This window comes from Tachypleus tridentatus, chromosome 8 (assembly GCF_004210375.1).
Source record: "Tachypleus tridentatus isolate NWPU-2018 chromosome 8, ASM421037v1, whole genome shotgun sequence".
Taxonomy (NCBI): Eukaryota; Metazoa; Arthropoda; class Merostomata; order Xiphosura; family Limulidae; genus Tachypleus; species Tachypleus tridentatus.
The window spans coordinates 143,867,403-143,925,192 of record NC_134832.1 but is presented as its reverse complement, the minus strand read 5'-3'; the positions used below and the strand labels follow the sequence as shown (position 1 = coordinate 143,925,192).

The following is a 57,790-nucleotide window of genomic DNA, read 5'->3' as shown; positions in this document are numbered from 1 at the left end:
TATCAATATGATAAAGACTTCTGATTTCGTTGAGCGCCACTTTTAAATATAATAAAACAAATGAACAAAATTTAAAATTTTATAGAAGATTACGTGTCACTTAAAACCATTTTATTCTCCCAACAGGGTGGTTAGCTTGTGGAATGAGTTTTACATCGCCAGTGATGATTTGTTTGTTTGTTTTTAGAATTTCGCGCAAAGCTATAAATGGGTTGTCCTTCCTTAGCAGTGTAAGACTATATGAAAGCAAAGCAGTCATCACCATCCACCGCCAACTCTTGGGCTACTCCTTACCAACAACGGCAGATTGACCGTCACATAATAACGCCCTCCATGGATGAAAAGGCAAGCAAGTTTGGTGACGGGGATTCGAACCCGTGACCCTCTGATTACGAATCGAATGCGTTAACCACCGACATGCTGGGCCACCTTGACAAAAATCAAAGGAGTTGGGTGGGTGTGTTATTTTATATTGTTATATTACAATTTGAAATAGACTGAAACTAAGTTAAAGAATAATTTAAACTTATTAGTTAATCAAATACGTATCAAATTTGTGATATTTGTCAACAAGATCGATACACACTTTTTTTCCTCTTAATACAAATATACTTTAATATACAAACAATATTACAGTTTATAATAAGGGTTGTTACAAATAATGATTTATAAAGAAAAGTTTTACAAAACTTACAAACAATACTGAGTCTTCTATCTGATACAAAACTTCTTTGATATCCTATCGAGGGTTCACGATGAGCGAAATACTTTCTATTTGATACAGGTACAATTCACTTAATGGAAAGCAAGCTAGCTCTTCGCTGATCACACTTGAGTTTTTCACAACTGGAGTTGTATAATATCTTTGTAAAAATACTAACATCCGGTACTAATCTGCTGAAGTTAAATGGTTTGTAATGTTCGAAATTTATAAATGTTCCTGGTCAAACATCTGAAGTTCCAGATTAATAAGCGTAAAAAGTTATGGCTTCTGAGGTTTATAGTATACAAACTGTAGCCGATTAACAATATACAGTCTCTCTGCGCATTTTGTTGTTACCTTTTATAAACGTTAAGCTATATTCTAGAAATTACAGTTAAAACAACAATATGCAGTGTTAATTCTTACACTCGAGAATCTTATTCAGTTTTAGTGAATAGTCAGTAATTCTACAATACACATTTAACAGTAGAAGTAACATGTATTTTAAAATACATATTTAGCTCAAATAAACATCAGTATTGAAACAAATGCGTAATAGTAAATCTGTCACGATATACAGTTAAAACATATTATTCAAGTCTTCAAAAATAGTAGAGACTAACATGGAAAGAGGAAGTTGAGCACTGAAGTAGATTTTGTTTCTCGCCTGAATTTCTTTGCAACATTAACCATCAAGCAAGTTATATATTTTTAGACTTTAATTCAATATTTCTCTAGATGCAACCTAAAATCCTATTTGCCCGACCACTAGCAACAGCAAACTGCTTGGATAACTTAAAAGGTCGACCAACTATTACTTCAAGGCCACTTTCTCTCATACCATTATTAGGTTAATACCATCCAAATTATACTTACAATTCAAATTATTACATCCCCGTATGAATTACCTTGTTTTCACTATATTAAAATCCATCTGCCATTTATTCCTTCAATTCACTAAATGATCTAAACCCTTTTGTAAAGCAGCCGTATCTCTCCCTCAGCCAGCTAACACTCGTTAGCAAATATAAGTAGTTTATTGACAGCTGCTTCATCTATGTCATTGTTTTAAATCAGAAATAGCAAAAATTCTAAGGCTGAGCTCTGAGGTACCCAATTTGTAACGGTAATCCAGTTTGACTGAACACCATATATATAAATTCTCTGCTTTCTTGTATCCAGCCACTCTTTTATCCAATTAACTAAATTATCTTCCAAATCTACAGGGATACTTTTTCACAAGCCGTTTATATGGCATCTTGTCAAATGCTTTCTGAAAATTCAAATAATCTAAATCTACACCCTTAAGCTCATCTTTATAAAATGTCAAAAGATTTGTAAGGCAAGACTTTCCCTTAATGAAATCATGTTGACTATTCAAAAAATTCTAAAGTATGTTAAATGACTTTGCAAAGCATATTTCATTAGACTTTTTAAAACGTTTCCCACAATTGATGCAAGAATAATCGGTCTATAATTACTGGGACAATTTTTTTATTTCCTCCCTTTAAAAGAAGAGTTACATTAGCCAACTTCCATTCCTTTGACGCCTGCCCACTATTCAAGGACTTGGAAAAAATAGTAGCAAGTGGCTCACATATCTAATCCTTAACCTCCTTCAAAACCCTTGTAGAAATGTTATCTGGCACAGTAGTCTTATCATTCTATAGTCTTCCCCACTTTTTCTTAATCAACAAAGAATTAATACAATCATCTTGTTCAGCCTAGTTTCCATCTATCAACTGTTCAAGATGAAAGATATTACTTAAACATTTGTTAGTGAATACTGAAAATAAAAATAGAATTTAATAATCGAATCACCTCATAATTATTGGATATAAGATTTTATTATCCTTTAAATGTCCGACCCTTATTTGGTATATTTAACGAAATCCTTGCGGCTAATTTTTACATTTTTGGCCAACCTTTTTTTCACACAATTTTTGACATTCTAGTTTCATATTTGACCAATTTTCCTGATCTTCTAAATCTGTCACTATATTAGTCAATTTAAATTTCTTAACACTCTTTCAGACACAACCTGTTTTGTTTTGGTTTTACTTGCAATCACTTTTTTCTTTCTATAAGTACTATGCTGATCTGGGATATTCAAATCATCCATTATGTGAGCAGTATTTTTAGTTTATTGGATAAACAAGCTTTATTCTTATTTGTTTTATTAATTGATTGGTGTAAATAAAACTGAATACGCTTAATTTTATGTCTATACATTTGTTTCTTACTGAATGGGTCGCAATTTACGCAGAAAATTATTAAAGTTTAAAGATTATTTTGTAAAATTTGAACAATGTTATTGTTATATCGACCAGTTTTGTCTAATTCATTTTAATTATTAGTGGTTTAGGGTTAACTTGTTTTAATAATTATAATTTTGTGTATGAAAGTTTTCTAAATTTAACTTCGGAAAAATTAACAACTTTGAAGGATATAAGTAAAAATGATAGTATTATTATTATTTCGAAATCTCACAAAGAAAACAGTATTTGTGATTTTAAACAAAGCCTGTAAATGTACAACGTGATATTATTGATGATAAAGAAGTCAACTTATAAAGGCACTTGTTAGAATTGAGAAGGTATAATATTCTTCAAGGAAAACATTAATTAAATACTAGATTACCAGTTAAGTAAGTGATCCAAGGATCTTATCATCTTCCAAAATGCACACAAAAAAAAAGATGTACATTGAGTTTATAGCATTGGAACTTGTAAAATATTCTTGTTGTGTTCCTTATAGAATTTTTGAAGACGTTTGCTTTTTAGTAAATGTACGTTGATGTAAAAACGTTTTGACTTTTCTATTCTAATGAAATACAACAGTACAACAATGTTCATCAATCAACTTTGGATGTTGAATCACTGAACTCAAACATATCACAAGAGAAGACTATACAGTGAAGTTCATGTTTGAACAATGTGACCATTCTCAACTATATTTTTTTCAAATTAATTAACTTTGCTATCAAGAAGTCTAATGTTATGCTAGATGGCGATCCGTACGATCAAATTGATAGTGTCACCATAGGTTGTAGACTAGCACCTTCTCTGACCAGATGGTTTTGATGTCATATTATAAAAAAAAACAATGATTCGAAAAGTATCCTTAATCGTTAAACCGCTTTATCACCATAAATATGTGGAAGACATGTTTGCGTTTTAAGAAATCTCAGTGTTTTAACATTGAGTAGTAGACATTGGAGTATACAATTTAGTGAAGAATATCAGAAAGAACACAAACTTTCGTTTCTTGACTTGTGTTCATAACAATAATGGACATTTGAGCAGAAGTACACCATAAAACAACAACACAAACTTGAACTTTTGTTTTACAAGTTTTGTAAAAGATCTTTAAAGGAAAATAGGTTGAAATATTATTCCTTCCTTCATATGAAATTTCAGCACATATTAAGTTTTGATCAGAGTTCAATAACATCAAGTAATTATTATGCAGAAATGTTTTCCCTCATCTATGCCATGGATAGAATACTTGATTATTTGAATAACTCAAGTAACTCATCTACGATTCACAAGTTTTGAAATATCTTCTTGTAGTTACTTTACGAAATATAGGTAAATATTCAACATTTTACGATTATTAAGAATCAGTTTCTTAACTGAAAAAATTAGAAAGAAAATTGTTAACTCTGTGTCCAAAAAATGTAAATTTTACATTCTCTACTGCATTTCAAGTGTATTTTGAACAAACCTACGAGGAAATAACATATCTTTGTAATTAACTTAAGAGTTTAGCGATTGATGAACAGAGCTTATGTATTTCAAAGTTCATTCATTTACAGATTGAAGAAAACCAATGACGTAATATCAAGCTATTAATTTTTATGGCATATTAACAGTTTCCCACAATGTATAAAAAAATCAGTTGAAATGATACATAAAACTCAAAGCAAACACACAAACTAAGTGGGAGCTTTATATAATTTACTTTATTTAAACATTGGTTCTTATGACTAACGTGGACCAATTGATTTATGATATTTAAACATCTCTTGTATTCACACTGACGTCAATTCCAATTCAAAGCAAACACCAAACTATGTAGGAGCTTTACATAATTTACTTTATTTAAACATTGGTTCTTATGACTGACGTGGACCAATTGATTTATGATATTTCAACATCTCTTGTATTCACACTGACGTCAATTCCAATTTCATCAAGTTTATACCGGCCTCGAGAGTTTCAACTGAGTGTTTGATGACTTACGAAACTAGTATTATTTTCTCTTTTTACGATTATCAGTAGTTTCTGTATGTTTTTCCTTTTCTTTGTCATTCTCGTAAATCTCCTGAAACATTTTAAAGTTATTTGTGTAAGAATGGATAAATCGAACAGATAGTATTTATTCAGTTCTGTTTTTCGTGTATTTTTGTTTATGTTATAAAAGTTAAGAAATCTCTTTCGTCACATGTCAGAAAATGTTCATCTAAACCTGTCTTTGTTAAGCATAGTTAGATTATTATCTAACATTGAAGGTCATTATATTTACATGTTCGTCATACTCAGGATGTAATATAATAAATATCGTAGATTTATGCTACAGTCCCATTTCTGTTTCAGTTTCTATGTTGTAGATATTTGAAGGACACCATTTTCCATTTTGTTTATAAATCCGAGGAATATGTACTACATATCATGGTATCCCATGTTTACCGAACGTTTGTTTTATCTCTTTGTCTACATGTATGAATGAACAACAACAACAGACTGACAGAATTCTGTTTACGTTTTAGGTAAGTACCCACAAATACACTCATACGTGGAAATATATTTGTCTACGCCTCTAGTACACAATAGGTACCCAGTTTACTTGTATACTTACAATAAGTTCACTTTCTTTATTTCTGCCTTGGATGATTGTGCAGGCAAACATTATAGAAACGTCTTAACCAATAAGACTGTTTCTAATTCTAGATAAATTGTTTAAGGTTCACAGGATTAAAACTCGTGATTTTCTCGTTATTGATGAGTCAACACATAGGGTTGTATCAAACATTTAGCCCTTGTTGTCAAAGTTTTGACAAGTGTGGGTTTTCAAGATTCATCCTTGACATTACGACATGTCGAAAATGCTACAGCTACTAATCTGTGTGAGTAAACAACATCTGTAAAAAATTATTCTGATATATCATAGAAGAAAAAATACAACTGGTTTTGCTGCAGATGGAGCTAGTGTAACGATAGGTAAAACCACTCTATTTAAACGTTGCTCAAAGCTGATATTGTTTGTTTGTTTTGAATTTTGCACAAAACTACTCGAGGGCTATCTGTGCTAGCCGTCCCTAATTTAGCAGTGTAAGACTAGAGGGAAAGCAGCTAGTCATCACCACCTACCGCCAACTCTTGGGCTAATCTTTTACCAACGAATTGTGGGATTGATCGTCACATTATAATGCCCCCACGGCTGAAAGGGCAAGCATGTTTGGCGCGACGGGGATGCAAACCCGAGACCCTCAGATTACGAGTCGCACGCCTTAACACACTTGGCCATGCTGGGTCCAAAGCTGATATACCTAATGTTTTTAGTAACGACACTCATTCTATTTTTTGTGCATCGTATGTATATAAAACATTGCCTTGAAAAAGTTTAAAGAGTTTGTTACTGTTTAGCCATATAAAATGTTTTGTGACAAAAAAGTTTAGAAAACGACCTTTATATTCCAGATGTATATAATTTAAAAAATATTTTAACCAATGTTTTGCCTGCGGCTTCTTCACTGTCAATGTATACAATCATTTGAGATTAGAATAGTCGGTCAATGATAATCCTCTTTGTAGGGTTCTATTTCTAGAGTCTGAACGCTTGTCAGATACATTCTAAAAGAAAGCTATGAACCATATTATTACTTAAAAGCAAGAACACGAAGGCTCAGAAATGTTCTAATAACAGTCACAATAGAAAATGATATAAAACTGCAGCTCAATGTTGTGCCACTTCTGGCGAAATGTTCCAATTTTATTTTAAGTTGACATCTCATACACAACACCCGTCTAGAGAGTTTAAGATCACTTTAAAAGCTATATATACAGCATCCACTGGGAAGAACATCACGAAACTAAAAAATTGATTAATTATCTTAAAAAATCACCTATCAATTAGCAATCACCCATTTGACTCGGCTCGGCATGATCAGGTGGTTAAGGCACTTGACTCGTAATCCGAGGATCGCGGGTTCAAATCCCCGTCGCACCAAACACGCTCGCCCTTTCAGTCATGGGGGCGTTATAAGGTGACGGTCAATTCCACTATTCGTTGGTAAAAGAGTAGCCCAAGAGTTGGCGGTGGGTGGTGATGACTAGCTGCCTTCAATCTATTATTACGGTTAGCGCAGATAGCCCTCGTGTAAATTTGCGCGAAATTCAAAACAAGCCAAACACATTTCACTTACAAAAGTATCAACAGCCATAAAACAAAAAATCTCCTTCCTACGGCATCAGACAAAAAAATCACCTTAAAGTACACAAGAAAATCGTGAAGAAAAAGATAACGTCTCACTAGCTGAAAAAGAACTCCAACCAAACGACAATCTAATGATAAAAGAATCAGACAAAGGGAAAGATTGTATGGTCCTAACAAAAAACAGTAGTCAAAATAAAACAGAGAAACATCTTCAAGACACTTCCGCACGTGCAACATTAAACAAAAGTGCAACAAAGGCAGTAGAAGAAGACGCCAAAAAAAATACCTAAGTATCTAAAAAATAATATGCTTTGCTGGAAAAATGACTAACGAAATTAAAACCTTTACATAGCCATATATCTTAGCTATATGGAGACCCTAAAGACCCTAAACAAAATTCACTTTTAAGACCCCTAGTGTCAACGTACGACTCTGCAACAAAAGTCATACCCTGGTCAGTTCGTTAACTGTTTAAACTGTGTCTAAAGCATGCTCCATCCCACCTGTTCAATACTTGTTAGACAGGATATACACAAACAATCTGACAAACTCTATTTAATTACATTTCCCTAGACGTGATCGTCTTCCACCCATACAAGAAGGCGTAGATAATGTCACGGAGGGGAAACTGAATCAAACGCAAATCGATAAACTGATAGTTTTTGATGAACCGAAATGAGAACAAAAACTGTATCCAAAATTGTTTAAAAACTTAAATTAAAATTCGAGCTCGAATCGATAAAAAATATCAGTTTGTATTTCGGTTTTTCACTGGAAAATTTCGAATATTTAACCTTTCATTCGTACAGGATCACTCGCTGCACGTGTTATTTCCCCGATATACCCAAATCCTCACGTCAGACTGAGCCTTTCATTTGTGTTCAGGTACCCATTATATCGTCCATCTTTCTTTTTCCATACGTTCTCATTGACTTCATAAACCTACCCTCTTAATCTGTCCTACCATATCAAACCTCTTAAGGGTATGGTATTCTTACAGAAATCTGTTCGGCTTTCATTGATGTAAATTCGTACTTCCTTAATGAGGTTGCTGCTACCCGGAAAGTGGCTGCTGACCGTACTTGTAGATGTGGCAACACGAAACAAAATCGAAAAGGAAGCGGCGCCTTTGATACGTTTTGGAGATAACAAAAATGACCTTGTTGAAAGAATGATCAGTCGCTTACCTTTCCAAATCATAGGTCAGTATACAATTAGAACTGACTTCATTAATATATATGTAAAAACGACTGGTTTGGGTTGAGAAAATTTTTATATAGAGGAGCGAGCACCTTTTCGACCTTCTTCGGTTATCGTCAGGTTCACAACGAAAGAAAGAGGTAACTGACCGATAGCTGACCACATGTTTGAAAAGGGTTGTGTAATTGAGAGTAGGAATATAGAGGGCGTGCTTAGATGTTTGATTATATTTATTAATATAAGTATAAAGGTGTTCCTTTGTATTGCTTTATTTTGGACTTGAGTTGTTATATAAGTAAGGCTTTTTTAATTTTTTCGTTTGTTTATGCTTGTTTCTTTATTTAGTATTTGGGTGTTTTCTCTGGTTATGATTTGTTTATTTAATTTGCAGTGTTCGAAAAGGTGTGAAGGTGACTTTTTGTGTTCTTTGAATCTGGTTTTCATTTTTTTACTTGTTTCTCCAATATAGAAGTCGTGGCAGTTATCACATTGTATTTTATAAATAATGTTGGTGTGGTGTTTGTCAAAAGAAACTCTAGAGGTGATGCTGAATAATTTGGAACTTCACACCTGGTATTGTACAACCACCAACATAGCTGGAAAAGTATGTGTGTCATCGTCAAAGGATGGTCTGTAGGATTTGCTTTTTAGGTTCCCATAGGCAAGGATTTCTAGCTTTTCTGTAAATTGTATATATATTATATAATGTACTCAAGTATTAATTTATTTCTTGTATAGTTTATTTATACATACACTGCCGGCCAAAATCTTAAGGCCAATAAACATAAAGAAAAATATGCATTTTGCGTTGTCAGACTCGACCACTTATTTGAGTAGAGCTTCGAAAGATGGAAATAAGAAAAGGGAAAATAAAAATAAAAAACATTTTCAGCATTTAATAGGGGAAAATGTGAACACTATGAAATTAGCCTAAATACTAGCTGGTCAAAAGATTAAGACCATACTGAAACGAAGCGTTAATCAGTAAACACGTAACGAAATTTAGTCATTTGTGTTCAAGCATTAGCGTTGTCAACATCTCCCACTGACATCTCCTGTGTTACATTAGGTAAAAACATGGCAATGGCTAAAAAGTTAACAGAGGTTGAATGTGGCAGAATTGTCAAGCTGCAAAAGCAAGGTCTCTCTCAACGTGCCATCGCTGGTGAGATTAGGCATAGTAAAACTGCTGTTTAAATTTCTTAAAAAACCCTGAGGGATACTGAACAAGAATTTCAAGTGGTCGGACCAAGAAAACCTCGCCGGCGTTGAGCAGGAGGATTCAACGGGTTGTTCGGCAAGACACCAGCAGATCGTCGAACCAGATTAAGGTCCTTACGGACGCAGAATGCAGCTCAAGAACAATAAGACGGCATCTACGAGAGAAAGGCTTTAAAAACTGTAAACGTATTCAAAGTAGACGAAGGTTTTGTTCTCTGATGAGAAAAATTTAACCTGGATGGTCCAGATGGCTTCCAACGTTATTTGCTTTCTCCTTCCATGGAACAATGGAGTTGTGGTTATATAGGGGTGGCGTCAAACAGCAGCTGGCTACATTGGCATGTTGGAGAGAGCATCCTTATTGACTAAAGGCCCTCGCTTGCGTGAAAATGACTGAATCTTTCAGCAGGACAACACTGTAATCCATAATGCCCGCAGGACATTTTCATAGCGAATAACGTGATTCTTTTGGACCATCCAGCGTATTCGCTTGAACTAAACCCAATTAAAAATGTTTGGGGTGGATGGCAAGGTAAGTCTATAGAAATGGACGCCAATTCTAAACAGTGCATGATCTTTGTGAAGCCATCTTCATCACTTGGAATAACATTCCAGCCAGCCGTCTGCAAACACTTATATCGACCATGCCAAAGCGAATGTTTGAAGCTATTTGCAATGACGGCCGTGCAACTCACTGCTGACACCTCTTGTTGGGCATTTCCTACCCTGTTTAGAACTTCTTTTTTGGTATGGTCTTAAACTTCTGACCAGTAGTATTTAGTTCACATTTTCCCTATTAATTCCAAAAGTTATTTATTTTTATTTTCCCTTTTTTATTTTCTTCTTTCGAAGCTCTACTCAAATAAGTGGTTGAGTCTAACAACGCAAAATGCAAATTTTTGTTTATGTTCATTGGCCTTAAGATTTTGGCCAGCAGTGTATGTAGGTGAAACCGGAAGACCTTTACACACGCATATTAAAAACAAATCAGTGGCTTATATATGTATAACTAATATACAACCACTCCAGCAAAACACTTCTTACACAAACCCTTAAGTTTCTACCTTATAAACAGCGAAGTATTTTAAAAAGAGAAAATACATGGAAGATGCACTCATTAGCGAAAACAAATTCCGAAAATGAACAGAGACAATGAGTAGGACACGTAACTACATCACCAATCAAAAACCAACACGTCATACCAATACACGACAATATTACATCAACACTTGTGTACTCTGGAGTATCACACAGTCTTACTATTTGTTTTTAACACTGCTTATAAACTTTGTATCTTTTCCATTTATTATAGTTCTTCGCAGCTTGTATTTACCGTCTGTGATTTTTTTAGCATAAAACATATTGTACTTCTCTTTATTTTTATATCGTATGAAATAATTATATGTGTAATATGTCAGTACAGTTGTACTCTTAGTATTATAACTATATTATAATATTAGAACAGCAATGAAACAATTATAATTAATATACATATTGTAAGACGCACGTTACAGTTGGCTAGAGAAATAGAACATTACAAGCAGTACTATAATTTAAAGACCATTCTAATAGTTGTGTATATTAACCTTGAGGAAGATGCAAGGGCGAAACGTTGGTTAAAAGTTTTAAAAAAATGTATATTTCTGTAGTGTAAAGATAAGATTTTCTAAACTTTTTTGTATCAAAATGTATAAATCCCTTCAATATGCACTACACGTGACTAAAGTGTTGTACCAACGCCACACTCGTTCGTTGTAACTTCACAGTGTTGTACAAATACTTGATTAATTGATAGCACTAAAGCTGTTTGTTACTCATGCATCTACTGAGGACCGAACCACTAACTACAGCGTATCTACTTAACATAAACTGAATGATCTTACAACTTAACTTTAACTTGAATTTCTGGTCTATGACTTATCTCTGTTTAACAATCTAAATCAGGAAATACAACGACAAGGACCCAAGATATTTGTACTACACAGTAGGGCTACCTCTGTTGTGTCTACGTTAGCAGAGTGTTACTTTAAACAAGAATACTTTAAAAAAAAAAAGGATTCCAATATCATGTGTCAGTTTCAAAGTTCCACCTAATTTCGCTCACTCGAAAAAATACACCTAGGTGGCAGATTAGTAGCTTCCCCTCAGTCAGAATAACGACTTCGTGAACTTCGTTTGTGTCTAGATTTATACATTGAAAGTATTTCTAAGATAACAAAAAGATTTATTTTGTTGGAACACATTGTTTACAAACCTAAAATCAATGAACCCTGAAAGTATTTTTTGATAAAACTGTTCATCTTATTGTTACATTGACAACTCGTTTTCTGAAATCAGTTCCAATGTCTGACAATAAATGATTTACCCACTGAATGGCGCTTGCTAAGGAATATACAACGTGGCATGGTAAGTAACTTAAGTATTTCGTGACAACGAGAAATCCATTTGAAGTAAAAATGTATCTCAAGACGGCTGATATGGGTATTAAAACCTTTATTAAAATAGAGTAGAGGACAAAGTTTCGACATTCTCAGGTCATCTTCAGGTTAACAAAGAGAGAGTTTGCAACTGACCGTTGCCGGACACATGTCTTAAGGATGACAGTGTAAACGTGTAAGGGATTGTAGGAGGCGTTGCAGTTACATGTTAGGTTATTAATTAGTATAGGCATAAAGGTGTTTCTTTATATTGGTTTAATTTTGGTTTTAGTTGTTGTATAAGTACTGCTTCTTTGATTTTGCGTGTTTATATTTTTGTTTCCCTTCTTAGTATCTGGGTGTTTTCTATGGTTGTGTTGTGTTTTAGTTGCAGTGGTCAAAAACATGTGAAGGTGTTTTTTGAATCTGGTTTCCATTTTTCTGCTTTTTTTATCCAATATAGAAGTCGTGGCAGTTGTTGCATTGTATTTTATGAATAGTGTTGGTGTTGTGTTTATTTACATAGTATGGACTTTAGTTTGTACCTGTTTTTTGAATAAATTTGGTGTTTCCTGGAATGTTGTGTTTTGTTAAGTTTTCTCCAAATGTTGGTTATTTTTTCGCTGATGTCAGGAATATATGATATACAGCAATGTAAGGTTTTGTAGTTTGTTGTATCTTGGGATTTATTGTTGTTTATTTATTGTTGGTCTAGTTATGTGCCTTTAATTTTTTCAACGGTTTTTGGAGGAAATTTGTTGATGTTGATGAAGTGTTGTTTTATTTTGTTGGTTTAACCGTTAATTTTATCAGGTGAACATAGTTTCGTGACTGTATTTAGTTGGTTCCTTAATACGTGGAGTTTTTGTTTTGTTTCATGTGCTCAGTCACTGGGAATGAATGTATAGTCCAGTATGGGTGATTTTTTGGTGGATTTCTGTTTTAAATTACGTATCAGTTCTTGTGAGCTTGAGGTTGGGAAATGCTATTTGGTTAGTGTGTTTTTTCCGTTCACAGATGAACTTAATGTTGAGGTGTATAGAATTAACGTAGTTAAGTGTGTGTTCTGTAGATGTGAATCCAACAATTGCATCGTCAACATATCTGTACCAGTAAAGTGGAGGGTGTAAGGCTGAATTAATCGTTTGAGATTTAATCTGTGTCATGAAAATGTTGGCTAGTACTGGTGACACGGGATTGCCCATACTTCGGCCTTTTATTTATAAGTAGTTTTGTTCATTGAACATAAAGTTGGCTTTGGTGGTAGTGAATTCTATAAGGGTTGCTGGGGATGTGTGTTAATGGGTTGGAGTTTTGGATATAAAGTTCTAAAGCTATCTTGCAGGCTTCAGTTGTTGGAACTTCGGTGAAGGGGGAGATTACATTAAAATTGGCCCTCAAGTACCTCTCAGTTCTGGTTCTATGAAAGCAACAGTGAGGCCCTCAAGTACCTCTCAGTTCTGGTTCCATGAAAGCAACAGTAAGGCCCTCAAGTACCTCTCAGTTCTGGTTCTATGTAAGCAACAGTAAAGCCCTCAAGTACCTCTCAGTTCAGGTTCTATGTAAGCAACAGTAAGGCCCTCAAGTACCTCTCAGTTCTGGTTTCATGAAAGCAACAGTAAAAAAGACAATTTTCCATTATTTCCTTTACTTGAAAATCGTATGAAGGAACTCTTGACTTTGCTTCAGTCCAGTGTATCTGTTGATAGAATGGGCTCGCAAGTCAACTTGATGAAACCAAAACTAAAAATCAACTCAGAAGAACAACACTGAAAGGAATCCTTTTCTGCAAAAGAGGCATTTAACAAAACAAGTTCTTATGATTTCAAGGCCTGTTCTTCTCATCTCCAGAGGATGACACATCAAGTCTACACAACAGAGGATTAGAACCAGGCTATGTGAATTATATATAAGTGTGTGTGTGTGCTATAACGGATTTACCGTTGTACGTTTATTTTAATAACTACATTTGTTTCAGCTTGAAGCATGCGACGTATGTTGTTTGATGTCTAATGCGAGAGGTCCTGGGATAAATTAGAATACGTAACATAATAAGTTGGAGAAAGTTGTCCAAAGCTTAGAATGGCCCACCGGAAAGTGGTTATTATTGTTATAACATGTGTTGACTGGTAAAGCCCAAGAGGCTTATACTGCTCTCTCTCTCTAGAAGATTGCACCAATTATGATTAAAACAGCTATCCTCAAAGCATACGAATTAGTACCGGAGACTTATCTTCAAAACTTTCGAGAATATCGCAAGATAATCAAACTTATATGGAATTCGCCCACGAAAAAGAGGTTTATTTTGATTGATTGTGTAATTCTATGCATATTGACAACAGTTTCGAAAAACTAAGGCATTTGCGTCTAGTTGAGGAATTTAAACATTGTACAAGTGACAACCTCAAAACTTATTTGGATGAAAAGAAAGTTAAACACTACAGGGAGCAGAGGCTCTTTCCGATAATTATATTTTAACACATAAAACCACTTTTCATAAATATATCTTCTCGCTATCTCAGCAAAAACTTGTACCTATTCATTCCACTAAAACTGAGGATTCCTTTAAAAGAATTCAGCTCTTCTAGTTCGTTTGTTTGTTTGTTTTTGAATTTCGCACAAAGCTACTCAAGGGCTATCTGTGCTAGCCGTCCCTAATTTAGTAGTGTAAGACTAGAGGGAAGGCAGCTAGTCATCACCACCCACCGCCAACTCTTGGGCTACTCTTTTACCAACGAATAGTGGGATTGAGCGTAACATTATAACGCTCCCATATGACGAGCATGTTTGGCGCGACGGGGATGCGAACCCGAGACCCTCAGAATACGAGTCGCACACCTTAATACGCTTGGCCATGCCGGGCCCTTCTACTTCGAAATATTCAGACAGTCAGGATGAAACTTTATCAAAATCATAAAGACCTGTCTGCCATTTTTGCACAAAAAGAAAAAAAAAACTATTCATGTCCGATTGTTGGAGTTTGAAAAAAAGAAAAGAAAATGAGACAACAACTAGTGTGTTTGTGTCAACATATAAACGTAGTTTCACTACATCGCCCAATGTTGTTAGTTTGGCCACTGATATAAAGACTGATGTCGTTAAAGAGGAATTTATACCTTTTGTATCTGTTGGTTCTGTGTCTTTCACAAATGACACGGGTAATCCTATACCAATACGTATGCTATGTGATACTGGGCTACTCAGTAATTTTAATACCTACGTGTGTTTCAGTTTGACGTACACTGTTGGATGTGTATTGTGAGAGATCCTGGGATAAATTATAATACGTAACAGTCCGTAAACTATTACTGCCCTGAGCATTTTCTGGTGAGCATACATGGCGCTGTGTTATTATTTTTAGAAATAATATATATGTCTATACATGGGTTAGGTTTAGGTGAAAAAATGTTAATGACAAGGAAAATTCCTTTGAACAAACAATAGTTCCGAACCGAGCCGGAAACATACAACTAATAAAATAAAGTAGCTTTAATAATCCGCAGGTTAAATCAAATGTTAACCGATTGAATAACCTGATCAAAAACCTGATATTCAACCAAAATGAGAAAGAAACTGAGCAGACTATTGAGAATCACTGAATAATTTTCACCAAGATCCAGCCCTCTTCTGGAACAAATTGAAAGCTATTTGTAACAAACACTCCACTGGAAATACATCTAACCTGAGATCAAAATAGTAACAAGAAAGGGGAAAAAGAGCAAGACAAAGTTATTTGCAGATTATTACAAACAGGTTTTCAAAACTACAAATTCCCAAACATCTGATAGCCAACACTTTGACTGTGTAAAACAATTTATTCATAATAATTAAGGACTATTCCAGCCACTTATTCCCGTACACAACAGGAAAAAAAACCCTCCAGATACTCAGAGACACATAATTAATTCACCACGTAACCGATTACACAAACAGAAGTTAAAACAGGCACAGAATTCATCACAAAACTGATTACACAAACAGAAGTTAAAACAGGCACAGAATTCATCAGAAAACTGATTACACAAACAGAAGTTAAAACAGGCACAGAATTCATCACAAAACTGATTACACAAGCAGAAGTTAAAACAGGCACAGAATTCATCACAAAACTGATTACACAAACAGAAGTTAAAACAGGCACAGAATTCTTCACAAAACTGATTACACAAGCAGAAGTTAAAACAGGCACAGAATTCATCACAAAACTGATTACACAAGCAGAATTTAAAACAGGCACAGAATTCATCACAAAACTGATTACACAAGCAGAAGTTAAAACAGGCACAGAATTCATCACAAAACTGATTACACAAGCAGAAGTTAAAACAGGCACAGAATTCATCACAAAACTGATTACACAAACAGAAGTTAAAACAGGCCAAATTCATCAGGAAACCGACTACTCAAACAGTAGTTAAAGCAGGTACAGGAAACCAATTACACAAACAGAAGTTAAAACAGGCACAGAATTTATCAAATAGAAAACATGTAACAACACTCGCGACTATATACTTAAAAAAAATAAATCAATATTACCGAACTGACAAATCACTTTCCATTAGTAGTCGCCATCACCGAAACTTGCTAACGATACCTCTCAGCTCTAAACACAATATGCTCTGAGTGTTAATATCTAATCAGACGTTTTGACTTTCCTTACAGTTTCGGGCACTGGTAGGTTAAAATATTCAGTGCTCTAAGTCTGAAAGTGGGTTTTCTTGGGGTACTGCCGTCCCTTCCCCACAGCAACAGCAAATGTTTTTATCGAGATTTGGATCCATAGAGCCAAGCCCTGAAAACGACTGCATCGTAAGTATGCTTAAAATAAATTCCATTTTTCAATTTTGTGTGATACAAAAATAATTAAATACCAGACCACTTATTTAAAATAAACAAATCAGACTTAAATTAACGAATTAAGATGATAACATCGGTGTTAAATGCCAATCTTACAATGTATATTTAATGATCTTTCTAGCAGTAACGCATCTGATTTGGCTTCCATCTCTCTGGTCTGCTTCCCTCCACGTCCCTTCAAGCTGATTGACATCAACACGTGCTTCAACCACAGCTAACTCTACGTTTTTTGGCAGTCAGCGTCTCAAGTAATAGCAGTGCTGTCATTAACTACCTCTCCTCACGATTTCTCCTGATGTCTTGAGATAACCCCACTGGTTAACTCTGTGTCAGAATCTTCTTCTTTCTTTAACTTCCCCACGATAATCCATTTATCTCTAAAGTTAGGTGCCACTTAATTTTAACTCACGTAGTAGGGTGAAGGGAAACTTGAGTTTCTAACTGATCCTGGTCACAGTTCAGCTTATTATATATATTAAAATAAATTCACACCACGGATCCCTCTATAAAAATTGCTGTTATAACGAGAATAAGGTGAGAACTGTAACATGTTGTGAATGGACGAGTGAAATTAGAGATTTGTAAATAAAAGTATTTTAAAATGTTTGTTACAAAAAAGTTAACTTGCTTATTAGCACAAAAATTGTTGTTTGTTATTAAGCATAGAACTACGCAAAGGTCTATTGGTGCTATGCCTATCCGATTTATAGTTCGCACACATACCGCTGGGGCAAGAATAGAATTAAAGCTTTCTGTGAAATAACAAAGAAACGACTGGCGTGAATACTATAGCGTTTTATTAAACTGCAGTTATAATGAGATGTTTCTCAAAGGAACAACTGAATAACTATGTGAAACAAATTGCCTAAGAATATTTTAAGTATAAGTACAATTAAAAAAATAAACTGACTACACCAAGCACGCTGAGAAGATCCTCTTCACAATACCAACAACCCAGCTCTTATAAGAGCCTTGAAACCACTTCATGCACTGTTACTCGGGTTCAGTCGAACTACTAGATAATCTCTTTGTTTCCATCATAAGAAACTTCTGCAACGTTGAACATAGACCACACATCTGAACAAACTTTGTACGTGGGCATTGCCTTCCGTTTGTTAGACAAACAAAAGTCTGTTGGAACTGCAATGATACGACTGTGCTTCCATTCCCTTCGGCCATTTTCCTCCAGCAAATAGCCGTTGATTTCATGGTGTGCTGGACATTCGTAATCTTTTGTCCTATGAAGCTTTTGTCAACTTTAAACAGTTGTTAATTATTTGGTAATCAGTTTTAATTTTCAAAAGATATGTTCGGCTTCATCACAATGTTTTACTTCAACCTGAAGGTTTTTCGCCTGTAAACATAGTCTTCATTTTGTAGATGTGAGCATTACTCGCATTTGTTTACATGTACTCTCTGAGACTGTTGCTGTCCCAAACTATGTTGTACGAGATTTCGCACTGACAGGGCTTTAAGTTATTACCGTGTCCGTCTTGCACATATAAAGAAATATGTGAGAACTAAAAATATAGTTGCTTTAGTATGTCATACGTTCCCGAATCTAAAACGATACACTATTGTAGTGGCACGTGCATGTCGTTCTTACAGAATTGTTGTTTGTTTGTTTTCTGAATTTCACGCAAAGCTACTCAAGGGCTATCTGCGCTAGCCGTTCCTAATTTAACAGTGTAAGACTAGAGGGAAGGCAGCTAGTCATCACCACCCACCACCAACTCTTGGGCTACTCTTTTACCAACGACTAATGGGATTGACCGTCATATTATAATGTCCCCACGGCTGAAAGGGCGAGCATGTTTGGTGTGACTGGGATTCGAACCCGCGATCCTAACATTACGATTCGAGTGCCTTAACCACCTGGACATGCCGGGCCTTACAGAATTGCAATCCTTCTGCAATACTGTGTGACTGCCTTAAAAGTGTTCTAATCTGTGTGTTATATAAATAGTAATGAAACTACAATAAATAACCTAATCTAATATAAAATATATACAGCTAAATACAGTAAGTTGTCTTCTCTAAACAGTAAAGTGTCTGGGATAGAACATTAAAAGTATTGTAAAGAGAAAGTGACTAGCAGAAGTACTTATAAAGAAAACATTGTAAGGTGATTAGCAGAAACAGTTATAAGGAGTAGCATTGTAACACGAATAAGATGAGTTGCAGATATAGTTATAAATAACTTGCTTTTAATTTCGCGCAACGCTACACAAGGGCTATCTGCTCTAGCCGTCCCTAATTTATAACTTATTTATAACTGACTGAAATGGTTAATCACCGCCAGCTCTTGGGCTACTCTTTTACCAACGAATAGTGGAATTGACCGTTACGTTATGACGCTCCTACGACTTAAAAGAGGAACATACTCGGTGAGTCGACCTCCCTAACCACTTGGCCATGCCAGGCTCCAGTTATAAAAAAAGTATTATAAAGAGTCACACATCTATCAGCATTAACCTTCCTGATGATGACGGATCTGTGACTTACCAGTACATGTATATTTTGTTTTATTATGGTCTGGTCCTCCAGTGGCATAGCGGCATGTTTGCGGACTTACAATGCAAGAAACTGGGTTTTCATATCTGCGGTTGGCAAAGCACAAGTATCCTATTATGTCGCTTTGTGCTTAATTGGAAAGAAATATTATTAAGGCCTAATGACATCAGTAATTATTGTGTACTTTTGAACGACGTTTTAACTGAGTTTTAAATAAAATGCTCGCCCTCCCAGCCGTGGGGGCGTATAATGTGACGGTCAATCCCACTATTCGTTGGTAAAAGAGTAGCCCAAGAGTTGGCGGTGGGTGGTGATGACTAGCTGCCTTCCCTCTAGTCTTACACTGCTAAATTAAGGACGGCTCGGTGCAGCGGGCTAACAACCTACTCACTTAAATACCTTTTGAAGAATCCGCAAGCGATTGCGGCCCTATGTTCCTTCATGGAATCTAATGGTGATAACTAACTAACTAATTCTAATATGTATGACGCAATGGTATTTAAAATATCAAAAATCATTTATGAAAGATGAAATACTAGAAAAATCTATGAATACATTACACATCAAGATAGCAGTGTAAGTAATTATAAATGACTTTATACTTTAGTAGATAGATGCATGGCAATTTTTAGCTCAAAAATCGTAAATACAGGAGATGAAAATATATAATGAAAACTAAATACAGAATGTTACCTGTTCTACTTTTATCATATGTCTCGTGTTATGTACGTGAAGTTAACAAGTAATTTATTTCTTATAACTATCCCTACCAGTCAATTAATTCTATCTACAATAGTTTCTTTATAACTATTTCTACTAGTTACTTAATTCTATCTACAATAGTTTCTTTCAAACTATTTCTGCTAGTCACTCAGTTTTATCTACAATATTTTCTTTATAACTATTTCTATTAGTTACTTTACTCTATCCACAATATGTTCTTTATAACTATTTCTACTAGTCACTTAATTCTATCTACAATATTTTCTTTATAACTATTTCTACTAGTTACTTAATTCTATCTACAATATTTTCTTTATAACTATTTATATCAGTTACTTAATTCTATCTACAATATTTTCTTTATAACTATTTCTACTAGTTACTTAATTCTATCTACAATATTTTCTTTTATAACTATTTCTACAAGTTACTTAATTCTATCTACAATATTTTCTTTATAACTATTTATATCAGTTACTTAATTCTATCTACAATATTTTCTTTATAACTATTTTTTTACTAGTTACTTAATTCTATCTACAATAGTTTCTTTCAAACTATTTTCTGCTAGTCACTCAGTTCTATCTACAATATTTTCTTTTATAACTATTTCTATTAGTTACTTTACTCTATCCACAATATGTTCTTTATAACTATTTCTACTAGTCACTTAATTCTATCTACAATATTTTCTTTATAACTATTTATACTAGTTACTTAATTCTATCTACAATATTTTCTTTATAACTATTTATACCAGTTACTTAATTCTATCTACAATATTTTCTTTATAACTATTTATATCAGTTACTTAATTCTATCTACAATATTTTCTTTATAACTATTTCTACTAGTTACTTAATTCTATCCACAATATGTTCTTTATAACTATTTCTACTAGTCACTTAATTCTATCTACAATATTTTCTTTATAACTATTTCTACTAGTTACTTAATTCTATCTACAATATTTTCTTTATAACTATTTATACCAGTTACTTAATTCTATCTACAATATTTTCTTTATAACTATTTCTACTAGTTACTTAATTCTATCTACAATATTTTCTTTATAACTATTTATATCAGTTACTTAATTCTATCTACAATATTTTCTTTATAACTATTTATATCAGTTACTTAATTCTATCTACAATATTTTCTTTTATAACTATTTCTACTAGTTACTTAATTCTATCTACAATATTTTCTTTATAACTATTTATATCAGTTACTTAATTCTATCTACAATATTTTCTTTATAACTATTTCTACTAGTTACTTAATTCTATCTACAATATTTTCTTTATAACTATTTCTACTAGTTACTTAATTCTATCTACAATATATTCTTTATAACTATTTATATCAGTTACTTAATTCTATCTACAATATTTTCTTTATAACTATTTCTACCAGTTACTTAATTCTATCTACAATATTTTCTTTATAACTATTTCTACCTAGTTACTTAATTCTATCTACAATATTTTCTTTATAACTATTTATATCAGTTACTTAATTCTATCTACAATATTTTCTTTATAACTATTTCTACTAGTTACTTAATTCTATCTACAATATTTTCTTTATAACTATTTATACCAGTTACTTAATTCTATCTACAATATTTTCTTTATAACCATTTCTACTAGTTACTTAATTCTATCTACAATATTTTCTTTATAACTATTTATATCAGTTACTTAATTCTATCTACAATATTTTCTTTATAACTATTTCTACTAGTTACTTAATTCTATCTACAATATTTTCTTTATAACTATTTCTACTAGTTACTTAATTCTATCTACAATATATTCTTTATAACTATTTATATCAGTTACTTAATTCTATCTACAATATTTTCTTTATAACTATTTCTACCAGTTACTTAATTCTATCTACAATATTTTCTTTATAACTATTTCTACTAGTTACTTAATTCTATCTACAATATTTTCTTTATAACTATTTATATCAGTTACTTAATTCTATCTACAATATTTTCTTTATAACTATTTCTACTAGTTACTTAATTCTATCTACAATATTTTCTTTATAACTATTTATACCAGTTACTTAATTCTATCTACAATATTTTCTTTATAACCATTTCTACTAGTTACTTAATTCTATCTACAATATTTTCTTTATAACTATTTCTACTAGTCACTTAATTCTATCTACAACATTTTCTTTATAACTATTTCTATTAGTCACTTAATTCTAAAAACACCATTTTCTTTATAACTATTTCTACTAGTCACTTAATTCTATCTACAATATTTTCTTTATAACTGTTACTACTAGTCACTTAATTCTATCTACAATATTTTCTTTATAACTATTTCTACTAGTTACTTAATTCTATCTACAATATTTTCTTTATAACTATTTCTACTAATCACTTAATTCTATCTACAATACTTTTTTCTTTATAACTATTTCTACAAGTTACTTAATTCTATCTACAATATTTTCTTTATAACTATTTCTACTAATCACTTAATTCTATCTAAAATATTTTCTTTATAACTATTTCTTCAAGTTACTTAATTCTATCTACAATATTTTCTTTATAACTATTTCTACAAGTTACTTAATTCTATCTACAATATTTTCTTTATAACTATTTCTACAAGTTACTTAATTCTATCTACAATATTTTCTTTATAACTATTTCTACTAATCACTTAATTCTATCTACAATATTTTCTTTATAACTATTTCTACTAATCACTTAATTCTATCTACAATATTTTCTTTATAACTATTTCTATTAATCACTTAATTCTATCTACAATATTTTCTTTATAACTATTTCTACAAGTTACTTAATTCTATCTACAATATTTTCTTTATAACTATTTCTACAAGTTACTTAATTCTATCTACAATATTTTCTTTATAACTATTTCTACAAGTTACTTAATTCTATCTACAATATTTTCTTTATAACTATTTCTACTAGTCACTTAATTCTATCTACAATATTTTCTTTTTTACTATTTCTACTAGTTACTTAATTCTCCCAACAATACCTTTTTATATCTTGTTTTACTAATCACTTAATACAATCCATCCTTTATAATTATTTTGTTAATAACTTATTGTGTACACATGTATAATTTTGAAAAATAAGACAAAGGATAAAAACAGTGATACGAACACATATGTTTAATGTTACTTTAGATGACTTATTTTCTTTATGTCATTGTCATTTATGAAAGCTCAGATCTCTTCCCCGATACTCTATGATAAATACAGGAATGTTACATGTCAACTATCTCACCTCCTCTTTTGTCTTTGATGTTCTTGGATGACTATGTATTCCATCACCCTTCCAAGTGACAGTAGCCACCTGTACAGTGTAGGTTGTATCTGGTCGAAGACCTGTAACGTTATAGGCTTCCTCTACTTCATTAGTTACATCAAACCTGATGGCTGCTCCCTACTGAACCATTGTTTTCATCTCTTTTCTTGGATGTGGATCTGGTAACCTCTGATTAGACCGTTTTTATCTTTATTAGCTGGACGTTTCCATTGAACTTGAAGACTGGTGCTACTAATAGGTTCTACTTTCACATTCATTGGTTCATCTGGCACTAGAAGCAAAAATGACAACTGGGAGGTTCATTTGAAATAGTAAAGCTGTTTACAGCTTAAGTAACTCTTAGCTTTTAGCTATACAGTAACCATAAAACAGAAATATGGAATAAGTTCTGAAATATAACAATATTACATTTTAACAGAGAGTCAGTTTCTAAGTTAATGAATATAGTAAGCAAATGAAAAATAACAAAACTTTAGTATGGAAATTTTGAAACAATAATGAAATGTAGCATAATCACAACTGCAGCAAGTTAATCCAAATATCTTGTAACCAGGAAGTAATAAACTTTCAGATCACCAGTTTTCTTTTCTACATTTCTATGGTAGTTGTTTTAGGAGAAAAATAATGAATGCAGTATTGTGATTTTACAAAGTGAAAGATCCTACTGAACACACAAAACTTATATCCAGGAGCTAAAACATATAAAGTTGATGACAAAAACACAATTTCTCATACAAAAATGATAAATTCACTCTTCTGTGTTTTAACCACGCTTTGGAAAAACATTCAGAATTTATAATTTATGTATCACCAGAGTCAGTTTTTATTTGTATTTCAATTTCTTCACTGTAATAAGAAATGAAGTTAAAAAACAACATATTAATGAAAATATCAACACCAGTGCTGGGAATCAGTCATTAAGAATACAAAAGATAAACATTTTGTTTCCACACATTTCTACAGAAAATACGTTTTTCTTTTTAACTCGTAAACACAGATTTTAAAAATAAAACAAAACAGCAGCTACAGAACCAGACGTCATTTTTTTTTCATAAACCAAATTATTTAGGATATATTTAAACGAGATATTTTTGTAACCTAATTTTATAAATTTTATTTTCAGGTATATAATTTAAACTAAATTTCACATCCTTTACATTCTCTCCCACACTGCTATTTACATATTTCTCAAGTAAAACCTGTTAGTATTAATTTCCTTTCTAAGGACGAAATAGTTATATTACTAACATGTTAAAATATTTAGCCTAGAGAATAAGTCAAGGAACATTGAACAAACAACACGTCATATTCAATTCGATACAAACTTTCAAGATACTCACAATAAATGTATTTATACCATGTGACTCATTTAGTTGATAAATGTTGGTAATGTAAAAATGAGAAGCAGTTAATCCTTCTGGAAGAGTTTGGTTCCACTACAAAATAGTTAGGAAGATTTGACAGAAATTCACATCAGACAAAAAGTTTATTACACAGCTTTCAATATGAAGGTTAGGGTGCATCTCAAGTCTTTGGATTGCACCCTAACTATCGCCCTTATGTGGACAATTAATGGTGTAGGAAGTGGAGCATTGCTCACAACAGTACCAGTAGTAATCCAAATAGGTACTTTGTTCACTTAAGAAGTTCATCAATGATAAAAGAACAATCATTAAGACATGTCTATATCTGATGTGTCTTGTAGAGTTCACCACAGATGCTGTCATTCATATATTTGATTGTAAGATAGGTGATTTGGCCACTTTTCTGATCCAAACCATGGGGTTACAAGGTGATCAGGAGGTATTGGGAACTTAATGCATGACCTTTAATTTATGGGGGAAGAGCACCTGGCAATATTGGTAGGTGTACTGGGAGCAGTGAAAGGTGATAAGCACTGGAGAATGAATATAAGTGAGACAAAAATATTTGAAATAAAAACAAAACCACCAGTTCCATTTCACCTTAGGTTTTAAAGTTCATATGGTGAAAACCAATTTATTATTAATTCTAAGTTTTGGGATAAAACTATCTTTATAATATTGTTGAACAAATGCATAAGTTAAACATTCAAAATATTCCATAGAAAATCTATTCATTAACCACAAAATACTGAATCAAAAAGGAAATAACTACTAACCCATTAAAAGATAAAAACTAAACAAAAGAAACTGGTTGCCAAGAACTAATGGAATGTTTAAACACATTCATAATACACATAGATTAACTTCTAGAACTGTTCTTTCACTAAACATTGGAAAACTAATTCTGGGAAAAAATGAATGAAATGTTTCATCTATAAGATTGTTTACTATAGATAATGTAATGTTTGACATCTAAAGGACAAACTACAAAAGATATAAGATTTAACATATTTCTCCTACATCACTACAATAAAGATAATGTAACTGATCAACTATTGTTTTCTAATCTACATCAACTCCAAAGCAAATAATATTTGTACTTAGTTAATAATTCATGAATTCTGGACAACTACAACATGAGGACACTTCACTCTTAATAGTTTTATGATTTCATAAACTAACTTTACAAAGTGAAAAGTGTCTTCACATAATAGTCTGGAGTAAGTATTCCTGAAATAAGACTTACAGTGAAAGAAAGTGTTAAATACTCATAAACAGTATCTTCATGAATTAGTCCTAATAGTATCTATATAATCGATAGTTTTGTCTTTTTTATTAAAATCTTTGTTGGACTGTAAATTCATTATCATCATTCACATAGCTTTGTGGTAGCACATTTTCTCTAAATCATTATGTTCTCGTAAAATCTGTTTAGTAGCTGTAAATTCACAGCTTGTTGTGTATAAGTATTTATATAAAAATATGTCTCACCAACAGATCGGGATATTATTTAATACCCTGACATGATTGCACTACTGTACAATATCTTAACTTATGCATCAAATTTATGAATTATTTTAAATATACCATGAATTACTGTACTTTTGCTGAAAGGAATTACTAGTGTTCCATTATTATAAGGATAACTGATTCTTAAATCAGTTGGACTTACGATATTGGTCAGTTTTTACAGTGACTGGTTGTGTGGGAGCTCCCTCACCATGTTTTGACCTTGCTGCCAACCAGATATGATATAATATATCTGGGTACAGATTGCTCATGATGTAAGAAGTGATGGGTGGAATGGAGCGGTGATATTGCTTCTTGGTAAAAGTGTCATTCCAGTATAACTCATAACCAATAACATTTTCACTTGAGTGTTCTGGATGGCTCCACTCCAGCTCGACAGTTGTAGATGATGTGAATTTGACAAGCAAGTTTAATGGTTGACTTGGCACTGTTTATAAAGGAACAGAAATATATAAAAATAAATAAATATTTACATTTCATAGCAATATAAATAACCAAAATTATATTATTATAGAGTTAAAACGTTTCTTCTTAATTAGTTTCATTAGTATGCATGCATACCTCCTTCTTGAGTTTCTACTTGTACAGGATCAGACAGTGGACCAGATCCTGTGCCGGTAAGTGCTTGGATGCGAATGGTGTAGATAGTCTCAGGTGTCACATCACTGATTATTGCTAGTGTACCGTTATCAATATTTTGGGTGTTCCAGTCAGTTGTAGGAAGTTTGGGACGTGTTGTAAAGTATACTTTGTACCCCTTTAAACAGTAATGAATTGGTATCACTAATGATAAATGAAATGGTATTGTTTATAAATCAATACAAGATTTTATGAACGTATATTTTTTAATTTGAATGCTAAATATTATTATAAATTCTTAGATCAATTGTTTCAAAAGCAACTAGCTCAATATTTGATACAATTCCTTTCAAATTATATTTTTTATTTGAATAGTTGGACATTTTCGAAATCGATTTCTCAGTTTAAAAGGCCACAAATAATCAATTATGTTTTAAAAAGAATCTTTCGTATACACTCCTGATCTTGATACATACTACCAGTAAGACCTTAACCTCTGGTGCGACAGGAAATATAATACCAAATCTTGTTACAATCCACTAAATCAACTGTTCCCTCATGGTACAAAATATTAGAATGAATAATGTCACAATAGTAAACCTCCAAAAATTCATTGTATTCCTAAAGGTACATCCTCCACTAGTTCCTGGTATCTCTTAAGTCCTTGACGCCAAGTCCTACAGCCTACATAATCAGATGCATCAGAGTGTTAAATCCTTTGTTATTTTATACCAATACCATGATGTGATGTTATGATTAGTTCACAAGGTTTTATACTTACAGTAACTTGTCCATTATGTTCTTCAGGAGAGTCCCACTGTATAACTACTGTACTTGAGCCTAGAGAACAAGTTTGGACGTTTTTGGGACACCAACAAATTCTGACGGAGGAATAAAAATAAAATACTTCATTACCATAAAAATATTGCAAACTATCTGAACTATGGCTTTAATTGCTTTACAAAATTAATTATGTGACATTTGAGATTTAAAAACACACACACACACCAATATATACTGATGAATATTTTATGTTTATATTCAAAATTAACGTTGTTTGATATATCAAGCATAAAATGTTACTGAATTAGTCTCAGAACTTGATCAGAATACACGTCTAAATATATAACGGACATGCAAATTTCCAAAAATAAGGTGAATAAGTACATTGTGATTAAAAATCACAGCATCTAATTAACGTTAGACTTGCAAGATTAAATGAAAATCCATTAATTTCATGTAAAGTTTCCTAAATAAACTTGTCTAAATGTGTTCTGAAAATTTTGTGTCACTTTCTCAATTGACACAGAACTGTTTACACACTTTTTTATCTGTACATGTCTATCATTTATAAAATACTTCAGTGCCATTTTGTCAACAGTTTTATTTTACAATCCTTGTATAAAAATTTTCCAACATTTTTGGATTTTTTTCCTTTTACCAATATATGATAGACACTAAAATAAATTTGAGGTCTATGTATCGATTATGGAAATTCGGTTTACAATTGAAAACTCTATGGAATGACTTCCAAGAATGTGGTTCAAATTTATTTAAAAAGGACGTACAGGCCTTAATTCACAGGGACTAACATTGATACGTTTGTCCGGGTTATGTCTTTTGTTTTGAGCATGGCATTTTTCTGAAGAAGATGTTGATCAAGGAGAAGACAATTAGTACTATTTTTTTCTCGGCCCTCCTTATATATGTAAAGCATAAAACTTACTGAATTAGTCACAAAACTTGATCAGAATATACATCCAATATATAATGAATATTCATACATAAGAAGACAATTTGTTCTTTTTTTTTTCTCGGACCTCCTTATTTGGATTGGTCACCATCTGCACCCTATCAGGAGTCTTCATCTTCCTCCAGTTAACATACCGCCATGTCATTCACTTTGATGGAGAACTGTTCTTTTTACACTTACTTCCTATTACATCCAATTCTCTCAGAGGACCTGTGGTTAATTTTCAATATTTACATTTCACAGTTCAGATGCCTTTCGTGTGGTTTTACCTTTATGTACCCACGAAGCAATTAATATTTTATGTCACATGTGCACGGACTTTGGTGAGTTATATATTTATGTGTCCTTTGTCACTCAAGTTACTTTCGATCAATTGTAAGTTACACATAATTTTTAATTTGGTTTGCTAAGTAAATTTAAACATTTTGCACATTTCGAAACTGAAAGAATGTCGTGTGTTACGTCTCAAATATTCACGAAATGAGGAACTCTTATAAATGATAAATGTAACACACTCTGGTACCCAGCATAGATAAATGTAGCGCCTAAAACATAAATAAAATACAGTCAACACAAAACTCGATAATAACTGTAGCATACAAAGTCTCTCACAGCACATCATTAAATTGATATACAAATGCGCAAATGTACAAACCATAGCCGACAAATTATTGCATAATTCCTTATACTACTTTCAGAAAAATTAACAGAAGAGTGATTTAGTGTGAGAACTTGGTCACTTATCACTTGTGTGTGAACCCTATGTACCTTTTTCCTGTTAATATATATTTTAGAAATTTCATAAGGTGTGTGTGTGTTTTCTTATAAGAAACCCATATTATGCTAGTGGCAGAATCCACCGAGGGGAATCAAACCTCTTATTTTAGTGTTGTAAATCCGTAGACTTACCACTGTACTAGTGAGGGACATTTCATAATGTCACCTATTATTAGCAAATAAAACCCACACAAGTTTTTGGCTAATATATCAACATTAAAAAAAAAGTTTCTTGTTTTTTTAACTGAGAAAAATTTAATTTTGTTAGTCGAGAACTTATGAAATATGTTGAATATATATACTGAATTGTTAGATTAATGAGAGACGTTTCAAAACTAAACACGAGAGCCGATACACACAACACAAGAATGATACTCAGTTAAGTTACTTAATCAACTCACGGTATAATGTGTTGGAAACAACTGTGAGAATTCATTACGACATATAAGAAATTAGAACATACTCTAATATTACAAACAAAACAGTTAAATCAAATATATCACCTTACCCTGTACCAGAATTGTTGTGACACTTTCAATGTTGCCCAACTTAGAAGCTGCAACACAGGTGTAGTTAGTAGATTCCTGTATGTTTTCTAACTGTAGCACGTTCTTCCCTACAGGGATAGAGTGTTCGGGTGTCAAATCAAAAGAACCATTTCTCCACTTGACATACGGCACGGGAGAACCTTCGGCCACACAGGTTAGGTTCAGGTTCGACCCTGGCATTACTTTGTAGATAGGTTCTGGAAGTGTAGAGAAGCGAGGAGGAACCAGGCGCACTGCAAACAGTTTTAATTATATCAAATGATTAGTAATTACAAATATACATATTTGTTGTAAAACTATCAAACAAACATTCATTTAAAACTTGGTAAAAGTATGATTACTAGAAATCCAATACCTTTTTAATAAGTACGATTACCTATGCTCCAAACTCTTGGTAACAACTGTGGTATATGTCTTCCTGACTCTTGATAATAACTAGTAGTTAATATTCTTCCAATCTCTTGATAACTGTATCGCTACACGACCTCCGATTCCTAACAAAGTTATAGCGTAACTTTGCGGTATATATACAAGATACTTGGAAACAACATAAACAAGACATTATAATGTATTTAATTTATAGAAGTTAATACGTGCTACTGTTATTTAAAATTTGAATAAAATTATTTAGATAATTTATAACGTTCTTGATATCTCTTTTGATCAGAGATAAAACTCTGAGAATACCTTAGTAAGTAATGTTGTTACCATTAACAAAAGGAAGGGTACCAATGAAAACGAATATAGCATGTAGGAATCTTTGGTCATCATTGTTTGTTATGTGTTCAATCAGTGTATATCAATCTTGATTTATATACAACATTACCGAAAGACAACTAAAATATTTAAATTATGTCTTATTTGAGTTTCACTAAGATGCTGATTGACTTCAATCTATATTCTAATCGAATGCTGTCATTACTACAACTGGGTTAACACCGTTGATTAATATACCATGACAATCACCTGTTGTTGTCAACTGTCAAATAAAACAACTACTATTTTTTTCCACAGAACACAACACAAGCTACGTTTGGCTTCAACAATAATAACATTTCGTGGTTGATACATCGGCTCGACTGTGGTTGTGATGGCAATCTGAACTGAATAATATTAAGATTTTTTTTCTTATTCTACACTAACACCAGCCACAAATGAATAAAAAAACATAATTAACTAATGTTTCATGTTCAACAGTTTCTCTTTCTCAAATAAAAGAAACGATAAATGACCTCCAGTTCCCGTAGCAACAACATGTGGCAAATAACCGTCTTTCGACAGTGACCAACAGTAATTGAATAAATCAATATGATTCTTACTATATATATATTATTATATAGGTATTTTAACACGTCAAAAAATCTCTTTCATCTACTACCCTATACAATACTAAACAGCAAGCTTGTGTTTATCTGATACAATAAATTAACGTGAAACACATGTATGAATTCTTTTTGTCGTTTTGTTCCATATAATCTATTTCAACAAGTGAACATGCGTATCTAATCAACAATAAATATACAGGTTGTGTTTCTTTACTTCGAGAAAATAACATTTTTTGAGCAATATACAATATTGTATAGTTCATGTAATACGGTTTGACATAAAAATAATTTATGTGCGAGTTTTACTTTTCTATGACAGAGGAAGATGTGATAGTTTTTAACCAAGCCTGTTCCATTTACATACACTGGATTTGTTTTTTACGTCAATAAACTACCCATAAGTTACCTCTAACGAAGAGCAACGCCTGTTCAGAGAAGCTAGAACCAATCGAATTCTCTGCTAAACATTCGTAAGTTCCTTCATCTTCTTTTTTTGCTTGTGTTATTTGAAGATAGGCTGAAATATGGTTTAATATATTATTATCAGCCTGGAAATAAAACAACGGTTATCACTTTGAATGAAGAGACAACCGGTGATATGAATACATTTAAATATATGTATAGTGAATAAATGACCACTGTGGGTATTTAACATCCAGATAACGAGTTATAGACATAGTTATAGGTCACTGTGTAGCCGCAGCAGTAACTGAAGTTAGGGTAATTACAACAATACGAGTTCAAAGTAACAAAATCTTCCAGATATTATTATAATATAAACAACAAATATGCTTAAATGAGAAAACCATTACACGAGGTATTTTCCACAGTAACCAAAAGATAAAAAAAATAATAATTATATTGGAAGCTAAAAAAACATTACAGCGGTTACAACGTATATATAATTTTTAGTGCAAGTGGTAAACGTTGAACATAGTAAATAATTGCAGATGTTTCTCATATTTCTATGTACGTATGCACTCTTTATATATATATATACACATTATATGTATTTAAAAACAATGTAAACTTACAAATAGTTCGGTATCCCAGCTTGGAAGATTGTTCTCAATTTGAACCTTTTCCAGAGCCACCAGAGATGAGACCGTGATGATTTGATTTGCATTTTGTAAAAAGCTACACCAGGTCTAGCGAGCTAGACATTACTAAATTACCACTGGTAGATCAAAGATCAGGCAGCTAGTGAATACCATACACCAACGAACTGTAGGATTGACCGATAACGGAGACTCGAACTTTTGACACAAGTCAGATAAATTGAACAAATATGTGGCATAAGAGTGTGTAAGTGATGGCAACGACTGGGTGTAGTAAGTAAGCTTTTTTAAATGTCATAATATTGGTCACTGGTTACAGAGAATTTCATATTAAACTGGTACCACGGCTACGAAGGTGTCATTAAAGTGATTCGGATTAAAATTATCAAACTGAACAGTAACTTAAGAGTATATATGCTGAACGGTCTGGTAAGAGATTCCATAATATTCAGGTACTACCATCCTTAACTTTGAACTGTTAAACAGAGTGAAGAGTGCTAAATGGACACCATAAGTACTCCGTCCGGCACTACGGTATCGAATAAATTGACTTAGTGCTGTTTCTAATATGCACTCACAATTGAAAATATGAAATATATTCAATAGTAAAAGTGTTTCGAGCCTTCGACCCTTCCTTACACAACACTAAAAACTTGCTACCAAATCTCGTAATTGATGCGAATGGAATTATCCTAAACTATAATTAACAACTGCAAAAATGGTGCTTTTCAGCATTATACATTAAAATATAAATTAATTACTACGTTAAACTACGGTTAACAATGGGGCAACTAAGTTAAGATGAACCATATTCGTTAAGCAGTGGAGAAGACAAAATACATTACTTAATTTATTACTTACTGCCTTGAATGATGCTTAGCCGTGGGTCATCTAGGTTAAGAGGAATCATGTTCTTTAACCAGGTGATAGTAGGGGTTGGGTTACCCTCAGCCTGACAGTTTAAGAGTACTGTTCGACCTTTTTCTACTGCTTTCATTCTAGGATGTACAGTGAACAGTGGGAAGCCTAGTGGTATATGGTCTTCTGTAAACAGAAGCAAAGGAAAATAAAATACGTTTGATGACGAAAGTATAAAAACATGACAGAAAGTTAAACCTGGGCCCATCATTTTACTATACAATTAACAACAAAACAATGTGACATTAACACTAATAATGATTCTGATTGATTAATGTTTCTTATAGTTCAAAAATCACTGATAAAAAATAGAGCAATGTTTTAACAACAATCTAATTTTTACACAGTTACAAAAAGAAGACGTATATAGCCTTTTTTCACTAATTACACGTATATATCTTAATGCAAGATGTGACAAGTTTCTAAATCTGAGAGGTTCGTGGAAGATACAGGGCCATGAAATATTCCATGGTTTATAATACATCAGCTAACGAAGCATGATTTATTAGATGGTGTCAAAGTGATAATATTTTCAACCTCTCTCTACCATATCAATATGAGTTTCAAGCATCTAATAACAGTTTATCAATATGCCATCTACTGCACAAATTAATAAAACGTGGAGACATTTCAATATAAAATAAACAGTAAAATAAAATAGAATATCATCAATGGTTAATTATGTTGTAACAACTCCAGTAACAACTGGAGCTTGAAACAATAGAGTCCAAACAAAAAAAAACTTACTTGGGAGGACACGTAGTTCCACCGCTGCATAAGCTGGCTCTCCTACGCCGTTCTCTGCTAAGCATTTATAGACAGATTTGTCTCTTTTAAGATGTTCAGGTTCTATACGAAGCACGGAGCCATTGGGTGTTTCTTGAATAGTATAGTGAGGGACAGCGAGTCGTCGGTTACCTTTCCGCCACTCAATTATGGGCTTTGGATTTCCTAAAGCTGTACAGACGAAACTAGCGACACCACCACTGATAACTGTCTGGTTTCTGGGAGCTGTCACAATTCGGGGAGGTTCTGGAAATGAAAACAATTAAATAAACCTTTGTCACTTTGTCACCCTCTTTCTTTAGAAGAACAACAATTAACATTTATTCACAACGTAAGCATTTTTAAACATTGACGTTAGTAGTGACAGTTGGCCTATTGAGAGTCCAATTCAAGTATTACGCCTAACACGTAACGTAAGGCTTAATGGAGAGACAACTTTGTAAATTTTATTTTGTTTTGACTAGAGTAAATGTTATTAAACTTCTGAATTAAACTAAAAAAAATGAAGAAATACAAACAAACCTTCCTAACATATCCACACGAATGTTCTGAATTGACCCAAAGCATCATAGATGGCCTAAAAACACCAGGTGATAGTTTTGTTCCTAAGTAACAATATATACTGTTGGGTGTTATGAAAAAAAGGAACATGAAAGTATTCTAGAAAAAGTGACAAAGGGATTACAGCCATTTAGAGTCAGTGATTTCTTTTCGAAAGCTTGACTTGGTAGAAACATCTTTCTCAATACTCTTTAAATTCATGTTTTTTTCTTTCACTTGGAGGGAGTTTTTTTGTCAACATCTTTGGTTGACATCACTTATCATTCATCAACGAGCATGAAAGATGACGTGTAGCTTGTGAGACAGCATTATTTCTTTTGTCTCCTCAACATTGACAAAGAAACACAAGACGCCTCAATCGCCATAAACTTTCTGAGCATTTTAAATTTTCAGTATTTGTTTCAGGAAATGTGTCACGTCACAGTAATGTAAAGTATGAAAAGATAAAAAGGAAGACAAAACTTTTGTTTTCTGTGATAAATATTTTTCTGAGTTTACCTAAGATCGTGACGATGAACATTAATTTTAAATTAACGTATAAATTATACGTTATAATTATAGGTCGTGTAAACAATATCCGTTATTGAATTACACACTTTTTACCTGAAATTTAGAATGCAACTCATTTTTAACTCCGTATCAATAAGAAATAATCCAATATCGCAAATAAATATAAAATGTAAATAAAACGTAAGATGCAAGAGTGTTTTAACGAGTATGGGCATGGCCAGGTGGGTTAAGACTCGTAACCTGAATGTCACGGGAGCGTTATAATATGACGGTCAATCCCAATGTTCATTGGTAAAAGAGTAGCCCATGAGTTCCCTCTAGTCTTACACGATTAAAATAGGGACGGCTAGCGCAGATAGCCCTCGTCTGAGGGGTGAGTTTACTTATAAAGTTAGGATACCTTTAAGCACCACCTGAGTCTCAACATTAAATTTCATAATGTAGTTCTGTTCTCTCTTTAGTACTTTGTAACAAACTGTTCTTATAGAATCCTTTCTTTTAGTAAAATGGAAAAATTAAATCTTACGTTAAATTTAGTAGATTATATCTCTACCATAAGGTTTAGAGCCCAGTAGAGTGTCTCCCAACCACATAATATAAAACTGTTTCTATAACAAAAACATTGGTTGCATATCATAACATGTTATATCATAACATTTTGTAGGATGATCTCACCAAACTTCTACTATTAACTGAGAAATCTCCAAGATGACACTTGGATTCAGTTCAGGTTTGACTGCTATTGTTAAAGTGTAAGAAACTTCTAACGTCTCACCTTGTACAATTTATAGATAAACAATGATCCAAAATGTTGCACTTGTGATTACCTTGAGATCATTCAAAAATTTCCTAACCTCAACAAATAGCACATGTATGGCATACGAGCGAGCTGAAGAGACCTGATATTGTGCTAGAGACTCAATGAATAATACCTGGTATGGTGTCATTGATACGTTATTATACACAGTACTTAATATTTACTCAGAAGATCTTGTATCTGATAATGCAGGGTGTCCACAAAATATCTGATAAATTTTTGAGCTTAATAACTTCAAAAAATATTATAGATAAAACACTCTAATATCACTTCTTTCATTATTTTGTAGACTAATTGGAATAAGAAGATCTAAAAAAGTGAAGCAGGTTTATAACACATTTTATGAGAAACTGCAACTAAAATCATGAAAGTTCTGGTATTTACGAAAGCCAGTGTTAAAATTAAGATTTATTTTCATTTTTGATAAGTGCTTTCTGAAAACGTATACTTTTACATACTTTTCTGTTACATAATAAAATATACAATAACACAGCAATGTTTTCATAGCGGCTGCTTGTTTTGTTAACCTCCTGAATATATAGATATGTTACTTTAGATGACTTGTTTTCTTTATGTCATTGTCATTTATGAAAGCTCAGATCTCTTCCCCGATACTCTATGATAAATACAGGAATGTTACATGTCAACTATCTCACCTCCTCTTTTTGTCTTTGATGTTCTTGGATGACTATGTATTCCATCACCCTTCCAAGTGACAGTAGCCACCTGTACAGTGTAGGTTGTATCTGGTCGAAGACCTGTAACGTTATAGGCTTCCTCTACTTCATTAGTTACATCAAACCTGATGGCTGCTCCTACTGAACCATTGTTTTCATCTCTTTCTTGGATGTGGATCTGGTAACCTCTGATTAGACCATTTTTATCTTTATTAGCTGGACGTTTCCATTGAACTTGAAGACTGGTGCTACTAATAGGTTCTACTTTCACATTCATTGGTTCATCTGGCACTAGAAGCAAAAATGACAACTGGGAGGTTCATTTGAAATAGTAAAGCTGTTTACAGCTTAAGTAACTCTTTAGCTTTTAGCTATACAGTAACCATAAAACAGAAATATGGAATAAGTTCTGAAATATAACAATATTACATTTTAACAGAGAGTCAGTTTCTAAGTTAATGAATATAGTAAGCAAATGAAAAATAACAAAACTTTAGTATGGAAATTTTGAAACAATAATGAAATGTAGCATAATCACAACTGCAGCAAGTTAATCCAAATATCTTGTAACCAGGAAGTAATAAACTTTCAGATCACCAGTTTTCTTTTCTACATTTCTATGGTAGTTGTTTTAGGAGAAAAATAATGAATGCAGTATTGTGATTTTTACAAAGTGAAAGATCCTACTGAACACACAAAACTTATATCCAGGAGCTAAAACGTATAAAGTTGATGACAAAAACACAATTTCTCATACAAAAATGATAAATTCACTCTTCTATGTTTTAACCATGCTTTGGAAAAACATTCAGAATTTATAATTTATGTATCACCAGAGTCAGTTTTTATTTCTATTTCAATTTCTTCACTGTAATAAGAAATGAAGTTAAAAAACAACATATTAATAAAAATATCAACACCAGGGCTGGGAATCAGTCATTAAGAATACAAAAGATAAACATTTTGTTTCCACACATTTCTACAGAAAATACGTTTTTCTTTTTAACTCGTAAACACAGATTTTAAAAATAAAACAAAACAGCAGCTACAGAACCAGACGTCATTTTTTTTTTCATAAACCAAATTATTTAGGATATATTTAAAGCGAGATATTTTTGTAACCTAATTTTATAAATTTTATTTTCAGGTATATAAGTTAAACTAAATTTCACATCCTTTACATTCTCTCCCACTCTGCTATTTACATATTTCTCAAGTAAAACCTGTTAATATTAATTTCCTTTCTAAGGACGAAATAGTTATATTACTAACATGTTAAAATATTTAGCCTAGAGAATAATTCAAGGAACATTGAACAAACAACACGTCATATTCAATTCGATACAAACTTTCAAGATACTCACAATAAATGTATTTATACCATGTGACTCATTTAGTTGATAAATGTTGGTAATGTAAAAAATGAGAAGCAGTTAATCCTTCTGGAAGAGTTTGGTTCCACTACAAAATAGTTAGGAAGATTTGACAAAAATTCACATCAGACAAAAAGTTTATTACACAGCTTTCAATATGAAGGTTAGGGTGCATCTCAAGTCTTTGGATTGCACCCTAACTATCACCCTTATGTGGACAATTAATGGTGTAGGAAGTGGAGCATTGCTCACAACAGTACCAGTAGTAATCCAAATAGGTACTTTGTTCACTTTAGAAGTTCATCAATGATAAAAGAACAATCATTAAGACATGTCTATATCTGATGTGTCTTGTAGAGTTCACCACAGATGCTGTCATTCATATATTTGATTGTAAGATAGGTGATTTGGCCACTTTTCTGATCCAAACCATGGGGTTACAAGGTGATCAGGAGGTATTGGGAACTTAATGCATGACCTTTAATTTATGGGGGAAGAGCACCTGGCAATATTGGTAGGTGTACTGGGAGCAGTGAAAGGTGATGAGCACTGGAGAATGAATATAAGTGAGACAAAAATATTTGAAATAAAAACAAAACCACCAGTTCCATTTCACCTTAGGTTTTTAAAGTTCATATGGTGAAAACCAATTTATTATTAATTCTAAGTTTTTGGGATAAAACTATCTTTATAATATTGTTGAACAAATTCATAAGTTAAACATTCAAAATATTCCACAGAAAATCTATTCATTAACCACAAAATACTGAATCAAAAAGGAAATAACTACTAACCCATTAAAAGATAAAAACTAAACAAAAGAAACTGGTTGCCAAGAACTAATGGAATGTTTAAACACATTAATAATACACATAGATTAACTTCTAGAACTGTTCTTTCACTACACCTTTTAAACATTGAAAAAATAATTATGGAAAAAATGAATGAAATGTTTAATCTATAAGATTGTTTACTATAGATAATGTAATGTTTGACATCTAAAGGACAAACTACAAAAGATCTAAGACTTAACATATTTCTCCTACATCACTACAATAAAGATAATGTAACTGATCAACTATTGTTTTTCTCATCTACATCAACTCCAAAGCAAATAATATTTGTACTTAGTTAATAATTCATGAATTCTGGACAACTACAACATGAGGACACTTCACTCTTAATATTTTTATGATTTCATAAACTAACTTTACAAAGTGAAAAGTGTCTTCACATAATAGTCTGGAGTAAGTATTCCTGAAATAAGACTTACAGTAAAAGAAAGTGTTAAATACTCATCAACAGTATCTTCATGAATTAGTCCTAATAATATCTATATAATCGATAGTTTTGTCTTTTTTATTAAAATCTTTGTTGGACTGTAGATTAATTATCATCATTCACATAGCTTTGTTGTAGCACTTCCTATATGAGCCACACTATAATACATTTCTTCTTCAGTCATTAAGGTTTAGTTCTAAAATAGGTAACTTGTGTTTTACACTACCACTACATATTTTGCAGTTAGAATTTCAAAAATCATTATGTTCTCATAACATCTGTTTAGTAGCTGTAAATTCACAGCTTGTTGTGTATATGTATGCATATAAAAACATATACAACCACTTTACTGAGATATTATTTCATACACTAACGTCATTACACTATGGTACAATATCTTAACTTATGCATCAAATTTATGAATTATTTTAAATATACCATGAATTACTGTACTTTTGCTGAAAGGAATTACTAGTGTTCCATTATTATAAGGATAACTGATTCTTAAATCAGTTGGACTTACGATATTGGTCAGTTTTTACAGTGACTGGTTGAGTGGGAGCTCCCTCACCATGTTTTGACCTTGCTGCCAACCAGATATGATATAATATATCTGGGTACAGATTGCTCATGATGTAAGAAGTGATGGGTGGAATGGAGCGGTGATATTGCTTCTTGGTAAAAGTGTCATTCCAGTATAACTCATAACCAATAACATTTTCACTTGAGTGTTCTGGATGGCTCCACTCCAGCTCGACAGTTGTAGATGATGTGAATTTGACAAGCAAGTTTAATGGTTGACTTGGCACTGTTTATAAAGGAACAGAAATATATAAAAATAAATAAATATTTACATTTGATAGCAATATAAATAACCAAAATTATATTATTATAGAGTTAAAACGTTTCTTCTTAATTAGTTTCATTAGTATGCATGCATACCTCCTTCTTGAGTTTCTACTTGTACAGGATCAGACAGTGGACCAGATCCTGTGCCGGTAAGTGCTTGGATGCGAATGGTGTAGATAGTCTCAGGTGTCACATCACTGATTATTGCTAGTGTACCGTTATCAATATTTTGGGTGTTCCAGTCAGTTGTAGGAAGTTTGGGACGTGTTGTAAAGTATACTTTGTACCCCTTTAAACAGTAATGAATTGGTATCACTAATGATAAATGAAATGGTATTGTTTATAAATCAATACAAGATTTTATGAACGTATATTCTTTAATTTGAATGCTAAATATTATTATAAATTCTTAGATCAATTGTTTCAAAAGCAACTAGCTCAATATTTGATACAATTCCTTTCAAATTATATTTTTTATTTGAATAGTTGGACATTTTCGAAATCGATTTCTCAGTTTAAAAGGCCACAAATAATCAATTATGTTTTAAAAAAGAATCTTTCGTATACACTCCTGATCTTGATACATACTACCAGTAAGACCTTAACCTCTGGTGCGACAGGAAATATAATACCAAATCTTGTTACAATCCACTAAATCAACTGTTCCCTCATGGTACAAAATATTAGAATGAATAATGTCACAATAGTAAACCTCCAAAAATTCATAGTGTTCCTGAAAGTAAATCCTCCACTAGTTCCTGGTATCTCTTAAGTCATTGACGCCAAGTCCTACAGCCTACATAATCAGACGCATCAGAGTGTTAAATCCTTTGTTATTTTATACCAATACCATGATGTGATGTTATGATTAGTTCACAAGGTTTTATACTTACAGTAACTTGTCCATTATGTTCTTCAGGAGAGTCCCACTGTATAACTACTGTACTTGAGCCTAGAGAACAAGTTTGGACGTTTTTTGGGACACCAACAAATTCTGACGGAGGAATAAAAAATAAAATACTTCATTACCATAAAAATATTGCAAACTATCTGAACTATGGCTTTAATTGCTTTACAAAATTAATTATGTGACATTTGAGATTTAAAAAACACACACACACACCAATATATACTGATGAATATTTTATGTTTATATTCAAAATTAACGTTGTTTGATATATCAAGCATAAAATGTTACTGAATTAGTCTCAGAACTTGATCAGAATACACGTCTAAATATATAACGGACATGCAAATTTCCAAAAATAAGGTGAATAAGTACATTCTGATTAAAAATCACAGCATCTAATTAACGTTAGACTTGCAAGATTAAATGAAAATCCATTAATTTCATGTAAAGTTTCCTAAATAAACTTGTCTAAATGTGTTCTGAAAATTTTTGTCTCACTTTCTCAATTGACACAGAACTGTTTACACACTTTTTATCTGTACATGTCTATCATTTATAAAATACTTCAGTGCCATTTTGTCAACAGTTTTATTTTACAATCCTTGTATAAAAATTTTCCAACATTTTGGATTTTTTTTTTTTTTACCAATATATGATAGATACTAAAATAAATTTGAGGTCTATGTATCGATTATGGAAATTCGGTTTACAATTGAAAACTCTATGGAATGACTTCCAAGAATGTGGTTCAAATTTATTTAAAAAGGACGTACAGGCCTTAATTCACAGGGACTAACATTGATACGTTTGTCCGGGTTATGTCTTTTTGTTTTGAGCATGGCATTTTTTCTGAAGAAGATGTTGATCAAGGAGAAGACAATTAGTACTATTTTTTTTCTCGGCCCTCCTTATATATGTAAAGCATAAAAACTTACTGAATTAGTCACAAAACTTGATCAGAATATACATCCAATATATAATGAATATTCATACATAAGAAGACAATTTGTTCTTTTTTTTTTCTCGGACCTCCTTATTTGGATTGGTCACCATCTGCACCCTATCAGGAGTCTTCATCTTCCTCCAGTTAACATACCGCCATGTCATTCACTTTGATGGAGAACTGTTCTTTTTACACTTACTTCCTATTACATCCAATTCTCTCAGAGGACCTGTGGTTAATTTTCAATATTTACATTTCACAGTTCAGATGCCTTTCGTGTGGTTTTACCTTTATGTACCCACGAAGCAATTAATATTTTATGTCACATGTGCACGGACTTTGGTGAGTTATATATTTATGTGTCCTTTGTCACTCAAGTTACTTTCGATCAATTGTAAGTTACACATAATTTTTAATTTGGTTTGCTAAGTAAATTTAAACATTTTGCACATTTCGAAACTGAAAGAATGTCGTGTGTTACGTCTCAAATATTCACGAAATGAGGAACTCTTATAAATGATAAATGTAACACACTCTGGTACCCAGCATAGATAAATGTAGCGCCTAAAACATAAATAAAATACAGTCAACACAAAACTCGATAATAACTGTAGCATACAAAGTCTCTCACAGCACATCATTAAATTGATATACAAATGCGCAAATGTACAAACCATAGCCGACAAATTATTGCATAATTCCTTATACTACTTTCAGAAAAATTAACAGAAGAGTGATTTAGTGTGAGAACTTGGTCACTTATCACTTGTGTGTGAACCCTATGTACCTTTTTCCTGTTAATATATATTTTAGAAATTTCATAAGGTGTGTGTGTGTTTTCTTATAAGAAACCCATATTATGCTAGTGGCAGAATCCACCGAGGGGAATCAAACCTCTTATTTTAGTGTTGTAAATCCGTAGACTTACCACTGTACTAGTGAGGGACATTTCATAATGTCACCTATTATTAGCAAATAAAACCCACACAAGTTTTTGGCTAATATATCAACATTAAAAAAAAAGTTTCTTGTTTTTTTAACTGAGAAAAATTTAATTTTGTTAGTCGAGAACTTATGAAATATGTTGAATATATATACTGAATTGTTAGATTAATGAGAGACGTTTCAAAACTAAACACGAGAGCCGATACACACAACACAAGAATGATACTCAGTTAAGTTACTTAATCAACTCACGGTATAATGTGTTGGAAACAACTGTGAGAATTCATTACGACATATAAGAAATTAGAACATACTCTAATATTACAAACAAAACAGTTAAATCAAATATATCACCTTACCCTGTACCAGAATTGTTGTGACACTTTCAATGTTGCCCAACTTAGAAGCTGCAACACAGGTGTAGTTAGTAGATTCCTGTATGTTTTCTAACTGTAGCACGTTCTTCCCTACAGGGATAGAGTGTTCGGGTGTCAAATCAAAAGAACCATTTCTCCACTTGACATACGGCACGGGAGAACCTTCGGCCACACAGGTTAGGTTCAGGTTCGACCCTGGCATTACTTTGTAGATAGGTTCTGGAAGTGTAGAGAAGCGAGGAGGAACCAGGCGCACTGCAAACAGTTTTAATTATATCAAATGATTAGTAATTACAAATATACATATTTGTTGTAAAACTATCAAACAAACATTCATTTAAAACTTGGTAAAAGTATGATTACTAGAAATCCAATACCTTTTTAATAAGTACGATTACCTATGCTCCAAACTCTTGGTAACAACTGTGGTATATGTCTTCCTGACTCTTGATAATAACTAGTAGTTAATATTCTTCCAATCTCTTGATAACTGTATCGCTACACGACCTCCGATTCCTAACAAAGTTATAGCGTAACTTTGCGGTATATATACAAGATACTTGGAAACAACATAAACAAGACATTATAATGTATTTAATTTATAGAAGTTAATACGTGCTACTGTTATTTAAAATTTGAATAAAATTACTTATATAATTTATAACGTTCTTGATATTTCTTTTGATCAGAGATAAAACTCTGAGAATACCTCAGTAAGTAATGTTGTTACCATTAACAAAAGGAAGGGTACCAATGAAAACGAATATAGCATGTAGGAATCTTTGGTCATCATTGTTTGTTATGTGTTCAATCAGTGTATATCAATCTTGATTTATATACAACATTACCGAAAGACAACTAAAATATTTAAATTATGTCTTATTTGAGTTTCACTAAGATGCTGATTGACTTCAATCTATATGCTAATCGAATGCTGTCATTACTACAACTGGGTTAACACCGTTGATTAATATACCATGACAATCACCTGTTGTTGTCAACTGTCGAATGAAACAACTACTATTTTTTTTTCCACAGAACACAACACAAGCTACGTTTGGCTCAACAATAATAACATTTCGTGGTTGATACATCGGCTCGACTGTGGTTGTGATGGCAATCTGAACTGAATAATATTAAGATTTTTTTCTTATTCTACACTAACACCAGCCACAAATGAATAAAAAACATAATTAACTAATGTTTCATGTTCAACAGTTTCTCTTTCTCAAATAAAAGAAACGATAAATGACCTCCAGTTCCCGTAGCAACAACATGTGGCAAATAACCGTCTTTCGACAGTGACCAACAGTAATTGAATAAATCAATATGATTCTTACTATATATATATTATTATATAGGTATTTTAACACGTCAAAAAATCTCTTTCATCTACTACCCTATACAATACTAAACAGCAAGCTTGTGTTTATCTGATACAATAAATTAACGTGAAACACATGTATGAATTCTTTTTGTCGTTTTGTTCCATATAATCTATTTCAACAAGTGAACATGCGTATCTAATCAACAATAAATATACAGGTTGTGTTTGTTTACTTCGAGAAAATAACATTTTTTGAGCAATATACAATATTGTATAGTTCATGTAATACGGTTTGACATAAAAAAAATTTATGTGCGAGTTTTACTTTTCTATGACAGAGGAAGATGTGATAGTTTTTAACTCAGCCTGTTCCATTTACATACACTGGATTTGTTTTTTACGTCAATAAACTACCCATACGTTACCTCTAACGTAGAGCAACGCCTGTTCAGAGAAGCTAGAACCAATCGAATTATCTGCTAAACATTCGTAAGTTCCTTCATCTTCTTTTTTTGCTTGGATTATTTGAAGATAGGCTGAAATATGGTTTAATATATTATTATCAGCCTGGAAATAAAACAACGTTATCAGTTTGAATGAAGAGACAACCGGTGATATGAATACATTTAAATATATGTATAGTGAATAAATGACCACTGTGGGTATTTAACATCCAGATAACGAGTTATAGACATAGTCATAGGTCACTGTGTAGCCGCAACAGTAACTGAAGTTAGGGTAATTACAACAATACGAGTTCAAAGTAACAAAATCTTCCAGATATTATTATAATATAAACAACAAATATGCTTAAATGAGAAAACCATTACACGAGGTATTTTCCACAGTAACCAAAAGATAAAAAAAATAATAATTATATTGGAAGCTAAAAAAACATTACAGCGGTTACAACGTATATATAATTTTTAGTGCAAGTGGTAAACGTTGAACATAGTAAATAATTGCAGATGTTTCTCATATTTCTATGTACGTATGCACTCTTTATATATATATATACACATTATATGTATTTAAAAACAATGTAAACTTACAAATAGTTCGGTATCCCAGCTTGGAAGATTGTTCTCAATTTGAACCTTTTCCAGAGCCACCAGAGATGAGACCGTGATGATTTGATTTGGATTTTGTAAAAAGCTACACCAGGTCTAGCGAGCTAGACATTACTAACTTACCACTGGTAGATCAAAGATCAGGCAGCTATTGAATACCATACACTGAAAGTTCTTTTACCAACGAACTGTAGGATTGACCGATAACGGAGATTCGAACTTCTGACACAAGTCAGATAAATTGAACAAATATGTAGTATAAGAGTGTGTAAGTGATGGCAACCATTCGGTGTAGTAAGTAAGCTTTTTAAATGTCATAATATTGGTCTCTGGTTACAGAGAATTTCATCCTAAACTGGTACCACTGCTTCGAAGGTGTCATTAAAGTGATTCGGATTAAAATTATCAAACTGAACAGTAACGTAAAAAGATATATGCTGGACGGTCTGGTAAGAGATTCCATAATATTCAGGTACCACCATCCTTAACTTTGAACTGTTATACAAAGTGAAGAGTGCTAAATGGACACCATAAGTACTCCGTCCGGCACTACGGTATCGAAGAAATTGACTTAGTGCTATTTCTATAATGCACTCACAATTGGAAATGTGAAATAAATTCAGTAGTAAAAGTGTCTCGAGCCTTCGACCCTTCCTTACACAACACTACAAACTTGCAACCAAATCTCGTAATTCATAAAAATGGAATTAATTTAGTACTTACTGCCTTGAATGATGCTTAGCCGTGGGTCATCTAGGTTAAGAGGAATCATGTTCTTTAACCAGGTGATAGTAGGGGTTGGGTTACCCTCAGCCTGACAGTTTAAGAGTACTGTTCGACCTTTTTCTACTGCTTTCATTCTAGGATGTATAGTGAACTGTGGGAAGCCTAGTGGTATATGGTCTTCTGTAAATAGAAGCAAAGGAAAATAAAATACGTTTGATGACGAAACTATAAAAACATGACAGAAAGTTAAACCTTGGCCCCTCATTTTACTATACAATTAACAACAAAACAATGTGACATTAACACTAATAATGATTCTGATTGATTAATGTTTCTTTTAGTTCAAAAAATCACTGATAAAAATAGAGCAATGTTTTAACAACAATCTAATTTTTACACAGTTACAAAAAGAAGACGTATATAGCCTTCTTTCACTAATTACACGTATATATCTTAATGCAAGATATGACAAGTTTCTAAATCTGAGAGGTTCGTGGAAGATACAGGGCCATGAAATATTCCATGGTTTATAACACATCAGCTGACGAAGCATGATTTATTAGATGGTGTGTTATAAACCATGGAAGATTTATTAGATGGTGTTACAGTGATAATATTTTCAACCTCTCTCTACCATGGTTAATTATGTTGTAACAACTCCAGTAACAACTGGAGCTTTAAACAATAGAGTGCAAACAAAAAAAAAGTGAAACCTACTTGGGAGGACACGTAGTTCCACCGCTGCATAAGCTGGCTCTCCTACGCCGTTCTCTGCTAAGCATTTATAGACAGATTTGTCTCTTTTAAGATGTTCAGGTCCTATACGAAGCACGGAGCCATTGGGTGTTTCTTGAATAGTATAGTGAGGGACAGCGAGTCGTCGGTTACCTTTCCGCCACTCAATTATGGGCTTAGGATTTCCTAAAGCTGTACAGACGAAACTAGCGACACCACCACTGATAACTGTCTGGTTTCTGGGAGCTGTCACAATTCGGGGAGGTTCTAGAAATGAAAACAATTAAATAAACCTTTGTCACTTTGTCACCCTCTTTCTTTAGAAGAACAACTATCAAAATTTATTCACAACGTAAGCATTTTTAAACATTGACGTTAGTAGTGACAGTTGGCCTATTGAGAGTCCAATTCAAGTATTACGCCTAACACGTAACGTAAGGCTTAATGGAAAGAAAACTTTGTAAATTTTATTTTGTTTTTGACTACAGTAAATGTTATTAAACTTCTGAATGAAACTAAAAAAAAAGAAGAAATACAAAGAAACCTTCCTAACATATCCACACGAATGTTCTGAATTGACCCAAAGCATCATAGATGGCCTAAAAACACAGGTGATAGTTTTGTTCCTAAGTAACAATATATACTGTTGGGTGTTACGAAAAAAAGGAACATGAAAGTATTCTAGAAAAAGTGACAGAGGGATTACAGCCATTTATAGTCAGTGATTTCTCTTCGAAACATCTTTCTCAATACTCTTTAAATTCATTATTTTTTTTCTTTCACTTGGAGGGAGTTTTTTTGTCAACATCTTTTGCTGACATCACTTATCATTCATCAACGAGCATGAAAGATGACGTGTAGCTTGTGAGACAGCATTATTTCTTTAGTGTCCTCAACATCGACAAAGAAACACAAGACGCCTCAATCGCCATAAACTTTCTGAGCATGTTAAATTTTCAGTATTTGTTTCAGGAAAGGTGACACGTCACAGTAATGTAAAGTATGAAAAGATAAAAAGGAAGACAAAACGTTTGTTTTCTGTGATAAATATTTTTCTGAGTTTACCTAAGATCGTGACGATGAACATTAACTTTAAATTAACGTATAAATTATACGTTATAATTATAGGTCGTGTAAACAATATCCGTTATTGAATTACACACTTTTTACCTGAAATTTAGAATGCAACTCATTTTAAACTCCGTATCAATAAGAAATAATCCAATATCGCAAATAAATATAAAATGTAAATAAAACGTAAGATGCAAGAGTGTTTTAACGAGTATGGGCATGGCCAGGTGGGTTAAGACTCGTAACCTGAATGTCACGGGGGCGTTATAATATGAAGGTCAATCCCACTGTTCATTGGTAAAAGAGTAGCCCATGAGTTCCCTCTAGTCTTACACTGCTAAAATAGGGACGGCTAGCGCAGATAGCCCTGGATAAATATGTGTATGTAACATAACAGTATATTTCTTTTAGCCAATGAAACTCTACGTGAAAATTAGAACCTAAAAGAAATAAAATAACAATTTATCTCTTAACAAAATTTCCCTTCATATCTATTATGTCTTACTACACATTCTGATACACTTTTGTTTCACGAAATATCTTGATAGTTATAGTATATCAAGTCTTATTACATATTCAGGTAGCTATAGTAACTCAAGTCCAGCTGCGCCTCTTGATGTCGGTTCTGTTTCAAATGTTGCTAAACATCCTGGTACCTATACAGTTTAATGTCCTACGACATCGTGATACTTAGGTAATTTTAAAACTTACTAAACATCCTGGTATCTATACTATTTCAAGACTTACTAAACATCCTGGTATCTACACTATTTCAAGACTTACTAAACATCCTGGTATCTACACTATTTCAAGACTTACTAAACATCCTGGTATCTACACTATTTCAAGACAACCTGGTAATTATACTGTTTTAAGATTTACAACATCTGCTGGTATCTGTATCACTTGTTCTACCATTTTCTACTTTGTGATCAGTTAGTTCATATCATGGAAAAAGAATGTAAGCGTTAAAAATTATGTGTTACCTAAACATGACGAAATTCAACATTTTATTTGTTATGGAAATAGCATTACTTTTTATTAGAGAAACATCAGACACTAAAAAGTGTTATTTTCATCACATACGCATTTCCATTGTACAGGTAATTATTTAAGCCTCAGAAAAGGAAAATGGTCGTGTAAACTTTAGGTTACAATGTTACAGACAACTTGAGAAACGTATTAAACTATTGGTAAGTCTCTACAGTGATACTGAATTGTAGATAGTTACAGAGTTGTTGGAAGTGGTAATCAGTCTACAGCAGAACAGGGTTACTTAACATGTCAACCTGTAGTAGTATAGAGAAAATTCTTGGGTCATAAAACGTTAACATGCACACAATTTTATTGTACAGCTACACATGACTGACTAGAAGTTTTGCCTTGATTGAAAGAGGATCCAATAGAATACTAAATACATATTATTATCCATTTTGAGGGAGCGACTGAGAATTAGAGTTAGCTCAAGTGTATGATTAGTTTTGTAATAGTTCTCGAGAGACAATGGCCGAGAGTTTAAGGTAACTTGTGTGTAATATCTAACGCAGTATAATCGATTGATTTCTGAAGTGACACTAGTAATGTTTAAACCAGTCACAACTATGGATTAAACCAACATAAGAAACATGCACTATTAAACTACGATTTTGATAACATATGTGAAGTGAATACAAGAATCATGACAAATCCTTTCCATAACTACACTTCCCTCTTTCTAACGTCTGTGAAAAGCTCAATCCAAGAGTTTATTTATCTTCAAAACATCACCTCAGTTTAACTCTGTCGAAATTAACGTAAAATTACAGCCAATGGAGCAGTGATACAAATACACTTTGAGTTGCACTTATCATAGAACAGTAAAACAAATGATCTTGCCATCAATAATAAGAGTTTACTTATAAAGTTAGGATACCTTCTGAGTCTCAACATTAAATTTCATAATGTAGTTCTGTTCTCTCTTTAGTACTTTGTAACAAACTGTTCTTATAGAATCCTTTCTTTTAGTAAAATGAAAAAATTAAATCTTACGTTAAATTTAGTAGATTATATCTCTACCATAAGGTTTAGAGCCCAGTAGAGTGTCTCCCAACCACATTATATAAAACTGTTTCTATAACAAAAACATTGGTTGCATATCATAACATGTTATATCATAACATTTTGTAGGATGATCTCACCAAACTTCTACTATTAACTGAGAAACCTCCAAGATGACACTTGGATTCAATTCAGGTTTGACTGCTATTGTTAAAGTGTAAAAAACTTCTAACGTCTCACCTTGTACAATTTATAGATAAACAATGATCCAAAATGTTACCTTAAGATCATTCAAAAATTTCCTAACCTCAACAAATAGCACATATATGGCATACCAGCTAGCTGAAGAGACCTGATATTGTGCAAGAGACTCAATGAATAATACCTGGTATGGTGTCATTGATACGTTATTATACATAGTACTTAATATTTACTCAGAAGATCTTGTATCTGATAATGCAGGGTGTCCATAAAATATCTGATGAATTTTTGAGCTTAATAACTTCAAAAAATATTATAGATAAAACACTCTAATATCACTTCTTTCATTATTTTGTAGACTAATTGGAATAAGGAGATCTAAAAAAGTGAAGCAGGTTTATAACACATTTTATGAGAAACTGCAACTAAAATCATGAAAGTTCTGGTATTTACGAAAGCCAGTGTTAAAATTAAGATTTGATTTGATATTTGATAAGTGCTTTCTGAAAACGTATACTTTTACTTACTTTTCTGTTACATAATAAAATATACAATAACACAGCAATGTTTTCATAGCGGCTGCTTTGTTTTTGTTAACCTCCTGAATATATAGATATGTTACTTTAGATGACTTGTTTTCTTTATTTCATTGTCCTTTATGAAAGCTCAGATCTCTTCCCCTGTACCCTATGATAAATACAGGAATGTTACATGTCAACTATCTCACCTCCTCTTTTGTCTTTGCTGTTCTTGGATGACTATGTATTCCATCACCCTTCCAAGTGACAGTAGCCACCTGTACAGTGTAGGTTGTATCTGGTCGAAGACCTGTAACGTTATAGGCTTCCTCTACTTCATTATTTACATCAAACCTGATGGCTGCTCCTACTGAACCATTGTTTTCATCTTTTTCTTGGATGTAGATCTGGTAACCTCTGATTAGACCATTTTTATCTTTATTAGCTGGGCGTTTCCATTGAACTTGAAGACTAGTGCTACTAATAGGTTCTACTTTCACATTCATTGGTTCATCTGGCACTAAAAGCAAAAATGAAAATTGGAAAAAGGGTGGAAAAAAAAAGTTATGAAATACAACAGCATTAAATTTTCAAACAGAGTCAGTTTCAAGGCACTAACTAAAATATCATGTAAACAAACGTTCACTACATGAAATTTGGACCATTTCTAAAATAAACCACTATTACATTTTCACTGTGAGTCAGTTTCTGAGTAAATGAATATACTAAACGAATGAAAAATAAAATTTTAGTGTGTAAATTTTGATACCATTTCAATCTGCAGCATAATTACAATTGTAGCAAATCAACTCATTTCTCTTCTAACAAGAAAGTAAAAAACTTTAGATAAAAACTAAACAAAAGAAACTGGTTGCCAAGAACTAATGGAATGTTTAAACACATTCATAATACACATAGATTAACTTCTAGAACTGTTCTTTCACTAAACATTGGAAAACTAATTCTGGGAAAAAATGAATGAAATGTTTCATCTATAAGATTGTTTACTATAGATAATGTAATGTTTGACATCTAAAGGACAAACTACAAAAGATATAAGATTTAACATATTTCTCCTACATCACTACAATAAAGATAATGTAACTGATCAACTATTGTTTTTCTAATCTACATCAACTCCAAAGCAAATAATATTTGTACTTAGTTAATAATTCATGAATTCTGGACAACTACAACATGAGGACACTTCACTCTTAATAGTTTTATGATTTCATAAACTAACTTTACAAAGTGAAAAGTGTCTTCACATAATAGTCTGGAGTAAGTATTCCTGAAATAAGACTTACAGTGAAAGAAAGTGTTAAATACTCATAAACAGTATCTTCATGAATTAGTCCTAATAGTATCTATATAATCGATAGTTTTGTCTTTTTTATTAAAATCTTTGTTGGACTGTAAATTCATTATCATCATTCACATAGCTTTGTGGTAGCACTTTCTCTAAATCATTATGTTCTCGTAAAATCTGTTTAGTAGCTGTAAATTCACAGCTTGTTGTGTATAAGTATTTATATAAAAATATGTCTCACCAACAGATCGGGATATTATTTAATACCCTGACATGATTGCACTACTGTACAATATCCTAACTTATGCATCAAATTTATGAATTATTTTAAATATACCATGAATTACTGTACTTTTGCTGAAAGGAATTACTAGTGTTCCATTATTATAAGGATAACTGATTCTTAAATCAGTTGGACTTACGATATTGGTCAGTTTTTACAGTGACTGGTTGTGTGGGAGCTCCCTCACCATGTTTTGACCTTGCTGCCAACCAGATATGATATAATATATCTGGGTACAGATTGCTCATGATGTAAGAAGTGATGGGTGGAATGGAGCGGTGATATTGCTTCTTGGTAAAAGTGTCATTCCAGTATAACTCATAACCAATAACATTTTCACTTGAGTGTTCTGGATGGCTCCACTCCAGCTCGACAGTTGTAGATGATGTGAATTTGACAAGCAAGTTTAATGGTTGACTTGGCACTGTTTATAAAGGAACAGAAATATATAAAAATAAATAAATATTTACATTTCATAGCAATATAAATAACCAAAATTATATTATTATAGAGTTAAAACGTTTCTTCTTAATTAGTTTCATTAGTATGCATGCATACCTCCTTCTTGAGTTTCTACTTGTACAGGATCAGACAGTGGACCAGATCCTGTGCCGGTAAGTGCTTGGATGCGAATGGTGTAGATAGTCTCAGGTGTCACATCACTGATTATTGCTAGTGTACCGTTATCAATATTTTGGGTGTTCCAGTCAGTTGTAGGAAGTTTGGGACGTGTTGTAAAGTATACTTTGTACCCCTTTAAACAGTAATGAATTGGTATCACTAATGATAAATGAAATGGTATTGTTTATAAATCAATACAAGATTTTATGAACGTATATTTTTTAATTTGAATGCTAAATATTATTATAAATTCTTAGATCAATTGTTTCAAAAGCAACTAGCTCAATATTTGATACAATTCCTTTCAAATTATATTTTTTATTTGAATAGTTGGACATTTTCGAAATCGATTTCTCAGTTTAAAAGGCCACAAATAATCAATTATGTTTTAAAAAAGAATCTTTCGTATACACTCCTGATCTTGATACATACTACCAGTAAGACCTTAACCTCTGGTGCGACAGGAAATATAATACCAAATCTTGTTACAATCCACTAAATCAACTGTTCCCTCATGGTACAAAATATTAGAATGAATAATGTCACAATAGTAAACCTCCAAAAATTCATAGTGTTCCTGAAAGTAAATCCTCCACTAGTTCCTGGTATCTCTTAAGTCCTTGACGCCAAGTCCTACAGCCTACATAATCAGATGCATCAGAGTGTTAAATCCTTTGTTATTTTATACCAATACCATGATGTGATGTTATGATTAGTTCACAAGGTTTTATACTTACAGTAACTTGTCCATTATGTTCTTCAGGAGAGTCCCACTGTATAACTACTGTACTTGAGCCTAGAGAACAAGTTTGGACGTTTTTTGGGACACCAACAAATTCTGACGGAGGAATAAAAAATAAAATACTTCATTACCATAAAAATATTGCAAACTATCTGAACTATGGCTTTAATTGCTTTACAAAATTAATTATGTGACATTTGAGATTTAAAAAACACACACACACACCAATATATACTGATGAATATTTTATGTTTATATTCAAAATTAACGTTGTTTGATATATCAAGCATAAAATGTTACTGAATTAGTCTCAGAACTTGATCAGAATACACGTCTAAATATATAACGGACATGCAAATTTCCAAAAATAAGGTGAATAAGTACATTGTGATTAAAAATCACAGCATCTAATTAACGTTAGACTTGCAAGATTAAATGAAAATCCATTAATTTCATGTAAAGTTTCCTAAATAAACTTGTCTAAATGTGTTCTGAAAATTTTTGTCTCACTTTCTCAATTGACACAGAACTGTTTACACACTTTTTATCTGTACATGTCTATCATTTATAAAATACTTCAGTGCCATTTTGTCAACAGTTTTATTTTACAATCCTTGTATAAAAATTTTCCAACATTTTTGGATTTTTTTCTTTTTTACCAATATATGATAGACACTAAAATAAATTTGAGGTCTATGTATCGATTATGGAAATTCGGTTTACAATTGAAAACTCTATGGAATGACTTCCAAGAATGTGGTTCAAATTTATTTAAAAAGGACGTACAGGCCTTAATTCACAGGGACTAACATTGATACGTTTGTCCGGGTTATGTCTTTTTGTTTTGAGCATGGCATTTTTTCTGAAGAAGATGTTGATCAAGGAGAAGACAATTAGTACTATTTTTTTTCTCGGCCCTCCTTATATATGTAAAGCATAAAAACTTACTGAATTAGTCACAAAACTTGATCAGAATATACATCCAATATATAATGAATATTCATACATAAGAAGACAATTTGTTCTTTTTTTTTTCTCGGACCTCCTTATTTGGATTGGTCACCATCTGCACCCTATCAGGAGTCTTCATCTTCCTCCAGTTAACATACCGCCATGTCATTCACTTTGATGGAGAACTGTTCTTTTTACACTTACTTCCTATTACATCCAATTCTCTCAGAGGACCTGTGGTTAATTTTCAATATTTACATTTCACAGTTCAGATGCCTTTCGTGTGGTTTTACCTTTATGTACCCACGAAGCAATTAATATTTTATGTCACATGTGCACGGACTTTGGTGAGTTATATATTTATGTGTCCTTTGTCACTCAAGTTACTTTCGATCAATTGTAAGTTACACATAATTTTTAATTTGGTTTGCTAAGTAAATTTAAACATTTTGCACATTTCGAAACTGAAAGAATGTCGTGTGTTACGTCTCAAATATTCACGAAATGAGGAACTCTTATAAATGATAAATGTAACACACTCTGGTACCCAGCATAGATAAATGTAGCGCCTAAAACATAAATAAAATACAGTCAACACAAAACTCGATAATAACTGTAGCATACAAAGTCTCTCACAGCACATCATTAAATTGATATACAAATGCGCAAATGTACAAACCATAGCCGACAAATTATTGCATAATTCCTTATACTACTTTCAGAAAAATTAACAGAAGAGTGATTTAGTGTGAGAACTTGGTCACTTATCACTTGTGTGTGAACCCTATGTACCTTTTTCCTGTTAATATATATTTTAGAAATTTCATAAGGTGTGTGTGTGTTTTCTTATAAGAAACCCATATTATGCTAGTGGCAGAATCCACCGAGGGGAATCAAACCTCTTATTTTAGTGTTGTAAATCCGTAGACTTACCACTGTACTAGTGAGGGACATTTCATAATGTCACCTATTATTAGCAAATAAAACCCACACAAGTTTTTGGCTAATATATCAACATTAAAAAAAAAGTTTCTTGTTTTTTAACTGAGAAAAATTTAATTTTGTTAGTCGAGAACTTATGAAATATGTTGAATATATATACTGAATTGTTAGATTAATGAGAGACGTTTCAAAACTAAACACGAGAGCCGATACACACAACACAAGAATGATACTCAGTTAAGTTACTTAATCAACTCACGGTATAATGTGTTGGAAACAACTGTGAGAATTCATTACGACATATAAGAAATTAGAACATACTCTAATATTACAAACAAAACAGTTAAATCAAATATATCACCTTACCCTGTACCAGAATTGTTGTGACACTTTCAATGTTGCCCAACTTAGAAGCTGCAACACAGGTGTAGTTAGTAGATTCCTGTATGTTTTCTAACTGTAGCACGTTCTTCCCTACAGGGATAGAGTGTTCGGGTGTCAAATCAAAAGAACCATTTCTCCACTTGACATACGGCACGGGAGAACCTTCGGCCACACAGGTTAGGTTCAGGTTCGACCCTGGCATTACTTTGTAGATAGGTTCTGGAAGTGTAGAGAAGCGAGGAGGAACCAGGCGCACTGCAAACAGTTTTAATTATATCAAATGATTAGTAATTACAAATATACATATTTGTTGTAAAACTATCAAACAAACATTCATTTAAAAACTTGGTAAAAGTATGATTACTAGAAATCCAATACCTTTTTAATAAGTACGATTACCTATGCTCCAAACTCTTGGTAACAACTGTGGTATATGTCTTCCTGACTCTTGATAATAACTAGTAGTTAATATTCTTCCAATCTCTTGATAACTGTATCGCTACACGACCTCCGATTCCTAACAAAGTTATAGCGTAACTTTGCGGTATATATACAAGATACTTGGAAACAACATAAACAAGACATTATAATGTATTTAATTTATAGAAGTTAATACGTGCTACTGTTATTTAAAATTTGAATAAAATTATTTAGATAATTTATAACGTTCTTGATATCTCTTTTGATCAGAGATAAAACTCTGAGAATACCTTAGTAAGTAATGTTGTTACCATTAACAAAAGGAAGGGTACCAATGAAAAAGAATATAGCATTCAGGAATCTTTGGTCATCATTGTTTGTTATGTGTTCAATCAGTGTATATCAATCTTGATTTATATACAACATTACCGAAAGACAACTAAAATATTTAAATTATGTCTTATTTGAGTTTCGCTAAGATGCTGATTTACTTCAATCTATATTCTAATCGAATGCTGTCATTAGTACAACTGGGTTAACACCGTTGATTAATATACCATGACAATCACCTGTTGTTGTCAACTGTCAAATAAAACAACTACTATTTTTTTTTCCACAGAACACAACACAAGCTACGTTTGGCTCAACAATAATAACATTTCGTGGTTGATACATCGGCTCGACTGTGGTTGTGATGGCAATCTGAACTGAATAATATTAAGATTTTTTTTCTTATTCTACACTAACACCAGCCACAAATGAATAAAAAACATAATTAACTAATGTTTCATGTTCAACAGTTTCTCTTTCTCAAATAAAAGAAACGATAAATGACCTCCAGTTCCCGTAGCAACAACATGTGGCAAATAACCGTCTTTCGACAGTGACCAACAGTAATTGAATAAATCAATATGATTCTTACTATATATATATTATTATATAGGTATTTTAACACGTCAAAAAATCTCTTTCATCTACTACCCTATACAATACTAAACAGCAAGCTTGTGTTTATCTGATACAATAAATTAACGTGAAACACATGTATGAATTCTTTTTTGTCGTTTTGTTCCATATAATCTATTTCAACAAGTGAACATGCGTATCTAATCAACAATAAATATACAGGTTGTGTTTCTTTACTTCGAGAAAATAACATTTT

General features: G+C 32.4%; 1 protein-coding gene across 4 annotated transcripts; it reads right to left on the bottom strand.

The window, feature by feature from the left end:
- Nucleotides 1-23,532: 23,532 nt before the first annotated feature.
- Nucleotides 23,533-56,725, bottom strand: LOC143223662 (tyrosine-protein phosphatase Lar-like). Of its 4 annotated transcripts, XR_013012994.1 has the most exons (16): nt 56,608-56,725; nt 56,191-56,463; nt 47,132-47,416; nt 46,412-46,594; nt 45,044-45,154; nt 43,274-43,546; nt 41,010-41,110; nt 40,210-40,405; nt 39,791-40,075; nt 36,593-36,904; nt 34,010-34,294; nt 33,206-33,388; nt 31,693-31,803; nt 29,922-30,194; nt 27,665-27,764; nt 26,923-27,061 (listed from the first exon to the last, which is right to left on the bottom strand). XR_013012994.1 is itself a non-coding variant. In XM_076451904.1 (15 exons), exons 2-15 carry the CDS (start codon nt 56,408-56,410, stop codon nt 23,545-23,547), a joined length of 2,955 nt encoding a protein of 984 aa, XP_076308019.1. In that variant the 5' UTR covers nt 56,411-56,463; nt 56,608-56,725; the 3' UTR covers nt 23,533-23,544. The 4 variants fall into 4 exon arrangements, 3 of the variants coding, with proteins under 3 accessions (XP_076308019.1, XP_076308022.1, XP_076308021.1); XM_076451904.1 differs by lacking the exons at nt 26,923-27,061; nt 27,665-27,764 and adding an exon at nt 23,533-23,681; XM_076451906.1 differs by lacking the exons at nt 26,923-27,061; nt 27,665-27,764 and adding an exon at nt 28,695-28,846.
- Between the last annotated feature and the right edge of the window lie 1,065 nt (nt 56,726-57,790).

What these genes read in the sequence shown, in the direction of transcription:
- LOC143223662 (XM_076451904.1), bottom strand. Translation starts at nt 56,410, where the DNA reads ATGCCAGGGTCGAACCTGAACCTAACCTGTGTGGCCGAAGGTTCTCCC. An exon ending in AACATAATGGACAAGTTACT is followed by an intron (nt 40,406 to 41,009) that starts GTAAGTATAAAA and finishes TACTGTTTAAAG; the next exon opens with GGGTACAAAGTATACTTTAC. An exon ending in ATCAAAGACAAAAAGAGGAG is followed by an intron (nt 34,295 to 36,592) that starts GTGAGATAGTTG and finishes TTTCATTTCCAG; the next exon opens with AACCTCCCCGAATTGTGACA.